General features: G+C 41.3%; 2 protein-coding genes, 1 long non-coding RNA gene and 1 pseudogene across 3 annotated transcripts; 1 reads left to right on the forward strand and 3 right to left on the reverse strand.

The window, feature by feature from the left end:
• The window catches only part of LOC127648973 (uncharacterized), a 2,087-nt pseudogene extending 1,644 nt beyond the window's left edge, over positions 1–443 (reverse strand).
• Positions 444–2,159: 1,716 nt separating this feature from the next.
• LOC127649227 (peroxiredoxin-6-like) lies at positions 2,160–33,806 on the forward strand. Its single transcript, XM_052134233.1, has 5 exons — positions 2,160–2,257; positions 30,950–31,106; positions 31,254–31,400; positions 32,764–32,910; positions 33,167–33,806. The coding sequence occupies exons 1-5, from the start codon at positions 2,166–2,168 to the stop codon at positions 33,308–33,310; spliced, it is 687 nt and encodes a 228-aa protein (XP_051990193.1). The 5' UTR covers positions 2,160–2,165; the 3' UTR covers positions 33,311–33,806.
• Positions 33,729–35,790, reverse strand: LOC127649228 (uncharacterized). The gene is made up of 3 exons (XR_007971273.1): positions 35,648–35,790; positions 33,972–34,186; positions 33,729–33,854 (listed from the first exon to the last, which is right to left on the reverse strand). It is a non-coding gene; the product is annotated as an uncharacterized LOC127649228 (long non-coding RNA).
• A 541-nt stretch (positions 35,791–36,331) lies between these two features.
• tada1 (transcriptional adaptor 1) lies at positions 36,332–55,679 on the reverse strand. The gene is made up of 8 exons (XM_052134232.1): positions 55,601–55,679; positions 54,447–54,538; positions 54,274–54,339; positions 52,398–52,498; positions 45,854–46,063; positions 44,988–45,139; positions 42,720–42,876; positions 36,332–36,837 (listed from the first exon to the last, which is right to left on the reverse strand). The coding sequence occupies exons 1-8, from the start codon at positions 55,672–55,674 to the stop codon at positions 36,685–36,687; spliced, it is 1,005 nt and encodes a 334-aa protein (XP_051990192.1). The 5' UTR covers positions 55,675–55,679; the 3' UTR covers positions 36,332–36,684.
• Between the last annotated feature and the right edge of the window lie 4,968 nt (positions 55,680–60,647).

Consider the following 60,647-nt stretch of genomic DNA (forward strand, 5'->3'; position numbering starts at 1 on the left):
CTGTATAATCGTTCACAGGAACACTCAGATTTAGTTTTAGGCTTATGTTCAAAACACTCACGTTTAAGCCACTGAATTAGTTTAGTGCGGTTATATGTACAACCACGAACAGCACATGTTGTCCCTGAGCTCCGTAACGACATCTCTCATTAATGTTTGCGACTTTAAATAGTAGAAAAATGTACTCGAAAAATACCTAACCTCTTCGCTATGTAACACAAAATACCGTTGATTTACTACTTCCGCCACCTAACCGGAAGTTTCACCCACGTTCTATTTTACAGTAGCGCCCCCCGGAAACAGGTGGATTATGTTATTGCAAAAAAACATTGTATTTTCAGAGAATAAAATATTTATCATTGAGAATTATTAAAGCTGCCTTTTCATTATTTTAAAGTATTGTAAATACAATTTGGAAGGTTTTTTTTTTTTTTTTTGTGAAAATCAAACATATAAACCTTCAATGAGATGCAGATCATTAAAATTGAATTTAATGTTACTTGTGATGTCATATTAATACTAGAGGTCAACCGATAGTGGATTTTACCAATACCGATAACTAAGTTGGGCAGTACCGATAACCGATTAATCAACCGACACTTAGAACTCTCAAAGTAAAATAGTGCTGAACTTTATTACAAAAATAAACGGTACTTACTGAACCATGAGAATGCATTGTACTTTTAAAAATGAAAGAAATATATAAATATGAATATATATGAACTAATATTTGAATTTATTCATTTGTAAATTGACGTTGATTCCTTAGTCCACAAGAGGACACAATAAATACATAAACCATTCAGCACTGTTATATTATTGCATAGAACATTCCTATCCTGGCTGTTAAAAAAAGAGCATTTCATTTTCAACTAATGTGCATTAAATAAATAAATAAAAAGTTTTAGTCGGTTCAATTTCTCAAACGTTAAGTTGAAAGTAAAATGAGGAGGGAACCATTGTCCACATGGTGTTACACTCGCACTGATTCCTACTACTCAAGCTTCATAATAACAGTGAAATGCCACGTTGTTTTTTATTCAGTACAGTTGTATGTAAGTAGCAATATTTACAGCAGTGGTATTTGGCTGAACTCGGAGGTGAAGCGGCTCAGACTATGAGCCCAGGACAAGGGCTGTTCAAACAGACGGAACTGAATGCGAGGATCTCGAGACACACATTTCCAAGTTGAACATCTTTCCTGACAAAGCATTTAACAACTCATTGCTTCAGGTCCTGGAGTGCAGAGCTAGAAGCTGGAGCTGGATGGCTCTGGCTGCTGTAGTTTAGGAGATGTTGGATTCCAGATGATTAAAACTATCTGCTCTGTGATGTCGTTGTCTCTTGTTTTTGATCCATCCTGATTGCAAATCTTAGAGGACAATACACTGCTGTTTAAATGCCTGCCTCTATGATTGTTTCATGTCCAGAATAAAAAGAAGCCAGAAGTCAGTGAGGTTTTGTGTCAAAAGTCATACTACACGATTTGCAATGTTTTTTTTTTTTTTTTTTTTTAAACACCTAGTTCAAAACTGTCTTTAATCTTTTGTGATGAAGAAAAAAAAAACTGGAAACTACATGAGATTTTTGGGGCTATAAAGCATGATAGATAATTTCAACTTTGTTTTAATTTTAAATGATGGTGCAAAAGTGTTTGTAAATTTTCTTTAATTACATTAACATTGACTTAAAATTGTTTCAGTGCCTGCCCTGCATATGTGCTATACAGAAATTAACTTAAAAGAATAAACCTTCTTTGATAAATATTCTCCGAAGTAAACACACAGCCCCGTTTCGCATCAGCAGTATTAACATCAACATGTTTCTCAGCACATTAAATTAATGTTGTCATTAAAGGATGACGATAGATAAATCACTTGATATAATCACCGATTATCTGTAAAAAAAAAATCGCAGCGAGCTCATCAAATAATATAAGAATGATTCCATTATTAAAGTAAAAAAAGTGATATATTTTTTATGTCTTGTTTACAAACTTAACTACAATATTTAATTCATGACGTAAGCTGGCATGCAAACACAGCAGAGAGAGAGAGAGAGAGAGAGAGAGAGAGAGAGAGAGAGAGAGAGAGAGAGAGAGAGAGAGAGAGAGAGAGAGAGAGAGAGAGAGAGAGAGAGAGAGAGAGAGAGAGCAGCGCTTCAAGATGCCGGGGATGATGTTAGGAGACACCTTTCCCAATTTCGAAGCCGATTCCACTTTTGGGAAAATTAAACTACACGATTTTCTTGGAGATTCGTAAGTAACATTCGACTCGTGATATTATTATAGACAATCATTTGTAGTACAGAGTGGCATATGATGTGAAAATATGCGTGTGAGACAAACAGTAGCCTATTAATATGAATGAAATAACTTACTGTAGGTTGTTTCATGTGTGTGGCACAGGAATTTTGATCTGATAGAAATATAATAAGCGCTTGCTTAGTTTACAGGAGCCGACGGAATTTCATTTACCCACTTCCTGATGCACTTAAATCAGCTCCGACAGTGCATCTTCTTCTACTTCTTATTTATTATGAACTCATTAAATTACCAAAGCGTAAATGACCTGTGATAAAATTATGAAAGGTAGTTTATGTGAAAGTCTACACGTGTAAAGCTGTTGTCTACTCGTGTATAATAATTGTGTTTGTAGGTCACCGTAAACCGCTTTTTTCACGAAAGCGCTGACATTGTGACTGAATGTCGTTGACATATATAGCCATATTCAGTGTGCAGGTGTAGTTTGTGCTGACCTACACGCTTCCATTATTCATTAGAGCTACTTAAACTTCTCACTATTAGGAGGCCTATAAGAACTAGAAAGCACTCAAACGAACTTATGGTTTTATCGTCATATGTTTGTAATATAGTTTGTGGTAACAGATTTATTTATTGAAGTTCTTTATCGTCATGTATACAAAGATATTGTGTACAATGAAATTGTACAATGAAATTCTTTGAATGTTCCCCCCAAAATCATTGCGTGCTAAGTATAAAAAACTAAAGAAAGGTCTATATGTGAAGGCTGTCTACTGTAGTCACACTTACAGTGGCCGCAAATAGTATTTGAACACTTAAACTACATTAAAAATTGCAGTATAAACAGTATTGCAATATACAGCAAAATATCAATGCAAGGAGCAATTCATTTAAAGAAAGATTTCAAGCAAAAATGCTCACAAAACATATTTGTTCGGTTTTAAACGTGTTGGGAGTAAGTAATTAGTTACTGTAATCTTATTACTTTTTAGTCAAAAAAGTAATGTAAGGTATTACATTGGAGTAGTGGTGGTGTAGTGGGCTAAAGCACATATCTGTTAATCAGAAGGTCACTGGTTCGAGCCCCACAGCCACCACCATTGTGTCCTTGAGCAAGGCACTTAACTCCAGGTTGCTCCGGGGGGGATTGTCCCTGTAATAAGTGCACTGTAAGTTGCTTTGGATAAAAGCGTCTGCCAAATGCATAAAAGTAAAAAGTAAAAGTAAAAGTATTACATTGTAAATTCTTGGAATCAGATTACAATGACTGACTTTCAATTAACTTTCATTGTATTATGATACACACAGTAAGCACTTTATTAGGAACACTATGGTCTTAATAAAGTGTCAGACATGGTTTCTGCTGTTGTAGCCTATCTGCCTCAATTTTGATGTGTTGTGCATTCTGAAGTGCTATTCTGCTCACTACAATTGTACAGAGTTACCGGAAAGGCTCTGAGACTGTTGTGTGTGAAAATCCCAAGAGATCAGCAGTTACAGAAATACTCAAACCAGCCCATCTGGCACCAACAATCATGCCATGGTCCAAATCACTGAAATCAAAATGTTTTCCCATTCTGATGGTTGATGTGAAAATTAATTGAAGCTCCTGACCCATATCTGTGTGATTTTATACAATGCACTCTACCACATAATTGGCTGATTGGATAATCACATAAATAAGTAAGTGTACAGGTGTCCCTAATAAAGTGCTCAATAAGTGTACAGTATGTGCAGTTAATAGAGTTGTAGGTGAGATGGTATAAAGGTATTTAAAAGCTTCAGTTACATACAATAGATTGTGGTGAGTGAAGGGGGGTAATGATGGGTCGACTAGACGGGAAATCGGCGAAAGTCGTTCACAAGTCTGATGGCTTGTGGGTAAAAATTTTCTGTAGTCTGTTGGTTGTTGCTTTCACACACTGGAACTGTTTGTGAGATGATAGTAGTCTTGAGGATGTGAAGGCCTTTGATGAGAGCAATTCACTTCTGTGGACACCTGTGTGGTCTTGTATGTCTTCCAGTGATGGCAAGGCTGTACCGTGGAGTGGTGGTGGTGTAGTGGTCTAAACCACATAACTGGTAAACTGGTAATCAGAAGGTTGCTGGTTCAATCCCCATAGCCACCACCATTGTGTCCTTGTGCAAGGCACTTCACTCCAGGTTGCTCTGGGGGGATTATTCCTGTAATAAGTGCACTGTAAGTCACTTTGGATAAAAGTGTCTGCCAAATGCATAAATGTGATATGCTGAGCATAATCTTGATGGTGCTCAGTTCCACAATGGCATCTTCAGGAAATAAAGTTGCTTCTCTTCCCTCTTTACTAAGTGGATAATGTGAACTCTTGAGAAATGTGTCTACCTCAGGATCACTGATGTTGAGTGGTCTGTGGTTTCTTTTATTTTAGCTTGCATCCACAATCATCTTCTTTTTTTTTTTTTTTGCTGATGTTAAGAGAAAGTGAATTACACGTCATTGTAGAATGTCAGCTAAAATTCAATTCAGAGTAATCTTGGGTTGCTTAGGCAATACATTTTGCCACTCATGACAAGCTTTCATCGGTCTGTTTGTTAACCCTTAAACGCATGGCTGTTTCGCCAAACATTATTACAAACATTGGGTCAACCCAACAGGTATGTATAAAAAATGGATCTACTAAATTCACATATACTGTAAAATAAGAGAATGAAATATATGTAAATATATTATATTTCATATGTAAAAGAGATTATGCAACAAAAGAACAGGATTATTCATTACTTCCATGCTGAAATTTTATGAGACGTAAGATATGTATTGTCGCAGGCACTTATTGAGTCTAAATAAATGTACAACTTTCAGAATTTCAGTAGTACACACAAATGGCAATAGCCAAATCATTCCATTCTTGTACTTGCTATAGTTTAATGGTAACAATTTAAAATAAGGTTCTATTTGTTACATTACTAAATGCATTATGTATCATGAAGTAGCAATAATCAATATATTTTTACAGCATTTATTAATTAATGTTATTTTATATATTTTACAGTTGTTCATTGTTAGTTCTTGTTAGTTAATTATTAACTAGTGTTAATATGCAACTTTTAATAAAAAAATGATTAGTTTGTGTAGAAATGTGTTAATATAAGTGCGATAAATGTATTGTTTATGTTAACTGTTGGATTGACTAATGTTAACAAAAACAACCTTATTGTAGTGTTTCCATTCTATGCTTATTCTGCAAATAGCAAGTCAATGATTAAAACAACAGTGCCACCTTGAAGTTGCAAATGTACAAACATCAGATACTTCGACATGAAAAAATCGACATGATGTAACTCATTTGTCTCGTAATAAACAAAGACAAGCCAAGTCAAGCTCTTACTGTCATTGTACAAATACAATGAAATTATTGTCTTCCACTGGTTGTTGAATAAATTTAGAAAAGAGAGTAGGGATACAGAGAAAAACATCATTTAGTAAATAGCTAATACATAGGAATACAGAAAATAGAAAAGTACAGCAAATAGTAATGAGCATGAAGTTGCTTGTATGAGTAGATCAGATGTGCATTGTAGTCACAGTGAATAAGGAAGTGCAGAATATTGGCTTTGGGTGGAGTTAATGCAGATGTAGTGGTAGATCCAAAGTACGATGGTATGCAAAGTGGTCAAAGTAAAATTGAGATACAAAGAAACATATATCTTGTGGTAGTCAGCATATATAGATATGAAACAATAAAAAAATATGATTTATGGATGTGCAAATATAGTGACAGTATATTGTGACACTATTACATAGTTCGAGTCACTAACGTCCTTAAACATTTTTGGTAATCAAGCAATTAGAAAATATATTTGCAGTTTGATTAACATATGAGGGCACTGTTGAATCAGTGATCAAATATCTTCAACAAATGGACAACTATGTTTTTTTTTTTGTAATGTTCGTAGTACTCTTAATGTAACAGATTGCTGGTTCCAGTGCTCCTCAGGACAATATCCTATCACTGTGAAAATGAAAATTGTCAAGGAGTCATTTGGCATTCCTCAGATGCCACACTGATGGAACACTCTCAAGAATCTCTAGACAACTTTTATGACTCTTTTACTTTTTACTTCCTGCAAGAACTGTCAATAGTTCCTTCTGTAACCCCATCACAAAGGCTCGATCACATTTACCTTTGTATAGAGAAATTCCGCGGGGGAAATCCAGTTCTCAAATTCTCAATTGAAATCTGTGCAATCCAGAATTTCTCCTGATGGACTTCTAGTAGTGAAAACATTTCCTATCATGAATTTTGCATGTGGTTCAAGTTTGCTGAACCTTTTGCAGCTTTAACCAATAAGAAGTTGCTTGGTATGGCAGTGACCTCTGTGTAAGCAGTGCTTCCTATACAGATATACTGAAGATTTACTATGGATGACATCGGCTCAATCCTTCTTCGCCTGCTGGATTTCACTTTGCAAATGTAACTGTGACCAAACCTGAATAAAGTATATATAAAGATTTACCTCAAGGGTAACACTTTAAAATATGGTTTGTCATTATTAGGTAAGTATGCAGGAATTAATGCAGGACAAATGAGTAGTACTACATTTTACACTTTAGGTACTACTATTTACTAAAATGGAAAGTAATAGCGAATTGATGACTGAGGTAGTTCACTGTTAGCTAATCAATAATTACTGAATTAGATTATACCCATTGAGAACTATTAACTATATTTAAACTAACTAATTAATTAATAATCAAAACATTAACGTGTCTAAAATGTGAGTAAACCTTTATTGTGAACATGATCATGAAATGCACCTTCAGAGAAGCATGTGCCTCACGTACGGTTGGGGAGTAACGGAATACATGTAACGGGATTACGTATTTAAAATACAAAATATAAGTAACTATTCCACTACAGTTAACATTTTGATAATTGGTCATTAGAATACAGTTCCATTCAAAAAGTATTTAGATTAATGAAGAGATTACTTTGCTATTACAATTGTCATTTGTTTCATTTAATATTTAGTCCTTTCAGATGGAAAACATTTATACATATAAATTATGCGCTCCAAACTGCATTTAAACAGCGGTGAAACACTTTCTTCTGATGTGTTACATCCACACAAGCAGACAGAGAAGTTTTAAGTAAGTTTGGAGCTGAAGAAATAGAAATAAACCTTGTGTAAATTGTCAGCTTTACGCTAAGCTAAAATGTTATTTCTAGCCATTTTACATGTTACCAGGCACGATCATATTTTTTTTTATCAAGAAAATTCATGTTGGATCATAAATTCTTTTTTTCTAGTAAGACAAACATACTATATTAGGGCAAACATTTTATTCTTGAAAATCATTTTTTAATTGATTTTACCTATACATAATTAATATTTACATTACATTCATAATGTTAGCCAGAGGGGAACTGGCCCCCACAGTGAGTCTGGTTTCTCCCAAGGTTATTTTTCTCCATTAATCTACATCTTATGGAGTTTTGTGTTCCTTGCCACAGTCGCCTACAGCTTGCTGACTGGGGTTATTAATACAATTATCATTTAATTATTTTTAAACACTATTGAAAATCATATTTTATCTAAATTACACAATGATGATTAATCGACTTTATAGACATTACAGTTTTATCGTCTGTTAATGCTGATATTCTGTAAAGCTGCTTTGAAACGATGTGTGTTGTGAAAGGCGCTATACAAATAAAATTGACTTGACTTGACTAATTGTTTTCCTGTAAAAAATCCTTAAATCCAATTTGATTTATCTTGTTTTAGAAACAACACTGCATAAGATATTTAGGTTTTTCAGAGAATGTATTTTTAACGTGTATTTTGTCTTACTGTATTGGCAGAGTTTTTATAGTCAAAACAAGTGTAAAAATCTACGAGTGCTGAAGTAGTAATCCAAATTATTTAAAATACATTACTGACCTTAAGTAATTTTACAGCATGTATTCTGTAATCTGTAGTGGAATACAATTCAAAGTAACCCTTCCAACCCTGGCCTCATTTGTGTTCTTTGTGAAAATTCATTTATGAACACTTTAAATCATTAGGCTAGAGTATTATGACTAGTCAGCTTACCTTACAGAAATATAGGGATGCAGTCTTTGTGCCAAACATCTCAGTTACTGATGTAACCTCCGTTCCCTGATGGAGATAACGAGATGTTGTGTCAATGAGTTGACTCTAGGGGTCTCCCTTGGGATCCCAGACATCTCTGATCTTTGAGAAAAGGCCAATAAGAATTGGCGTGTGGGATTTGCATGCCACTCCCCTGGACATACGGGTATAAAAGGAGTGCCGTTGCAAACACACACTCAGGTTTCGCACTGAGGAGCCGAGCCAAAGACTTGGCCATTTCAGCGGTTGGTTCAGTGTTGTGGCAAGAGGGACACAATGTCTCATTCCCTCCATCAGGGAACGGAGGTTACATCAGTAACCGAGACGTTCCCTATCTGTCACTCACTCAACGTTGTGTCGATGAGTTGACACTAGGGTTCCCAATGGAAAACGCCTCAAGATCTGAACTGGGTTACGCAGGCTGGCAGTGCGAGACGGGCAGAACTCTGTGTGCCTCGTAGCCAGTGCAGCAAGCCGTCGCGTAACTACCCCAACACACTGGCAGGCAGGAAGCAGTCCCCTACACCTCGGGGAGCGGCTAACTGCTCAGATGTTTAAGGACTGGCCCAGCTGTAGCTGTATTGTTATCCCCAAAAAAGGAACAAATTGTTCAGCTGGGGACCATATAAGGTCAATGTTGGGGGGTGACCCTCCAAAGAGGAGGACACCACCCGACCCCGAGGGGGACTTCTAAGTAGAATACAATACACGGTCTTACCGGGTCGGTGCGAAAGCACGTCGTGTGGAGCGGCACCGGGGTAAGTCCTACCCAAGGAGGGGAGGAGTTACTACAAACACGGTGACCAAGAACAGAGCGCCCTCTACCCAATGAAGACGTGGTTTAACAGCAGGGAAACCATTTTGTGGAATATACATCACATGGGGTTACCTAAGGAGACAACCAGCACCACATGTGGAGCACATACCTCAGTACACTCTTGATGGAGGTGAGTGCCGTCAGGAGGGCAGCCTTTAAGGAGAGCGCCTGCAACTCAGCTGACTCAAGGGGCTCAAAGGGAGATCCCTGAAGGCAACGAAGGGCCACAGAGAGGTCCCATGAGGGAATAAGGCACGAGCTGGGGGGGGTCCCTGTTGGGGAGTGTGAGCCACGCCCCCAAGCCCCACATGAGGGGGAGCAATTGTGTCGGACATACCAGCAGGCGGGGCCTCGCGATGGGCCGGAGCCTGAGGTGTCTTTTGTGGCTGTGCTGAGTCTAGAGACATCAAAGCACTTACCTCGCTCCTTGTGTACACTCCCAGAGCAGCCTGGGATAGGGGAGGAAGATTTTCGTCCTCGTAGCCTGTGGTGACCATCACATCAGGGGCGAATTTTGCCACAGCTGGGCGCGCAGGGGCGGTAGGCCTGCCACCGAGGCGCCATATCTGCCAGAGAGAGACACGGTGCCCAGTGGTCATAATGACGACGGCCGGGGACACCGACTGTGAGGCCCAGGAAATGAGAAATCTTTTCTTAGAATGTGGGTACCGCCCTGGGGGCATGCGGTGAAATAAGAAAAGTAAAATAAAGAACTTCCACCCGGCCCTCCACGGGGGAAGGAGTGGTGCTCTTACCAGATCCTGTGCAGCGGATCTCCTACTTCCTGGGCTGCCCGTCTCGGGGAACACTTTGAAGCCTTCTTGGTTTCTTGGTGACCGTCTGCTTTCTGCAGATGGCTCGACTCCAGATCCAACCTATTGGGCGGGTTGTGTCAGAGCCAGTGTTGCAGCCACAGGGGATGCCCGTGGCAACAAACAGATGGGGGTGCGAGACATTGCGTTGCGCCAGGGAAGGATGTGTAGTATGGTCCCCGTCTGCCTTTTAACCACTGAGGATTGCTGGGCGAAATCCTCTATGGTGCCGCCAAAGGTGGCGCTCCTGGACCACTAAGGTGGATATCGCCTGCTCGGACTGCGAGGGTTCAGGGGGGAGTGGGGGATTCCACTCCATCCCGACGCTCGCAGCATGGTCATCAGCTGCGCATGGCATCAGACTGAACCAACCCACTCTCCGATGCTGTAATCAAAAGCTCATCCACTTCATGAGCTGCGAACGTGACCGCAAACTTGCTCTGTGATAAGCCAACGTTCACATTGTGGAACTCGCTACGCTGTGATAGTGGTCCTTGGAAGCAGAGAGGCAACGATCACTACCAGAAAAACACACACAAACTTTACTGTTCAATACAAATTATTAACTTTTGGATGTTTGATTTTGCTGGATGTCTTTATTAAATAATTAATTAGAATTGTAAAGTGAACATTTTGGTAACACATAAGAATTAAGTCAAGTTTTACCACAAACATGAAGGAATTACTAATAATTTGGAGCATTGTTCTAAAGTGAGGGCCATGGTAAAGCATCATTAATGAATGAGATATGATTAAATCCTCTTTGTGTTAACTATGTGCTAAATGTTTTCGAAAAGACTATAGCTGTGTCCCAAACGACATAATATACACTTACAAAAAATACTATGCACTGAGCCATGTTGTGTATGAATTTTCAAAGTGTAGTATCATCCCAAATTAACTCTTAATGCTTTTTTACTACATACACTCACCTAAAGGATTATTAGGAACACCATACTAATACTGTGTTTGACCCCCTTTCGCCTTCAGAACTGCCTTAATTCTACGTGGCATTGATTCAACAAGGTGCTGAAAGCATTCTTTAGAAATGTTGGCCCATATTGATAGGATAGCATTTTGCAGTTGATGGAGATTTGTGGGATGCACATCCAGGGCACGAAGCTCCCGTTCCACCACATCCCAAAGATGCTCTATTGGGTTGAGATCTGGTGACTGTGGGGGCCATTTTAGTACAGTGAACTCATTGTCATGTTCAAGAAACCAATTTGAAATGATTCGAGCTTTGTGACATTGTGCATTATCCTGCTGGAAGTAGCCATCAGAGGATGGGTACATGGTGTCCATAAAGGGATGGACATGGTCAGAAACAATGCTCAGGTAGGCCGTGGCATTTAAACGATGCCCAATTGGCAATAAGGGTAACAAGGGTAATTGGCAGTGGTAACAAGGCATGATGGATCCATATTCTCATTCTGTTTATGCCAAATTCTGACTCTACCATCTGAATGTCTCAACAGAAATCGAGACTCATCAGACCAGGCAACATTTTTCATTTTGGTGAGCTCTTGCAAATTGTAGCCTCTTTTTCCTATTTGTAGTGGAGATGAGTGGTACCCGGTGGGGTCTTCTGCTGTTATAACCCATCCACATCAAGGTTGTGCGTGTTGTGGCTTCACAAATGCTTTGCTGCATACCTCGGTTGTTACGAGTGGTTATTTCAGGCAAAGTTGCTCTTCTATCAGCTTGAATCAGTCGGCCCATTCTCCTCTGACCTCTAGCATCAGCAAGGCATTTGGATGTTTTTCCCTTTTCACACCATTCTTTGTAAACCCTAGAAATGGTTGTGCGTGAAAATCCCAGTAACTGAGCAGATTGTGAAATACTCAGACCGGCCCGTCTGGCACCAACAACCATGCCACGCTCAAAATTGCTTAAATCACCTTTCTTTCCCATTCTGACATTCAGTTTGGAGTTCAGGAGATTGTCATGACCAGGACCACACCCCTAAATGCATTGAAGCAACTGCCATGTGATTGGTTGATTAGATAATTGCATTAATGAGAAATTGAACAGGTGTTCCTAATAATCCTTTAGGTGAGTGTATAAGTGATGTTTCAAGCGCCCATGGGCTGTGTCCGAAATTAAATGTAGTCTTGTTGCCTCGCCGACCTATCAGTCAACAGTCAGCGTTTCCAAGTGAAGGTATGCCTCCAGAAACTGGTTTTGGACAGGCTGCTGAGGCAGCATAATGTCACATCATTGCTAGGATATCAGCAGCTGATTATCGCCGTCTGGTGTCCAGTAAAGGTAACGCGTTTGCTTCATTCAGTCCAACCAAACCACAGTGGTCAAATAATATAGACCAAAATCAAGAGAGTTTTGGCAATAACCAAGTGTACATTTAATAACTACAATAATACTTTCTCGCTAGAAATGGAATGAAAAGTTGCAAAAAGTGAATAAAAACATACAGTATATTTATACTAGGGCTGTCAAATGATTAAAAGATTAATTGCATTTTTTTGAACAACAGAATTTGAACACAACACAACTCATATCAAATTATATACAAACTATGGTAGTTGTAAGTGTATTATGACAGGATTTATTCACTTCTTTTTGAGTTTTGACAGACATAATCTTTCCAGGAGCACAGTGGAATTAAATAGCTCTGGTCATGTTACTATTTTCTCCACTCATGCAAAATTCTCTCATTTACAATTGACAAGCAAAATACATCAAAAAATCCTTTTAGACCCCGGTCACAATTGCAACCATTGGGATTAAATGGGTTAACCCATTTACAGTGTAGATTAGCTGCAGGGTTCCAGCAATGTCTCCAACTTCTGCATTGGCTAGTGCACTATCAAACAGAGACCCATGGATAAATCAGCAGGGTTTCCATTAGCCGGTAATCAGTACCGTTGCTCACTATATGCATATTACACCATCTGCTTAGGGCAACAACTCCCTAGGGGGCAACAGAAACTCCACTGACTGCCTTTACTGGCACGTTATATGTTATTCAAAGACATTCGCTTTGCGCTCACACTTTTACTTCGGCCTTTGTACCGCACCTCACAGTGCTAGGCAGGTGTTCAAATAGCAGCTGTCTTGCCGCTACAATCATCTTACAGTTTCGAGCTCTATCTGTGCTTTGTTGGCATGTTCTACTGCTGTGCCACATCGATAAAATATTTTCTGTTTTCCCGACGGTCAATGCTTGTGACATTAGTGCCGTTTGTGTGAATTGACTTTCTTCTCATAAACTACGGTTTATTGAAAGGGTCATATTATGCGTTAACGGCATTTTAAAAATGAGTAGCATTAAACGATTTTTGAGTAAGATGACGAATTTTTGCATTAGGGCATTATTAACATGATAAATCAACAGCACTAATTTATACACAAACTGGCTATCAACTCTAATGTCTCTTCGGCCGCCATTTTTTTTCTTCAGCACAACTGCTCTGGATCCACACGATTTCATAGACAGTGAAGGATACATCTAAAAATGTATCAGATGAAGGTATCTCAGTAAATGTGAAATGAACATTGGATTTGGACGTGCCTTGATCCCTTCCTACCTCCATATACAACCTCTGGATGCAGTATTTTCCGGTTTCGGATGCAGCCGTGATGTGTTGCCGCTTGCTTTAGCACATTAGCCAACCTTAGTTCATCTTAAACAACATGCATTTTCACACAGCTTGGGGTGATGGTATAGCATTCAACTCACATTTGTAAGGTTACATTTACATTTATGCATTTGGCAGATGCTTTTATCCAAAGCGACTTAAAGTGCACTTATTACAGGGAGAATTCCCCCAGAGCAACCTGGAGTTAAGTGCCTTGCTCAAGGACACAATGGTGGTGGCTGTGGGGATCGAAAAAGTGACCTTCTGATTAACAGTTATGTGCTTTAGCCCACTATGCCACCACCACCACGCCAGTGCTGTAAGGTGCTGTTAGGTGCTCCACTGAAGTTTCGCTAGCTGCTACATTCTTCAATATTTACAATTGTTTTGTCAGACCAACAGCACGGCCAGGTAACTCAACACCTTCCGCTATGTACGGCAAGCCGCATGCACTGAGTGCGTGAAGTGTCCAAAATTCCACATTCCATTTTGATGGTTGAAAAAGTGCATCATCTGTGTATTTAAGTAAACTTCTTTTTGCTGCATTCTTAGTGTTAATATACTACTCACACTACCGTAATTTCCGGACTATAAGCCGCAACTTTTTTCCCACGCTTTGAACCTCGCGGCTTAAACAACGACGCGGCTAATATATGGATTTTTCCCGCTTTCAAATTTTATTTAAAAAAAAAAAAACATTCTGTGACGTGCTCAGTTTTTTGGCGGCATGAAGCTTTCATTAGACCAATGAAATTGCCGAACGGGTTAAGGTCAAACAACTTTTTTGTTTACTGTTTAGATTAAATCGAGCGCGCTCAAACTTCCCATCATTCTGATTACGGTAGTCATTTTGTCACCCTCAAGACACGGAGAAATGCATATGATGCAGCTTTCAAGTTGAAGGCGATTGATCTGGCTGTTGGAAAAGGAAATAGAGCTGCTGCACGGGAGACAGCAGCGTGATGAATTGACTCAGTGCAAAAAGACAACAAAAGCTGAGGATATTCAACTCCGACACCGAAGGAGATGACTTCAGTGGTTTCATGTGCACAAGAGGAGGAAGATAGTGACCAATGACTTTCTTGCTAGGCTACTGTTTACTGCTAATTTATTTATTTTTTGCTACAAGCCGTGTGTGGCAGCGGGGGCGTGGTCAAGCGCCCGTCCGGGAGAGAAAAGCGGTAAGGGCGCTTACACCTGAGCTAATGTCTAACACCTGTGTCTAATTTCAGTAAGCGTGGGGAGAATAATGCAGAAGTCAGCGATCTGGGAGACATCTGTTTTGTTAAGCATTCATCTTATTTCAAAGATTTAGAATTTTTATGCCAGAATTTTTTTTTTTGGAATATTTATTAGATATCTCTTTAATTAAATGAATAGAACATAGGAACAAACACTTAGTTTATTTTAAATAAGCCATAGTTACTTCATTAGGCTACTAAATGACAAGTAACACCTAAGTTACTATTAATGGATTATAATGTTTTTTTCACTTTAAAATAATGATCCAGATAACATTTAACTCCCAATGAAGGAAACAATAAGATATCATTCATTAATGATGCATTACCATGGTCCTCACTTTAGAATAATGGTCCAGATTTTCCTTTAAATGTGTGTGGTAATACTTGACTCATTTATGGGTTGCCAAAATTATAAAAAAATACCTCCAACAATATCTAACATGCCAAAGTTAATCATTTGTACTGAACAGAAGAGAACAAACATCACTATATTTCTATAAGGTAAGCTGACTATGATATTCGACCAGGCATTGTAACCTTGATTTAGACAGCAGTTACTTAAATTAACTCCTGCAAAGAATGCAAACAAGGTGCTTGTTTCTCTGAAGATGCATTTCATGATCATGCTGACAATAAAAATATAATCATTCTTAGATACATGTTAATGTTCGGATTAGTAATGAATTAGTAGTTATTTTAAACAAGCCATATATTAATTATATTAATATATGGCTAATTATAATAATTATATTAATATATATATAATATTAATTATTGATAAGCTAACAGTGAACAACATCAGTCATTAGTTAGTTCATATAGGATAGCATATTAATGTTTTAAAATGCAACTTTATCTCATCCTCATACTGTCTCAAACTCATATTACAAATCAAAATTGAAGTCTATATTCACTGTAAACCATGCCATCTGTAGTCTCCTTGGTTTGTTCATGAGAGAAGCTCGTTCACACATCTCCCTGATGCATGTGCAGAGTGCTCTACACTAACCAGACACAGTGATGCAAGGTTTGTGGTTTTCACGCTCAGTTGGGCTTTTTGGAAAATGTAGACGCATGTACTTATAACCTGTGCCAGTCAAAATAATGAATAGACTGTTTGAATAAACCAGTTCGAATACCAAAAAAAGGATATTAGGATATCAAATAAATACAAATTGTTAAAGGGTAACTAAACCCTAAACCAACTTTTTTTAGTTAATGATCTGTAAGAATGGGTCTTTATTAGTACTGGTCATTGATTCAAGTAATTTTTTTTTACATTTGTGTATAAAGTGTTTTAATTCTACAATATATGGTGTAAAAACATCTGAGTGCTGCCCTCTTCAGGTTGAACGGTGGCTACTGCAGTTGAATTTTCCTATTGGCTGTTTGCGGTACTTCGTGACGTAAGCGGTGACAGCTGACGTAGGCAGGTTCCAGCTCACCACGCCCTTGGTACGAGCTACCACGCCCATGGCAGTATAAAAACCATCTCGTTTCGTCAAAACCACTGTAGCGAGTCAGGAGTTGGAATTGCGAGTATTGAAAATGATCAGGATAGAGTATTTTAGCATCTATTTAGCATAGCATTTATATAGTTATTTAGATTATTTTGTGTAGCCTAGGTAGTTAATTAGCATATTTGTTAGTGTAGTATTGTTAGAAGCATAGTTAGTTAGTAGCATAGTACTGCGTCAGTTAGGATAGCTTCAAGTTAGCGTAGATTATCTGTATTTAGTACAGTGGTCAGGATGGTACGTAGGTGTAGTGTTTCTGGTTGCAACAGCACTGCTGGACTGTATTACTTTCCATATAGACTTGGAAATTAGGCGCCAGGGGTTGCACGTCCTTGTTCTGGAAGACCGCGAGTTCCCGCCTAGAGCTGGAGTAGTGTGCAAACTGCATTTTACGCGTGATTGCTTCTCCAACGCAATGGAGGTGGAAATGGGCTTCTCCAAACAGCTCGCGCTGAAAAGCGACGCAGTGCCAAACGCTGCTCCTCCTGCATGGACTCCACCACCGCAGCGGCGTCTTGAGGTGAGTGATCATATATATTTGAATCACAATTTATGGTTAGGCTAAAGTTAATCCTCTGGGGCCGACAAACGCGCGTTCGCGATGCGGGAGTGTTAAACGTATTGCACCCTTATACATTGTATTACGGTATTGACTACCTGTATAGTTTTATTTGGAGATATGGTTTTGTACATGATGACGTTACGCTTTACGTCACATTCTCCTAAGTTGAGAGAACAGCTAACTGATGTTATGTTCAAGTGAAGCTGGCTAAATAAAAATCCTGCTAAAAGGATAAACATCACTGTAAAATAGCTCAAGGACGGGACGGAAACGAACGTCAACTTAAGGGGTAAGTTTTTTAATTCGTAAGTTTTTTTACAATACAACAGAGACAGTCTTCCTTGGTTCTCCCTCATGCTCCGTCGCTCCTGCCCTTTTATGCCGCTCTCCTCACGTTACTGAAATTAGACACAGGTGTTAGTTATCATTTAGCTCAGGTGTGAGCGCCCTTACCGCTTTTCTCTCCCGGACGGGCGCTTGACCACGCCCCCGCTGCCACATACCCCCACCGCCCGACTCAGGCCGGGGCGTCATCCGGCCTGCCTACCACTCCCCCCCCATTCCTGGAGAGGAAGTCAGCGGCAGCCATCTGCACCCCCGGTCTGTGGACCACCTTGAACTTAAAAGGCTGGAGGGCCAGATACCAACGGGTGATCCGGGCGCTAGTGTCTTTCATGCGGTGGAGCCACTGCAGTGGGGCATGATCCGAGCAGAGGGTGAAGGCCCGCCCCAGCAGATAGTATCGGAGGGTGAGAACCGCCCACTTGATGGCCAGACACTCCTTCTCCACGGTGCTGTACTTAGTCTCCCTCAAGGAGAGCTTCCGGCTAATGTACAGCACCGGCGCCCTCTCCCTCCACTACCTGCGAGAGTACGGCCCCCAGCCCTCTGTCTGAAGCGTCCGCCTGCAAAACAAAAGGGAGAGAGAAGTCAGGTACATGCAAAAGCGGCCCCCACAAAGTGCAGCTTTAATGTCTGTAAACGCCTGTTGGCACTGCTCCGACCACTGGACCGGATCCGAGCTCCCTTTTAGTAAGGTCAGTCAGCGGGCTGGTGACATCCGAATAATTAGGAACAAACCGTCTATAATAGCCAGCCAGCTCCAGGAACTGCCTCACCCCTTTTTGGTCTTGGGTCTAGGGCAAGTCACAATCGCCGCTGTCTTGTCAATTTGGGGTCGCACCTGGCCATGACCCAAGTGGAACCCCAGATACCGTACCTCCACACGCCCAATCGCAAGCACTTTTTCGGGTTTGCCGTGAGCCTCGCCCGTCTCAGCGATCTCAGGACGGCCCTCAGATGTTGCAAGTGCCGCTGCCAATCATTGCTATAAATGATGATATCATCTAGATACGCAGCGGCGTAAGCAGTATGCGGTCTGAGGATCCTATCCATGAGGCGCTGAAACGTGGCTGGTGCCCCGAACAAACCGAAAGGAAGCGCCACGAATTGGTGTAATCCGAACGGCGTGGTGAAGGCCATTTTTTCACGGGATATTGGTGTCAAGGGATCTGCCAATAACCCTTCGTTAGATCCAAGGTCGAATAAAACCGAGCAGAACCTAACCGATCGAGCAGTTCATCAACACGGGGCATTGGGTACGCGTCAAATTTAGACACCGCATTGACTTTTCTATAATCCACACAGAAACGGACAGACCCGTCGCTCTTGGGAACAAGGACGACCGGACTGGACCAATCGCTGTGAGATTCTTCTATTACTCCCATGTCCAGCATCGCGTCCAATTCTTCCCGAACTATTTTTTTTTTATGTTCGGGCAAGCGATAAGGGCGGCAACGTATCACTACGCCCGGTTCGGTCTCGATGTGGTGTTGTACGAGGTCTGTACGGGAGGAACACGTCCGCAAACTCCTTTTGCAGTTCGGAAACCTCTGCGAGTTGGCGTGGTGAGAGGTGGTCTCCACACAGAACCGGGGTGTTAGGATCGCAGGCTTTGTTTACCTCCGGTCCGAGCTCCGCCCTCTCCGGAACTACCGTTGCCAACGTCACAGAGGCCGCCTCTTCCTCCACAATTTCAGGAGGTTGAGGTGATATATTTGACGCACGCCTCTATCGGTACGCTTAACTTCATAATCGAGGTCCCCTACTCGTCGTGTGACCTCAAAGGGTCCTTGCCACTTGGCGAGTAATTTTGAGCTCGATGTTGGGAGTAATACAAGTACTTTATCTCCCGGTGCAAATTCCCGTAGCTGAGCACCCCTGTCATACAGCCGGGCGTTGATGTTCTTGAGCCTGGAGCAAATTCTCCTGTGTTAATTGCCCCAGTGTGTGGAGTTTTGCTCTAAGATCAAGAACGTATTGAATTTCATTTTTGGCATTGGAAGGCCCCTCCTCCCAAGTTTCGCGGATGACGTCGAGGACCCCGCGTGGGCGTCGTCCGTATAGCAGCTCAAATGGGGAAAATCCCGTGGAGGCTTGCGGAACCTCTCGTACCGCGAATAACAGGGGGTCCAGCCATTTATCCCAATTCCTAGCGTCTTCGTGCACGAATTTACGAATCATATTTTTTAATATTTTATTAAATCGTTCCACCAGCCCATCTGTCTGCGGATGGTACACGCTAGTGCGAATTGACTTAATGCCCAACAATTCGTAAAGTTCGCGAAGTGTTCGTGACATAAACGTAGTGCCTTGATCGGTGAGGATTTCTTTCGAACCCCCACCCGGAGATTATCTTGAAGAGTGCCCCGCAACACTGCGTGCTGAGATGTTGCTCAGAGGCACTGCTTCCGGATACCGCGTGCGTAATCCACCAGGACTAACACAAAGCTGATGTCCGCGTGACATCCGCTCTAATGGCCCGACGAGGTCCATTCCAATTCTCTCAAGGGAACCTCGATCAATGGAAGGGGCGCAAAGGCGCTTTTGGGGTGGCCGGTGGGTTTACCAGCTGACATTCGCGCACGCCGCACACCACCTGCGAACATCGCCGCCAATGCCCGGCCAATAGAAACGGGCTATTAGACGGAAAAGTGTTTTCCGTTCCCCTAGGTGACCGGCCATAGGATTATAGTGAGCCGCCTGGAAAACCATTTCCCGGCGGCTCCGTGGAATCAACAATTGTGTCACCTCCTCCTTTGTTTGAGCGTCCTGCGTCACTCTATACAACCGATCTTTAATAACTGAAAAATACGGATATAAAACGACGACACCCGGCCGGAGTTGTTGACCATCGATTACTCTCACTTGGTCAAAGGCGTGCTTAAGGGTTTCATCCCGCGACTGCTCCAAAGGAAAATCCCCCTCAAGGAACTCCCTGAGAGGAGGGGTGTCCCCCTCGCCCCTTCCCTCGTCACCTGGAGCAGCCGAGGATGGCCCCGGCTCCGCCTCCCCCGCCAAAGCATCGCACATCACACATCTCTTTACTTTCATGCAGGACCCATCCGCACAGACTCCCTCTAATACATTTCTAAAATTTGGCCAATCAGTACCCAAGATTAGCGGATGGGTGAGGCGGAACTAACCGCTGCCTCCACACTATGCTTTTCTCCCCGAATTTAATTGCCAGAGTCACCATGGGATACTTGTGAATATCCCCATGCACACACCTCACCCTCACCCGCTTAGCTGTGCCCAAAGCTCCGGGTTGAACCAAGCGTTGGTGGATGGTGGTCTGATTACAGCCGGTATCCATCAAAGCTTGGTATGTACCCCCTGGATCCTTACCGGGACCCGCACGCTCCAGCCCGACCTTGGGCAGCCTGCGGGACATCGGAGACCAGCACCACCGCCCCCACCTCCATCAGCGGACACTGATCCCGAAGTGGTCCGGGTCCCCGCACCTCCAGCAAACCGCCCAGGCGCCACGGCCGCACCCGTGCTGGCGGGCGCCACCACCTGAGGAGGAGAGCGACTGAAAGACGGGGAAGGGTTGGGCGGGTTCTCCCACGACCGGGAAGCTGGTCGACTGTATCCTCCACGCCTGCGGGGGCAGGAACGGGTCCTGGGGAGAGAGCAGAGCGAGAGGGAACAGGGGGGAAACAGGGAAGACACAGGGAAGGGGAGAGAGAGAGAGAGGGGAGGGCTCATCTGCCCTCGGGATCGCCGCCAGGTGGTCCTCCGCGAGCTGCACAGCTGCCTCCAGCGACGCCGGCGGCGGCACTGGACCCATTCCGCCGTTCTCCTGGGCAGTCTTTGCGTAAATTGCTCCAGTACCACCTGATCGATAACTCCTCGACGTCGCGGTCCCCAGCGAGCAGCCACCGCCGACAAGCGCCCCGGAGCCGTTGAACAAACGCAAACGGGCGGTCGGATTTCTCCAGCTTCATGCTCCGGAAGAGCTGGCGATTCTCTTCCGGCTCCGACCAACCCGCTGCAGAATGGCCCTCTTCAGGTCAGAATAAGCCAGGAGGCTCGTCGCTGGCAGTTGTTGTGCCGCGAGCTGTGCTTCCCCGGACAGGAGAGGAATTAGCCGGGCTGCCCATTGTTCAGGCGGCCAGCCCCAGATTTCAGCCGCCCTCTCAAAGAGGTCGAGGAAGGCCTCAGGATCATCTGCCACCCCCATCTTCTGTAACATGGGCGGGGGCAGCGTAGCGTGGGTGTCCGGGGTCGCGGCTGGGGCTGACGCAGCCTCCTGGCTGAGGAGGCTCCGGATAGCGTAGTCGGTCCTCTGCCTGAGCCCGCATGACCTCGAAGAACCGCCGATCTTGATCCTGCCGGAGCTCAAGCAGGGTTTGTTGGTGGCCCTGATGGAGATTAGCGAGGACTGGAGGATTTCCGCCAGCTGGGAGGACTCTATGGGGCTGACTTGGTTCCATTACGTAACCAAAAGAAAAAAAAATAGTCCCGGGTTTCAGCACCACTGTAAAATAGCTCAAGGACGGGACGGAAACGAACGTCAACTTAAGGGGTAAGTTTTTTAATTCTTAAGTTTTTTTACAATACAACAGAGACAGTCTTCCTTGGTTCTCCCTCATGCTCCGTCGCTCCTGCCCTTTTATGCCGCTCTCCTCACGTTACTGAAATTAGACACAGGTGTTAGTTATCATTTAGCTCAGGTGTGAGCGCCCTTACCGCTTTTCTCTCCCGGACGGGCGCTTGACCACGCCCCACTGCCACAATCACTGAACAGCGTTTCGTTTGTTTTTCCTGCACGCGAGTGAAGGTGAATGCGCACTCGGATGCTCAACAGGGAGTTAAAACCGCAGTTTGAGCCAGCGGCTCGAATTGATATGGCTCCGGCTCTGTGTCCACAGACAATTCACCGTCCTCCACTTCAGGTGAAGGTGGGGGAGGAAGGTCCTCGACTTCAAAAGACCGCTCCGTGGCAAAGCTACTTGCGTCACTCTAGTCACTCTCCATTTTAGAGTCTGACAGCAGCTGTCAATGAATCTGTCACTACGGGTCTCAGGTGCACGCCCCCAACCCCCCCGCTCATCCCCGCTCATCCCCTCCTCGTCCCCTCTATCCCTGCCCACTTTTCGAGCATTTTTCAAATTTTGCTAGTGGGTGGAGTCAGACTCTGAGCAGGGGTTTAGTTACCCTTTAACATGCTTATATTGTGTCTTATCAACAGGTCCTGCCACCGTATTCAGTAATTGCTTTAAATGAACTCTAACTAAATCAGTACGTTTTGGAGTAAATTTGTCCTTTACTATGCACTGCAGCTTAGGGCTGCATGTATCCACCGTATTTTGCAACGCGGAAGCAAGCATTAGCATTTCCGGCAAGTTTGACAAGTTCAGCTGTGGGCTTTAAGGTTGCATGATCCAGTTAGGCGACCCCCCCCCACTCGAAAATCCATCAACAATGAAACCCCCCCTCAACAACATTTGGGCATGATAACGAATTTGGATCTCATTCATTCTGCCTGAGCATCAGTGTTTGATAAAACAATGGCAAAATGCGATAAAAGGTAAAAATATGCACTCCATACTAATGTGTTTATGAAAATAATATTTAATGACAATAATATGATCACATGTATTGTCACCCTGCAATATAAAGCAGTATAAAATAGTTTTTAGTTTTTTGTATCGCTGAAATTGCTGGAGGTGGCTAGTACTGGAAGAGGTCCACATTCAAGGTTTAAAATGGTCTAGATATGCTGAAAAAAAGGTGTATAGTAGCTGTAACAATTTTATTAAAACAATCCCAAACCCAAAAGTTTCTTTGGTGTCAAACAAATACACACACTTCACACGGTCAAAGGATTTCTGGTAAGTTATTAATTTGAGGTGTTAACAAATACAACCTTATCGTAAAATGTTTCCCTTTTTTCAGGATGTTGTTTACACTGATACAAAACATTCTGACCACTCACAGGTGAAGTGAATAACATTGATCATCTCCTAACAAGGCCACATGTTATTAATGCCAAATGTCTGAGTAGATTAGATGGTAAGCGAAAAATCAGTTCTCGTAGTCAACATGTTGAATGCAGGAGAAATGGGCAGGAGTAAAGACCTGAGTGACTTTGACAAGGGCCAAATTATTATGTCCATCCGACTTGCATCTCTGAAACTGCAAGGCTTGTGGGGTGCTCCCAGTCAGCAGTGGTGAATACCTACCGACAGTGGTCTGAGGAGGGACAAACCACAAACTGGCAGCTGGATGTTGGGAGCCCAAGGCTTATCAATGTGCAAGGGCAACAAAACCTATCCCATCTGGTCTGAACCAACAGAAGGTCTACTTTGACACAAGTCACAGAAAATTAGTTTTATGTTTACAGGAGGAATGTGTCACAACACACAATGCATTAAACCCTGCTGCTTGCCACAGATTACCATGATTACCCCTGTTCACTGTCGAAAGCACCTAGAATGGGCACGCAAGTGTCAGAACTGGAACTTGAACGTCGCCTGGCCTGATGAGTCAAGTCAATTTTATTTGTATTGCGCCTTTCACAACACACATCATTTCAAAGCAGCTTTACAGAAATTAACAGAAGGCATTAACGGAAGATAAAACTGTAATGTCTATAATGTCGACAAGTCATCATTGTGTAATTAGATAAAATATGATTTTGAATTGTGCTTAAAAATAAATAATTAAATAATAATTGTATTTAGAACCCCAGAAAAAGTCCTGTTTTCTTTTACATCACGGGGATGGCCATATATATGTGCGCCATTTACCTTTGGAAGTGATGACACCAGGATGCAAAGTGGGAAGACGACAAGCCAGTGGAGGGAGTTTGATGCTCTGGGCAATGTTCTGCTGGGAAACCCAGCTTTCAGCAGGATAATGCGCCATTCATGTGGACGTCTATTTGACACATGCCACCTACCCAAGCATTGTTGCAGACCAAGTACACCCCTTCATGGCAATGGTAATCCCTGATGGCAATGGCATCTTCCAGCAGGATAATGCGCCCTGCCACACTGCACACATTGTTCGAGAATGGTTAGAGGTTCGTGATGTTCGCTCAAGGTGTTGCCCTGGCCTCCAAATTTCCCAGATCTCAATCCGATTGAGCATCTGTGGGATGTGTTGGACCAACAAGTCTGATCCACGATGGCTCCACCTCACAATTTACAGGACTTTAAGGATCGGCTGCTAATGGCTTGGTGCCAGATACCGCAGGACACCTTCAGGGGTCTTGTAAAGTGCATCCCATGGCGGGTATGGCAGCAAGTTGAGGACCAACAGCATATTAGGCAGGTGGTCATAATGTTTTGTTTAATGTAGGTGAAGGTTAAACAAGGTGTATAATTGATCACCTGTGAATCACAAAGATTTCACCTGCAAAAGAGTGCAGATCTTTTAAAACGTTACTGAGATCAATGGGAACGGCTGTGTTTATACTTGACGTCATACTTCTAAAAGTGTATTATGCTTCACTGCATTATATAAGAAATTCTCAATCAAGTCAAACTGAAAACCCTGATAAGTTGATATTACTCAATTGATTGAGTAAACAATTTCCGTTTGAGTAAACAGTTTTGGTTAGGGTAGATCCTTGTTGTTTTGTTCGGCACTACATAATCTATGCACTGCCTGATGAAACACATAACGGTATCAGCGTAGACCTCCATATCGAAATTCCAGATCAGGAGAGCAGAAAAACTTGATTGAATGTACTTTCCTCTGATCACATCAGGATTTGTTGATCATAAAACATACACCACCTCCTCTGCTTTTACCTGAGAGGTCTTTCTCTCTGTCCGCTCGGTGCACGGAGAACCCCACGGATACCCGATGGCTAAGTCTGGAATCTCCGCAAACATTTCTCCTGAAGTCCTTTTTCATCTCCTCCGTGTTCAGCTCAAGGTTGTTGTGACTGCACCAGACAGACAGCTGATCAACCTCCCATCTGTATGCGCCATTACCATCGTGGATGAGGCCGATGACCATGGTGTCATCAGCAAACATCAGGAGCTTGACAGTGAAGTCTTTTGCAGTGCATTCATTCGTGTATAGGGTGAAGAGTTGGCACAAAGGTATAATTTGCAGAAATGGTCAATTCTAGGTCAATCATTAAGTAAGCTTAATTCTCCACAGAAATGCATATGTACCTGTATTTTAGTTGCACATACACAAGAAGGACTGAGATAGAGTCAACATGGTCCAACTTGACCGGAGGGGACACAGATCACCCTAATTGTGACACTACATGAAACAACTATTTAAAAAACACAAACAACACTACAAAAGAACACTACAACCTCTATAAATTCTTACTAACATCTAAAAAAAACTTAACTCCCCTTTGACCAAGGAAACATAATTAAACTGCAAGGGATTATGGGTATTCCCCATAACCTCAATTTTGTACTCAATCGTTTAAGTTTTTAACACTTAAAAAGTCTATGGATTTCAAAAATTAGACTTTACATTTTCTGAAGAAATGCACACACTGAATCTGTCCTTGCAGAATGTTGCAGAAAGTTCCCCAGAACTCAAATGCTAGTAAAGCAATACCACACAAGAAAGAGTGATGTTGTGTCCATATATCAGCATGGCTGTGATCTAGCCGTAGGCACAAGTCTGCAGGTAATCAGAGCCCTGCTGATAATATCACTCTCATCATCATGATGAGAGTGATATTTTATACAACAGTCAAAGAACAAATAAATTGTGATGATTTCGAGGTGACTCGATAAGTATTTAATTCATATCGAATGAGTCCAGGAGTTCAGTGAGCAGATTTGAGGTGGCTTTCTTTATTATATCAAACGTCTAGGTTACTGTTGTAACCCCCATTCCCTGATGGAGGGAACAAGACATTGTGTCAATTGAAGAGACACTAGGGGCTTCTTTCGGGAGCCACTGTTCCCTCTGAATTTGAGAATGGCCAATGAGAAATTGGCAAACAGAATTTGTATGTCCGTCTCCCGGACAAACGGGTATAAAAGGAAAGAATCGTGCATCTGTTAGTTAGGTTTTGTACTGAGGAGCTGAGAATAAGGTTTGGCCGTTACAGCGGTTGGTACTGTGTCATGGCCAGGGGGACACAACGTCTCGTTCCCTCCATCCAGGAACGGGGGTTACAATAGTAACCTACACGTTCCCCGTCTGTCACTCACATTGTGTTGATTGAAGTGACACTAAGGGTCCTATTCAATAATGCCACGACGCTGAACCGACGCTGAACCATGTTACGTGAACTGCTGATGCTGGTGCAAAGCAAGCTGTTGCGAGCCAAAGGGGCAGGTGCATCAGACTGCACATAACCTTCTCCAACACCCCATAAGACATCATAAACATTTTAGGTTCCGAAATACCTGAGGCGGGGAACAAGTGCCAGCCGCGGCCTTTTCTTTCACTATGTTCTCTCTCATAGAGTGTTAGACGTGGCTGGGGCCATCTAACGTTATAATACGCATTGGGGAAGGTGATCTTTTCCAATCCTGTTCTTTCAGGGGGAAAAGACCCCGCAGAGACCACAACTTGCCCAGGCTGGGGAGGTCAAACATGTGGCAAATATATCACATCTGCTTACAAGCCACACATGGAAGTGGTGCGGTAGTAGGTCCTGCCTGATGAGGGAGGAGCTCTAAAAACACAGCGACCAGGGTGGGGGGGGTCTGCCTGACAGGAGGACCGAACCGTGGAAAATACAGCACAGGGGGTTACTGTAATAACTGGCACCTGGGGAGCACCTATTCCAGAGTAATTAGTACCCGTAGTGGGTCTGGTCGGGAATTCCTCTGCTGAATTCACGAGCCAGAGGGCTAGGAGGAAGAACATCCAGGGAGCATGAGTTTGTGGTCTCGTCTGGGAGTAAGAGTGTACATGTTCACCTCAGTGTAGGGGAAAGGCGCTATGTGCAAGTGGTACACCCAGTCAGCTGTACCATATTTCTGAGTTCTACGTGATAGGACCGACACAACCCGGAGATTATAGAATCTCTCAAAGGTATTGGGTGTTTCCCAGCCTGCCGCTCTGCAGATGTCTGCAAGGGAGGTGCCATTGGCCAGTGCCCATGAGGATGCTACACTCCTCGTAGAGTGTGCTCGAAGCCGCAAGGGGGCGGGCATAGCCTGGGTGTGACAGGCCAGTGCAATGGCGTCAGCGACCCAGTGGGTAAGCCTCTGTTTGGAGACAGCGTTCCCTTTCCGCTGTCCACCAAAGCAAACAAAGAGCTGCTCAGAGCGTCTAAAGCTCTGTGTGCGATCTAAGTAGGTGCACAAAGCAACCTCGTAGGAACCTTGGGCACATAGCCCGGTCGGGGTCTTAGGATGACATGTGCATCTGCCGGACCGAACTCCAGGCAAGTGTCGCTGGCAGAGAATGCTTGCAGGTCCCCAACCCTCTTGCTGGAGGCAAGCGCAGTCAGGAGGGCCGTCTTTAAGGAGAGGGAATTTAGCTCAGCTGTCTCTAGCGGCTCTAAGGGGGCTCTCTGAAGGCTGGAAAGGACCATGGAGAGATCCCATGAGGGGAACAGGCATGGCCTGGGAGGATTCAACCTCCGGGTGCCTCTAAGGAACCTGATGATCAGGTTGTGCTTAACTAAGGACTTACCATCCACTGCGTTGTGGTGGGCAGATATAGCGGCTACATACACCTTCAAAGTGGAGGGGGACAGCTGGGCCTCCAGCCTCTCCTGCAGAAATGAGAGCACTGACCTGACTGCGCACCTCTGTGGGTCTTCAGATCTGGAAGAACACCAGTTTGCAAACAGATGCCACTTCAAGGCGTAAAAGCTGCCTGGTAGAGGGAGCTCTGGCTTGGTTGATCGTGTCTATGACAGCTGTGGTAGGCCACTTAGATCTTCTGCATCCCATCCAAATGACAGACGTGGAGGTTCCAGAGGTCTGGGCGCGGATGCCAGAGGGTGCACCATCCCTGAAAAAGACTGTCCTTCCTCAGGGGAATTCGCCAGGGAGGTGCTGTTGCGAGGAGCATGAGATCTGAGAGCCAAGTCTGAGTGGGCCAATAAGGGGCCACTAGAGTGACTTTTTCCTAGTCCTCCCTGACTTTGCACAACACCTGTGCAAGAATACTCACTGGGGGAAATGCGTATTTGCACAGCCAGGTGGCCAGCTGTGTGCCAGTTCGTCTGTCCCGAGGGGAGGCTCTGTCAAGGAGTACTAGAGCAGGCAGTGGGAGTTGTGCTGGGAAGCGAACAGGTCTACCTGTGCTTCGCCGTATTGGTCCCAAATCAGCTGGACCACCTGGGGGTGGAGTCATCTGAGCACAGCCTGTCGCGACAGCACGTCCGCTACCGTATTGAGGCTGCCTGGGATGTGAGTGGCGTGCAACGACCTCAGTCACTACTGACTCCAGAGGAGGAGATGGCGGGCGAGTTGTGACAAATGACGAGAGCGCATGCCGCCTTGTCGATTTATGTACGCGACTGTCGCGATGCTGTCTGAATGGATCAAGACATGCTTGTCTCGAATCAGCAGGAGAAACCTCTGCAGGGCAAGACGTACAGCCAACAACTCTAGGCAGTTGATGTGCCAACGTAGCTGCGGTCCTGTCCAGGGACCAGCTGCTGCGTGCCCATTGCATACAGAGCCCCAACCCAGTTTGGAGGTGTCCGACACATCTGGACACCTGCTGTAGGGGGACTCCTGTCTGCAGAAAACAGAGGTCTGTCCAAGTGTTGAATAACTGACGGCAGGAAGGGGTGATACACGGTATGTGTCGTGGTGCCATGCTCATCTCGGGACTCGAGCCTGAAGCCAGTGCTGAAGTGGTCTCATATGCATTAACCTGAGCGGTGCGACCGCCGCCGAGGATGCCATATGCCCCAGGAGCCTCTGGAACTGTTTGAGAGGGACCGTGGTGCCTAGTTTGAGTGAAGTAAGGCAATTCAGCACTGACTGTGCACGCTCGTTTGTGAGGCGGGCTGTCATTGAGACTGTCTAACTCCATGCAGAGAAAAGTGATGCTCTGAACTAGGGAGAGCTTGCTCTTTTCCCAGTTGACCTGAAGCCCTAGGCGGCCGAGGTGCCTGAGCACTCGGCCCCTGTGTGCACACAGTAACTCTCGAGAGTGAGCTAGAATCAGCCAGTCATCAAGGTAGTGGAGTATGTGGAATCATCACTTCCCTTAGCGGGGCAAGGGCTGCCTCTGTGACCTTCGTGAAGACGCGAGGGGACAGGAACAAGCCGAAGGGGAGGACCTTGTACTGATACGCCCGAACTGGAGAATCTTGAACTGAAGTTTGTGTAAGGCCCGGTTGAGAACTCGCAGATCCAAGATTGGCCAAAACCCACTGCCATTTTTGAGTAAGATGAAGTAAGGGCTGTAGAAACCCTCCCTCATCTCAGCTGGAGGGACAGGCTCTATTGCGTCCTTGCTTAGAATGGTTGCGATTTTAGCCTGCAGTTTGTTGGCGTTCTCGCTGCGCACCGAAGTGAAGCGGACACCGCTGAAACGGGGCTGGCGCCTGGCGAACTGAATCACGTAACTGAGTCAGATGGTCCTGGCCAGCCAACACGATGGGTTGGAGAGCGAAAGCCACGCATCCAAGCTGATCCCGAGGGGCACTAAGGGGACGGTCACATTTGACATACCTGGTGGGGCTTCGCAGCAGGGGGGAGGGAGCAGGTAGTATTGCGTCGGGAGGAAAAGTTGCATCCCGGGACATTTGTGCTGAGGGAAGGCTCAAAGCACCTGTTCATTAAAGAATTGAACCAGGAAACTCTGAAATACAAAGCACACATATAACAACAATAAAACCCCATGTTTTTAAATGTTTAGGGAACTAATCAACATGATTCAGACACCTGGCTGGTTGCACACATGTGCTTAAAACACTCAAATGTATTGAAACGAGAACATACGTCTCACACACCGCCATATATCGTAAAAAGCATTATATTTATACACACATCCACACTTCTGCAGGTATATATATATCGGCAGTAGACTAGATATTGCTATTGCTAAGAAAAGAAAGTGATCTATCTTTGCCAATCAGGAAAAACGATTATTGAAATAAATATTTATTCCACGATTGATAACACCTCATCCGCCATGTTTTTTCCTTTGGCACGGAAACTCCAGTCCACTGTGATTGAGAGGATCAGCAGTGGGGACTGTTGGGTAGTAGTCTGCTGTGGAGCTTACACTGATGCAGGATCAGCCGAAGGGCACATTGAGGGTGCATGTGAGCACCTCTCTGAGCACTAAAATGTAAAATGTGACACCATATTGTCTTATGGACTTCACAGGTATGTGCAAATTATGGCCATGTCCACATCAAGTGTGCCATTTGGAACAGGGCTTCAGACTCTCTATTAACTAAACTCACTCATAACTACTCTCCTATATAGTCAGTGCTGGACTGGCAATCTGGCATACCGGGCATTTTCCCGGTGGCCTGACGCACATCAGGGGCGTACTGGTCAGCAGGAGAACCCAGCAGGCTGGTGGGTCGGTTCTCGGCCGTGATAATCAAAAATGAGCCCCGCCACGTTATGCAGAAAAGGACCTCTTTATAGAGGTTTTTCATAAAAGGTTTCTCCAGCAGGACTGGAACTAAAATGTGCAGTAAGTTAGATCTCCAAGAGCAGGATTGCTCAACCATTAAGTTAGACAAATGGAATTATGGATATTTCATTGATCCCTTCATTGATTCATTGTACTGTTTCCTCCATCAGCTGGGGAATCCTGTTCTCTCATCCTCGGGACTACACCCCCGTCTGCACCACTGAATTAGGACGAGCTGCTCAACTCAACTCTGAGTTTTGCAAGCGCAATGTGAAGCTGATCGCACTATCCATTGACAGCGTAGAAGACCATCATGGCTGGAGCAAGGTACAGTACCTTCTTTCCATCCGGTGTGACTCATTCAAGGAGAATCAAGGAGATGTTTGTCATTTTAAATGTTAAAAACTGCTGCACAAAAATTCTTCTCTTTAAGGACTTGGTGGTAATATGTGGTTAATATACATTTATTTCTAGGACATCATGGCTTACAATAATGAGGAATCTGGAAGCGAGTTTCCTTTCCCAATCATAGCAGATGATAAGAGGGAACTGGCCATGGCCCTGGGCATGTTGGACCCTGAGGAAAAGGATCAGACTGGAATGCCACTCACTGCCCGATGTGTAAGTGCAGTTGAAAAAAATTGAATGCTGTAGAAAGGGTCCAAATGATGTTACATTCTGGGTGTCACAATTTTATGAAATGATGAAATGTTTAAATCTACCTTTACACTTTATTAATTTTATGTTAGATGATGTGTTATATACATAGATGAGCCAAAACATTATGACCACCTGCCTAATATGCTTTGGGTCCCCTGAAGGTGCACTGTGGTATCTGACACCAAGACATTAGCAGCAGATCCTTCAAATCCTGTAAGTTGCGAGGTGGAGCCGCCATGGATTTGTAGGTCCAGCAAATCTCATAAATGCGCAATCAGATTGAGATTTGGTGAATTTGGAGGCCAGGGCAACACCTTGAACTCTTCATCATGTTCCTCAAACCATTCCCAAACAATGTGTGCAGTGTGGCAGGACGCATTATCCTGCTGAAAGAGGCCATTGCCATCAGGGAATACCATTGCCATGAAGGGGTGTACCTTGCCTGCAATGATGTTTAGGTAGGTGGTACGTGTCAAATTGACATCCACATGAATGTATGGGCCCAGGGTTTCCCAGCAGAACATTTCCAGAGCATCACACTCCCTCAACCATCTTGTTGTCTTCCCACAGTGCATCTTGGTGCCATCACTTCGCCAGGTGCACACGTATACGGCCATCCACATGATGTAAAAGAAAGCAAGACTCATTGGATCAGGCGACCTTCTTCCACTGCTCCAAGTTCCAGTTCCAACACTCTGAAATGAACTGGATAAATTAAGTACTAAAATGAAATGAAATTATGCACTAATTCCCGCTATAGCACCCCCTGGTGGTAACACTGAGAATTGTGTCACATTCGAATTGCATTCTGACATTTCAAATCAGGTGCCCTCTGTAAGACAGTGGACCTTTTGTCGATTCAGACCAGACAGAATAGCCTTCGTTGCCCTCTCGCATCGCTGAGTCTTGGGTGCCCAACACCCTGTTGCTGGTTTGTTGTTTGTCCCTCCTCAGATCACTGTCTGTAGGTATTCACCATTGCTGATCGGGAGCACCCCACAAGCCTTGCTGGCCATAACAATTTGGCACTTGTCAAAGTTACTCAGGTCTTTACTCCTGCACATTTCTCCTGCATTCAACATGTTGACTACGAGAACTGATTGTTCGCTTACCATCTAATCTACGCAGACCTTGACATGTGGCCTTGTTAGGAGATGATTGACATTATTTGCTTCACCTGTGAGTGGTCATAATGTTTTGGTGTATAATATATTGCTTAAAAGTGATGTGACAAAGTGTACATTATTTGTAGAAAGTGACAATAATTCTTCACTTTACACTCACATTACATCCACTCCAGCTAAACTTGTTCATTTTTGTTCAGGTATTTGTAATTGGTCCAGATAAGAAGTTAAAGCTCTCGATTCTCTATCCTGCAACAACAGGACGGAATTTCGATGAGATTCTCCGTGTGGTTGACTCTTTGCAGTTAACGACAAAAAAACGTGTAGCTACACCTGTTGATTGGCAGGTAAGACATGTGCATTGAGAAAACTACTTCCTAAGCTACAATATAGCTATCCTCATAATAGTTTATTACTAGATAACTTTTTGAAATATATAAATAACAGATGAGTTGAAATGTGTAACAGATAAGTTTACACTAAATACAGCTGACAAAATTAGAATTTGTAATATTTCCTACACAAAACAACAAGCTTCTTTCTGTTTCTGTCACTAGTAAGTAGTAGGTAATAAAGTTTATTCTATGTCTGTGCTGTTTCAAGGCAGGAGGCAGTGTGATGGTGCCTCCCAGCATCCCTGAAGAGGAGGCCATCATGCTCTTTCCTGCTGGAGTCTACACGAAACATCTTCCCTCTGGAAAAAATTATCTACGCTATACACAGCAGCCTTCTACGACTGATCATTAGTACATTTACAGACATTGTCCCTGGGCTGGAAAAGCTGGAGTGACTATATGTTAACAAAAGCAAAGCACACCCCAGCACCCTCCTAGATTCGGACCTGGACAAAATGGCAATAAACCTATGTTATGCATGTCAGATTTAATTCCTTATATTTCAACATTTATTTCATGAGTAGTTGTGGGTAATAACGACAGCTTAATTTGCAGAACAGTATGTGTATGGGAATGTGTGGGTGTTTGTGAAAGTACCCCTTTGTTGCGTATAGTAAATGGAAAGATTATTGAAAATCTAGTGGTTTTATGGATTCATTATGGTCATTTTAACCAAATCTTTATCTCAAGAATCTCCAGATAATAAATGCTACATATTCATTTAGAGTAGTACACGTTCCATCAACTGTTTAATTTGTCCATCACTCAGAGACAAGGCGTTAGCTCACTAATGTCTAACTGGTGATTCCTCCAAACATCAATCATGCATCAGTTTTACGTATTCCTTCTGGTGATTATAAAGGCACAGAAACACAGCACACTTCTTTCTGTAAAAGCTGTTGAGAGAACAGAAAAGAAAATATAGATTTTACTGGAACAATGAACAAACAGATGAACAAATGATCTATACTCAACATCATTTGCACCAATTACATTAATGTATTTCATCTTACCTCTGTAGCTCAAGATTAGATCTGATCACCTCCCCTATTTTGGTCATTTTCTCCATTGTTTCCTACAAAAAAGCAGCAGAATGTTTGTGAAAAGACTGCTCATGCAGTTATATTGCGCAGTGCTGTACCTGAATGGAGCTGTAGTCAGATGAGTCACAGGCTCCTAAAACAGCGGCTCCTACCAGCTCTCTCTGCCGGCAGCACAACAGGTTGACCTGCGCAGAAGAACAGCACAAGAAAATTATAGGAACAGTTTGCCCAAAAATTACAATTCTGTCTCGGAGAAATCTTTACGCAGGTATTTTCAGAATGGATTTGTTTTGCAAATGACATTTGAATTACAATTATTCACATGGGAGATGTTATTTTCAGAGCCGTAGGACGAGGGGACACATTCTAAATCTCATCAGCCTCTTTTCACAATTTGACAGTTTTTAAGATTTTTTTTTTAGAATATATGATATAATTAGAAATATATCAACTGAACTTTTAAGAAGCATCAGCATATTATATGATAGAACTAAATAATTAGAACTAAAATGTAGAGACCAAGTATGAATGAAAATGTTCATATCATATAATTGCTGCTGTCAAACACTGGTCCAAAGAATCAAAGCACATTATATGTGTTATTATAACATGTACTGTAAATAATAAAGGAAATTATTTATGGTGAAGATCATACCTGGTGCTGCTAGATTCATTCGCCGTTGTGAGGAGTCTGTGATCAGACTCCATAATGAATCTGTACCTGGCAGCACAACAAGATATTAAGCTTTGGTTATGGTATTTGAAGAAGGTCAAAAGGTCCTCAGAGTTAGTCAAAAACACTAGGTAATTTGCTGTGTAATTTTTACCGAGGTTGTGTTAGAAAAACACAGATGTTTAGATTGGACACCATTAGGCTGTGAAATTGGTGAATGATGGTTTAATGTGATGACTAGAGGTTTATAACCCTGTAAGCTTTTTGTGAAAACAATAGAAGACAATGCTTTAACATGCTTTCTTCTGTGGAATGCGATGCACAAATGAAAGCAAGCCACACAGTTTAACCACTGCAGTCAGTGAAACGGTGTGTTTGCACGAGTGTTCTTGCTGAGACCACCGCAGAGGAAGAGGGTTGTGATGTCATGTCCTGCCTATCTCATGGCATCTATAATGTGTCTTGTGCCAAGCTGCATATAATAGAGTGAGAATAGAAATAGTCGCACAAGATTTTTCCTCAGACAAATTGCATATGCATTTCAGAGTTGCAAGATACAGCAAAGTCATCCAAACATTGTGACCAACAAACTGAGAAAACCCATCAAGACAATTTTCCTCAAACTGAAACACAAAATAATTACAGACTGCTTTTCTAAATACTTTCAAAATGTAAAAAGTTAATTTGAATCTTTCAGGTTTATGGGGTGAATCTAATGAAAACCCCCAAAATCTAAAATGAAAACATTATATTTTCAACACAGAAAATGGAGGACTATTCAGAGTTTTAACTTTTGATTGTTTTTGTTGTTGTTTTCTTAATGCTGATTTTCATAACTGAGAAGAGAAGGGAATCACGGAATTTAATGATTCGGTTTCCAATTCCTTTTCACAATTATGATTCCCAAAGCGTTAATAAATAATTTAGTACTTTTAAGGAAGAATTATTTGGAATTAAGAAATACAATTCTTACTGCATTTACTCCCCTCAGCAGTCGGTTGCCAAATGATTACAAAACATTTCAGATTTCGACAGCGAAGATTATTTTTCCAGATGTCAAATGTTAGACTCTATTGAGCAAAGCAACAAAGCAGAGACGCCAGCTGTATCGTCTGATCCTCTCATTCAAAGCTTACTTGTTTATACACTTCTGTTATCACACATTACACCTCATAAGCACACCCCTCCTGTACTCCTTCTGTCACTCACTCGACATTGTGCCGATTGTAGTGACACAAGGGGTCAATTGTATATATGCATATAACCTCCTTGGACATTTGTAATACACACAAAAATGTGCAAGTTTTGAAAAGTAGGAACCTAAAATGTAAGTTCTTCTCCTGTGCATTAAGGCGAACACTGTCCGCAAAGGGTACACATGCTTGCTTGAGGCCTGGAAAATCTTGCATTAAGTGATCCTTGAACAATTTTTTAATCTCGTTCCATATCGGTCTTTGTTAAAAGCTTAATTTGTAATTGTTAAGCAGAATGAGACACATTCATTGAGTCTCTTTATATTTTGCCTCAAGTCAATACTGTGCTTCATCAATTGACAAACAATTTAAGAAAGCAGAAAGTTCAATATAGAGATATAAAATTATTTCTTCTGAAATGTACACAGATACAAAGCTTAAGTAAGATCATATTTATTTTTATGTTGAATCTACCTGCATACAAAAAAACAAACAATACACAAATATTTACAAAATATGAAGCATATTTACTGCCTTTCCACAAAATATTGTCCAGAAATGTATAAAATCCTAACTGAAAACTTGCTTATGTTAGTGTGAGGCTGGTAGCATTACGTTAGCACAACAAAGTACACCTTTGCAATGTAAAACACTACATTGTGGACAAAGTTTATAATTTTTCAGAGTAATAATATTTACTAGTATATACAAAGAGCAATGGTGCCCATTCTTAATATTACAATAAGATTTGATCATTTTGAGCACTGCAGTACATGATGAAATGAGAGGCCCTGCCGTCAACACCCTAAACCTTTTCTCAGTTAACTAGCAGGCCTTCTTTGGTGGCGAGATGCTGGCGGTGGATGTGGTCCTGCTCCAGCTCCTCGTGGCTGGGATGCCAAAGCCTGGACAGAATCCTCTCCATGTTCAGGGCATACATAGTGTGAGAAGGCATTACTCTGCGATGAACCTGAGGAGAAACATCAACACGTCATTACAAACACAAAGTGGCCTGGACAGGTGGGAAATTAATCTCCCCCCCTAGACCCCAGTGTTTCCCAACCACTGTGCCACCATGAAAGATTGTCAGGCGTGCCATGGAAAATTTAACAATTCCACAAAAATATATAATAATTTCAGGGATCCAAACTCCTCACCTTTCTGAGAAATTCTGTTTTGAAATCATAATTGGTCACTTTTGTGATTGGTCAGAGCAATGATTAATGTGTAAATGTGAGTGATATTTATACACGTAAAGGGTCATCACATGACTCCTGTCAGCGCTGCAGAATACATTGTAGTCTATGAAGTGACGTCACACCAAAGTTTTTCACACACACACATTTTTGCTTCACCAATAATGTCTTTGAGAGTACTAAGCAACAGGATATATATTTTTTTAAACTGTTCAAATTCGTGAAGGAGACATTGAATGTTTCATCATTTATTTTAATTAAATATTACCTTATCGTTTAGGAATATCAGAAACCCCAGTTATTGAACAAATTTAAATTCACCAAGAAAACGCTTCTAAACATAAATTAGTCCTTTTATTATTTTCTGCTATCAAAGCAACTGCAAGCTTTTTTCTCTCTTCCAAATACATGTTTTCAATGTTTATGGTGCACACCTCCCACGTAAAATTGACCCTCTGTGACGCTTTCTGCAACTCATCATGTGGAGGGCGATGCACCGCTTGACGCTGGGTTCAGCATCCAGAACCAAATTAAAACTGCCATGAGAAGCCGTCTGTCTGAGGCAAAGATGCAAAATCTAATGACAATTGCTTCAGCATCAGTCTCCCTTGATGCGTTTGATTACGCACAGGCAAGCACCCATTTTAACTGGAAGCGGATATGTTTTGTTCATATTTTAATATTGCATTGTAATATTGCATTGTTCACACAAAAAAAACATTAATCTGCTTCGTGCAGTGTCTCTGTTGTTCATCTGTTCTCTTCATATATAAATAAATGTATAATCTGCTATATGCTCGTCCTGTAAGTTCATGATTAAAAATGAAAATGTGAACGAAAATAAAAGCTATTAAATGTCTTATTGTCATTAAAATATGAAAATTAATATGATGGGTAATAATAGATTATGATGGAATTTTTACGACCCGGTCTGTCTAAATGATGGACAATAAGAAAGTCCAACACAAGCACTGTATGTGTTTTTATTTGCATAGCTGAATTTCAAAGATTACAAGTAAACGCTACTAAGACGGACAAGTTCTTGAAAAGGAAAAATATTGCCTATGTGGGATAGTGGTGTGCCGTAGAATTTTTTAGTCGTAAAAATTGTGCCATGGCAGAAAAAATGTTGGGAAACTGCTTTAGCCAACTATGATGATTTGCTTAGGCAACTGGATTGTTTTCTCAGTTAGAAGTTAGAAGGGCACAACAAAAATGTCTACTTGTTCAAATAAATTGAGCCCTATTCAGACGGCAACGGTTTCTCTGTAAAACAATTGTTTGTCTGTAAAAGTAAATCTTCATGGCTCCTGTGATAAAACGCATTATATCGGATGCCAATTAAATCAATGGGGATGAGCAAGACTTTTTGGTGATCACATGATTGCAATTTCACATGTTATATGGAAAATTAATCAAGCCACAAACAGTGTCCTTTGGATTTGCATTTAAATATGTTTGGAATTATGCTAAAGTGAAAATAAAATTTTTAAAGCACGAGGCAACTGTGCTGCAATGCGCTGCGGACAATTACAGTGTACATTTTCACATACGGAGCAAGCCAAAATTCTTGCGAAGAGCAATTAAACGAATCAAGAAACTGTAGGGACAAGACTGTTTATCAACGCAGTCAATGGGGGTATGCAGGTTTCGTCACCCACATCACCTCAGTTGTGCCTCTTGCGCACTCTCTCCTAAGCGCACACAAGGAGATATAGAAGCCACACATACCAAAGGCAGAAAGGACAGTTCAAATTAAATTTGAGGAGCTATGGTTAAAATGGTTTTCTTATGTTTTATCTATCAGAATGACAGACATCATTTGGAATTATCTGTCAGTGTTTAAAAAGTGGAGGTGGAAAAAAAAAATTGAAATAAGATGAGACATTATCCGGCAACTTTTCTGGGACTAAACGACTTGTCATGCAAGCCCGATGTATAAATGTATTTAGTAAACATTTCTACATTAAAATGTGATATATTAAAATGTTATTACACTGTTGCCATAATAATGGAACGATTCAAAAGTTTACGTGATCTGGCTCTCGTTTTTCTTTCCCTTCTACTTAAGAGTTCCCACTCACTGTGGTGAAGTGGCAGCTTAATTTTATTATTGTGAACTATTTAAAAAAATTCTGTCACCCAATCCTCCAACTTTTACAACAGTCCATTACCGCCAGAGCAGTTTCCACATGCAGCGCAAACGTACAGCACTTAGCATTGGTCAAAAAGGATTTCCAAAATGGATTTTGGATTATAAACGGTAATTAATTACCACAAAAACTTGAAATTTGTAATTGGCCATGAATTTTCTCACGGGAGGTGGGAGAAAAACACCAACATTTCGGATTGCAATAAAATCACTAACTACCTCCTGTAAATGCTGGAATAACCTCACGTCCCCATGTAAAATAACTGCCAGAATAGGGCTTAAGAGTGCTTTCACACTTGGTTCAATTGCTTGGACCGAAACAGAGTTTTATCCTCCCACCTTCCCCTGGTTTATGTTCACACCATATTATATGGGTATGAACCTTGGTCCAATTAAGTCATCATGAGTACAAGCAGAAGCTGTTTAACACTTTAACTAGATAAAAACTCAAGACATCAGCTTCACTGTGTCATTAAAGTACTAAAAGTACCAGCACAACTTTACATGCACAGAACGACACATGCACTTGCTGCTGAGAATGTATTAAATGTGCAATGATGTGATGAATGTTAGCATTTGTCTGCCACGAGCACACACGTGTTGCAAGAGATGTGAAGGTGAGCTGCTATTTGAAGGCGATTTATTTGTACACAAGCAGATATGAGAAATACATTATTCCATAATAATTGTGATTGGGAGCCATTGAGACGCAAATTATACATCAAAATAGGTTCACTTCGGTGATTTGGTACGATTGCGTTCATATCAACAGTTGAACCATTCCCCAGACCAACTTTTCAAGCCGAAAACAGCGTTTACATCATCCAAACAAACTGAACTTTGATGTCACTCAACCTGGGTGCACACAAAAGTGCTAGTGTGAAAGCAACCAAATATGTCATTTATTTCTTTGCAAGTTAAGAAACTGACTCCATGACATATACAAACTCAAGTAATTGTTGAGTTGAAAACGACGAACACCGGTATTAGTGCTGGTTGGAATTGTTGAGTTACTGTGTTGTAAGACAATTAGATGAACAACTGAACAAAGATCTGGGGAATTTGGAGGCCAGGGCAACACCTTGAACTCTTCTTCATGTTCCTCAAATCATTCTCAAACAATGTGTGCAGTGTGGCAGGGTGCATTATCCTGCTGAAATAGGGCATGGCCATCAGGGAATACCATTGCCATGAAGGGGTGTACCTGGTCTGTAACAATGTTTAGGTAGGTGGCTCGTGTCAAATTGCCATCCACATGAATGGCCCGAGCCAGGAATTCTCATTAGGAGATCGCCTAGAGCATTACACTCCCTCCACTGGCTTGTTGTCTTTCCACAGTGCATCCTGGTGCCATCACTTCGCCAGGTAAACGGACATGGCCGTCCACATGATGTAAAAAAAACGAGACTCATCGGACAAGGCAACCTTCTTCTACTGCTCCAAGGTTCCAGTGCTCATGTGCCCATTGTAGGCGCTTTCGATCATGGACAGGGGTCATCATGGGCACTCTGAATGGTCTACGGCTACGCAGCAGGGTGCAATGCACTGTGTGTTGTGACACATTCCTAGCATAACTATCATTCAAAATATCTCACGCATCAATGAGCCTTGGGCTCCCAACACCCAGTCACCAGCTTTTAGTTTGTCCTGCCTTGGACCACTGTCGGTAGGTTCTCACCACTGCTGACTGGGAGCACCCCACAAGCCTTACTGTTTTAGAAATGCTCTGACATCTTGTCAAAGTTGCTCAGGTCTTTACTCCTGCTTTCAACATGTTGACTACGAGAACTGATTGTTCGCTTACAATGTAATCTACCCAGACCTTGTCATGTGGCCTTGTTAGGAGATGATCAACGTTATTCGCTTTACATCTGAGTAGTAATGATGTTTTGGCTCATCAATGTATTTTTGCACATATCTATACAAGTTTGGTATCAGAGGATATCAGTTTCTTTGTTTATTACAAAACAAAAATGTCATGTTGATTTTCAGCGCAACAGTGGTGAATTATCAGTATCTCACATGCGTGTGCACATACATATTATACACGCAATTTCTTACTCAAGGTGGCACTGTTGTTTCAGAGATTGACTTAATTTACATTTGAAGAAGCAATGTGGTATGGTATAATATGGTCATTACCATTTGGGTGTACAACTGAAATTCAGTTGTACACCCAAATTCAGTTGTACATCTATTTAGACTGCACATGTGCCTGAGCAAATACATGTGTAGTTCAATATGTGTTTGAAATACAGTTGTCTCATAAAATTAAATCTCCTTGATAAGAACATTAAATATCAAAATATTACAGATATATATTCTATTTTATTATTTTCTCTACTTTCTTCGAAGGCTGAAGAAAGCACATCTCCCACCCCCCATCCTCACTACATTCTATAGAGGGACTATTGAGAGCATCCTGAGCAGCTGCATCACTGCCTGGTTTGGGACTTGCACCGTTTCGGACCGCAAAGCCCTGCAGAGGATAGTGCGGACAGCTGAGAAGATCATCGGGGTCTCTCTTCCCTCCATCAAAGACATTTACAAAAAACACTGCTTCCGCAAAGCAACAAGCATTGTGGATGACCCCACACACCCCTCACACAAACTCTATAAGCTCCTGCCGTCTTTAAGCATTCGGGCCCTCACAGCCAGACTGTGTAACAGCTTCTTCCCCCAAGCCATCAGACTCCTCAATACTCAGAGACTGGTTTGACACACACACACACACACACACACACACACACACACACACACACACACACACACACACACACACACACACACACACACACACACACACACACACACACACACACACACACACACACACACACGTGTCCTGAGTTGCACTTTAATTACGGTCACTTTATAACTGTCTGCTACCTCAATAACTGCTATGTGCATAGAACACTATCTCATAGTATGTTATGTTTACGTTTTTAGAAACTATCATCTTTTTGCACTACTGTGTACTGGTCGGCACTGCACTGTCTCCCACTGTGCCTATTGTCCTGTTCATTGTCAGAAATGTCTTGTACTGTCCCATACTTTTTGCACGTGCACTTTATATAGGTATATATATATATATATATATATATATATATATATATATATATATATATATATATATATATATATATATATATATAGGTATTTTATTTAGTTGTGTAGTCTCATGTGGTCCTGTGTTTGTCCTATGTTGTTTTTATGTAGCACCATGGTCCTCGTTTCGCTGTGTACTGTACTAACTGTATATGGTTGAAACGACAATAAAAACCAATTGACTTGGAAATATTTTTTAAATGTTACACTATCTGGGCATTTTGTAGAGCAATTTGTGATAGATATACGTGTTGGGTCACTAAAGACCAGAGGTATATATTAATAATAATTGACAAAATACCCAAACAATTAAAGGCTAAACATTTCTTATGGCAAAGCCAATTTACTTTGTTATCCCTGATTAAAGTGATTTTATGCCTGAGAGACAACACACACCTGAAGTGCCTCCAATAAATCGTACACACTGATGGGCGACAGAGGAGGAGGAATACTGTCACCAGAACATGCCAGCAGAAGAGCGGCCTGTTGCTCTGCATCGTCTGGTAACACCTGAGGAGGGGGGCCAACAGGAAGTGAGGCACTTGGTGGGGGGCTGCAACAGAGATGATTTACAATCTGTTTACTCAAAACACTTTATAGATGTGAAAACAATGTCATAATTACACAATCAGCATAATTGATTAAGCATTTCCAAATATCCACTTGCTAACCTAATGAGTACTGAAAAAAGAAAAGAAAAAAAAAAGACACAGATGGTCTAGATTTCTATTGTTCACTAGCTACCAACATCTTCTGAATGGGCTGTCTTCAAGTACATCGTATGTGCTTTGCGCTCAATTTCACCAACCCACCTCCAGGTTAGGGCTGGGTATCGTTACAATTTGTTCGATACCTGTTCCTAAACTATACTTTTTTCGATACTTTGGTCAAAAAAAAAAAAAAAAACTCGAAAACGACAAACTTATTAGTGCTGGTTGGAGACTAGGTGGTACTGTGGGGTAATTCTTGTTAAGCAGGGTTAGGGTTAAGCATACACAATAAAGCAAGACACCTTGATTTCAAACTTTGAACTTTATTTTTTATTTATTTTAACTAAAAGTTCAAATGAAACTGGAAAAAAATAAGTGCAATTAAAATGTGTTGTTCAACTTTTTGAAAGATGGCTTTACAATGGTTTATGGTTTGAACATCTCTCTGGCAAAGAAGCTTCATCCGTGCATTCTCTACCCATTGGGTATTTCCTTATCCAGGAAAATATATCATGTGTGAATAAATTCGTTTAGTTCCCGCCTTCACAATATATATATCCAATTACATCGGAAACCTCGGGGCTGAGGGATCAGTGAATATTCTTGCTTTAGTGATTTTACATTGAAAATTAAATAATTTATTTAAAAAAAAAAAAAAAATTGCACTCCAAACTAAACCAAAAAGAAAATAAATAAATAATAAAGTGATAATATAATATATATACGTAACCACCATTTCATTTACCGTCAGGCAAGAATCCGTCAAAACATGCAGGTGGAAAATTAATTACACAAATGAACATAAATGTAAAAATTATAATGACGATAATTTGTGTTTTTGTATTATTTGATATATTCTGTATTATTTTACAGACTGCAGAGTTGTGTTCACAATGAATTACTCTGTGGAAATAAAGTGAACTGAACTCAAAGCACCTCCTGAGCTGAGATGTCTGAGGTCATTTGCAGTACTCATAAAAAATAAAAATCAGAAGGCAGAAACAAAGTGTGAGATCTTTAGATGCGCGTGTTTTACGAGACTGCACGCCTCTGTATCAGCGCGTCATATATGCGCATATGCGGCTTTTCTGTCACCTGTACTTAATAATATAATAAAGAGTGTTTCTTCAAACACGTGTCTTTGTGTCTATGGGCAAAGTATTTGTAATATTAATTTGATAATAATTTTCTAGATTAATGGGAAAACGAGAATCAGCTATTGGTGATCATCGTCTGTTTGCTCAACCAGAATGTGCATATCTCTCTATAAATTAACAAAATGTTCAGACAGTCTCTTGCTGGTTTTTCCAACACATTCAGAATCATTACCGCTTTTGCCGGTGTCTCTGTGGCTTATATTTATATTTAAACTTATATTTTAAAGGCTCATTATTTCGGTTTAATATTTCTCTGTAATGTAGAACAGTGTTAGCAATATTACTGATAACATTCTTTCTCAGCCCTGGAACTCAAACCATTTTCTGATACTAGTGTTTTTCCTTGATGCCTAAATACAGCCAATCACCAGCACTTTTAGATTTGGGCACATCTAGCATGCTACATGCATATCACTGACGTTGACAAGATTAACCCCTTAGGTATTGAAATTTGGTACCGAATGACAAGACATTTTCCGATACTCGATTGTTTAGAGGTAATTCGGTCGGTGCCTAAAATGTATCGAACTCGATACCCAGCCTTACTCCAGGTACACCTAGAATTAGTACATACTTCCATGAAAATACCAAAACTTGAACATGCCAACTTTTACACATCTTTTATAGCAATGCGCTGCACTTAGGATATTGCAGTTCTAAAATAGGGCCCCAAATTTGTATTCTTTCTTGTAGCCCTTTGAATACATTATGTTTAGCAATGTTGTGCCATATAAAACAAACATATGGAATAGAATACTTAAGAAACAGAATATCCTACCATAAATCACAAAACATACCATTCTGTGACAGTGTGGTAAGCTGTCAAGCTATTTTTTAGGTAAGGTCGGGGTGTGACGTCACTGCCGAAGGCATACTGGAAGTGTCCATCACGCAAACGGTATGCTTTCCTTCGTGAAACCAAAGCGGCGATGATATCTTTTAAATGGACCTATAAAAGATGAAAGAATCTACTGAAAATTTAGTTGTTCAAAACTAAAAAAAAAGTTTAAAAGCTGGCTCAACTACATAATGTCACAAATCATGCTTTCAGCAAAAGGTAAATACTAAAAATTAAAACGCCATACAACCCTAAGTTGATATTCAGTGAAAAGAAAACTTGCTGTAGTGATATTGCAATGCACAAAATCTTAGATTTGAACCTAGTGGTTCAAGAATGGCAGACTGGTTCGAGCTGACAGAAAGGCTACGATATCTTGGTTATCACTCTGAACAATTGTAGTGTGCAGAATAGCACTTCAGAATGCACAACACATCGAAACTTGAGGCAAATGGGCAACAACAGCAGACGATCATGTTGGGTTCCACTTCTGTCAGCTAAAAACAGAAAGCTGCAGTGGGCACCGAAAACTGGACAGTTAAAGACTGGAAAAACATTGCCTGGTCTGACAAATCTAGATTTCTGCTGAGGTACACAAATGGTGTTCCCCATTCTGATCGTTGATGTGAACATTAACTGAAGCTTCTGACCTGTATCTAAATTAATTTATGCATAGCACTGCTACCAAACAATTGGTAGATAAAAAGTAGATAATCACATGAATATGTAGGTGTACCTAATAAAGTGTTCAGTGAATCAAAACCTTTCACAAAGTAATGCATTTAAAAGAAGTTAAACGTTACACAGATTCACATACAAACACACCTCTAGAGCAAAGAGCATGGTGCTGACAGCGTCTTCAGTCACATTGTCCAGGCCCATCTCAAAGGCGGCCACCATCATTCGTGCCTCCATCTGTCCTTTAGTGGGCAGCAGCAGTGTCTGTGCGCTCAGTCTCATCTCCTCCTCCGAGGCAGCTTCACGGGGACTGAATGGTTGTGCTGCAGTCAGAGGATTCTGCGGCTGAAACCGGTGCTGAAAACAAATACATTTACACCATGAAATAAAACCACTGCATGTCAACTTTAATGGGCCCTCTTGGGGAAATCTCATGAAACCGGTCAAAAGCATGTCTGCTTCTTATTTCAAAATCAAAAAGAAATACAAAATCCTATTTTGCAAACAGAAAATAAAGCCTATTTTAAGGAGCACTAGCATCAATAAGAAAATATTATTTTGCATTATTTTTATGACAATTAAGCACTCCCAAGTATTCTGGGAAGAATCCAAAATACTCTCTCACTAATGTATTCAGAATGCATCACATAAGTCAAGTATTCAGAATACTTTTAGAATGCATATTTTAAAGGCAAGGCAGAAGGTACAATTGGAATAATTACATATGATATGTCATTATTATCTTATCTGAACCGCAACATCTCCATTACTAACATTTACAGAAATAAAACAAAACAGTGAGGTCATGTGACCACAATAAAGCATATTCATGATTTTACCGTAATTTCCGGACTATAAGCCGCAACTTTTTTCCCACGCTTTGAACCTCGCGGCTTATACAGTGACGCGGCTAATATATGGATTTTTCCCGCTTTCAAATTTTATAAAAAAAAAATAATAAAAAAAATATATTCTGTGACGTGCTCAGTTTTTCGGCAGCGTGAAGCTTTCATTAGACCAATGAAATTGCCGAACGGGTTAAGGTCAAAACAACTTTTTTTGTTTACTGTTTAGATTAAATCGAGCGCCTTCAAACTTCCCATCATTCTGATTACGGTAGTAATTTTGTCACCCTCACCATGGCAAAGACATGGAGAAACGCATATGATGCTGCTTTCAAGTTGAAGGCGATTGATCTGGCTGTTGGAAAATGAAATAGAGCTGCTGCACGTGAGCTTGGTCTTAATGAGTCGATGATAAGACTTTGGAAACAGCAGCTTGAGGAATTGACTCAGTGCAAAAAGACAAAATCTGAGGTTATTCAACTCCGACACCGAAGGAGATGACTTCAGTGGTTTCAGTGCACAGGACGAGGAAGATAGTGACCAATTACTTTCTTGGTAGGCTACTATTTACTGCAAATGTTTTATTACAAGCCGTGTGTGGCAGCGGGGGCGTGGTCAAGCGCCCGTCCGGGAGAGAAAAGCTGTAAGGGCGCTTACACCTGCGCTAAATTATGTCTAACACCGGTATCTAATTTCAAGTGCCCTGCTTCACGTGTCCTTCTTGGGAAAACTGTCACACGGGCACCAGTGTGACAGTTTTCAGCAGGGCACTTGACGTTCCAGGTAAGGCTTTTAATGGCCACAGCAATGTTTACAATCAATTTTATAAAGTTTCTCAATTCTTCTATGCGCCAACACTAGACTGACGTGTGTCACTCTCTCAGCTCTGTGGCTGCTGCCTTTTTATGCCGCTCTCCCCATGCTTACTGAAATTAGACACCGGTTTTAGACATAATTTAGCTAAGGTGTAAGCGCCCTTACCGCTTTTCTCTCCCGGACGGGCGCTTGACCACGCCCCCGCTGCCACATCGTGTTTCGTTAAAGCCTATATATTTTTGTTACAAGCCGTGTTTCATTAAAGCCTGAGTAAAGTTAATTTGTTTCAATGTACCGGTAGGCACCTGCGGCTTATAGACAGGTGCGGCTTATTTATGTTTAAAATAATATTTTATTTAAAAATCAGTGGGTGCGGCTTATATTCAGGTGCGCGCAATAGTCCGGAAATTACGGTAACTAGGCTCGCTTGCATATTTCCATATTTAGGCTGTAACAGTTCTCAAGTTCTTTTCTCTAGGAAGGAAGGAAGGGCCTGGTAAAAGTTCAACGCAAGCCTTTTATTTTATACACTTTTCAGTCTAACAACACAAGGCTTGTTTACAGTACAACACACGAGCACACAGAACAACTCTGCTGTGTGTGTGTGTGTGTGTCTCTCTCTCTCTCTCTCTCTCTGCTACAGCAGTTTGGATTGCCCTTTTATCCCACTCCAGCTCTCACTGCAACACAAAACAGCTGTTAGAGTTCATTTCCAACAGGTGGCAATCCTTATCACACTTCCTCTCCCGGCCACGCTCTTCACAGACATCGCTTGGCCACGCCCCCCCCATCACCCAATTCAATCTGGGTAGTCATCCGGCCTGTTACTTACCCCCCATTTCTGGAGAGGAAAACCGTAACAGCCATCAGCGCCCCATACTGTGGACCGCCTCAAACTTGAAAGGCTGGAAGCTAGATCCCAACGGCTGATCCGTGCATTGGTATCCTTCTTGCGATGGAACCACTGGAGCAGGGCATGGTCCTAAAAGAGGGTGAAAGCATGCCCCAACAGAGAGTACCGGAGGGTTAGGATCGCCCACTTGATGGCCTGACTAATGTACGGAATGGGGCACTCCTCCCCCTCCACCATATGGGACAGTACCACTCCCACCCCTCTGTCCGATGCCTCCGTCTGCAAGATAAAAGGGAGAGTGAAGTCAGGAGAGTGCAATAACGGCCCACCGCAGAGTGAAGCCCGCATGAACGCTCCGTCCACTGGACCAAATCAGGTGCCTCCTTGTTAGTCAGAGCAGTCAGCAGGCTTGTGACGGTCGAATAGTTAGGCACAAACCTACGATAATAGCCAGCCAGCTCCAGGAACTGTCTCACCTCCTTTTTGGTCTTAGGTCTCGGGCAGGCTGCAATCGCTGCAGTCTTATCAATTTGGGGCCACACCTGCCCATGACCCAATTGGAAGCCCAGATACCGTAATTCCATCTACCCAATTGCACACTTCTTTGGATTTGCCACAATGCCCCTATAATAATTCAAAAGGGGAGAACCCCGTGAAGGCTTGCGGGACCTCTCATACTTCAAATAACAGGGGCTTGAGCCACTTTGGGGTGTCTTCGTGCACAAACTAACTAATCATATTATTTAGGGTCTGATGAAATTGTTGGACCAAGCCATCCATTTGGGAGTGGTAAACGCTGGTCCGAATCTATTTAATCTCCAATAATTCACACAGTTCACGTAGTGTAGGTGACATAAACATAGAGCCCTGATCAGTGAGGATTTTTTTCGGGAGATTATTGCCTCCGCAACATTTCACGCTGAAATGTTGTGCAGAGGCACAGCTACCTGATATCGTGTTGCGAAGTCCACCAGAACCAACACAAAGTGAAGTCTGCGTGCCGTAAACTCTAATGGCCCGACGAGGTTCATACCAATTCTTTTAAAGATCTCAGTCAACCGAAGGGGGCACAATGGCGCTCTTGGGGTGGCCGGCGGATTCACCAACTGACATTTTTGGCATGCTGCACACCACCTGCGAACATCCCCGCAAATGCTCGGCCGATAGAAACAGGCCATTTGATGGTTCAGTGTCTTTTCCTGCCATAAGAGAAGTTAAGCTGACGTAGACGGCCCTGGCACCACCTCCTCAGCCAGCAAATCACACACCACACACCGATAATAAAGTAGTAAATGCCGGCCAATTCATATTCAAGATTAGTGGATTGGAGATGCGGGGACTAACCGCAGCCTTGACACTTTGCTTTTGTCCCCGAAATTGAATAATGAGATCACTACAGGGTAACTTTGAATATCCATATGCATACACCTTCCAGTGTGAGAGAGCGGAGAGGGTTAGGAACAATTGGCTAGTTGAATGGCCCATGGGACCAGGGAACTGGTTTTGGGGTAAGAATTCCCTTTTCCAGGGAATCGAAGGGAGAGGGGGGAGAGAGAGAGAGGGAGGGGGAGAAAATGAAGAGGGATTGCTGGCCCTCGGATACCATGCCATATGGTCCTCAGCCAGCTGAACCACCTCATCCAGCAATGCCGGGCAGTGGCACTGGACCCATTCCAACAACCCTTTCATTCGTCGGTTGGTAAACTGCTCCAGTACCACCAGGCCGGCTACTCACGTTTGATGCAAGCAGATACCATCGGCAGGAGTCACAGAGTTGTTGGCCAAAGGAAAACGGGTGGCCGAGCTCGCCAAGAGTCAGCGAGCGGAAGAACAGGCGGTGCTGCTCTGTACCAGTTGCAAGTTGCTCACTAAGTGCCGATACCCCATGAGGCTGGCGACTGGAAGTTGTTGGGCTGCCAGTTGCACTTATCCTAACAGCAGTAGCAGGCAGACCGACCACTGGGACACTGGCAATCCCACTGCTTCCGCCGCATGCTCAAACAGCTCCACGAATGCCTCCGGGTCATCCTCTAGTCCCAACTTGCCGAGCGTGAAGTTGGTCATGGTGGGGCGGCGGCCGAGGTTGCGATGGTGGAATCCCCCTGGGGTATCAAGTTCCATAGCACCTGCCTGTCCTCTGCTTGAGCTTGAAGGATGACCTGGAATCGCTGCTCCTGTTCCAGGTGCAGCTGAAGCAGAGCCTGATGTTGGGTTTGGTGGATGCTGGTGAGTCTCGATCAGATCAGTGAAGGACAACTCTGCTGCATGTCTCTCTCTCTCTCTCTCCCCCCCTCCGACAGGTGTCAATCCTTACCGCTCTTCCTCTCCCGGCCTCGATCTCCACAGACGATGCTCGGCCATACCCCCCACCACATACGCCTATTTATTTTCTATCTCTTTTATAACACACTTTTATTTTGGGGTGTTTTGGATTGTTTTACTCATTCTTTGATTTTGTTTTTTGTGAATCACTTCGTATGCGATTAAAAAAAAGAAGAAGTGAGATATAGATATTAACATTAGGGATGTCCCGATACCATTTACTTTCTTATACTTGCTGATACAGGGTTCGATACCTGTTTTTTTTTTGTTTTTTATTCTCCATGTCAACAGATTATTTCAATTTTATCATCAAAATGGTGTTTAAATAAAATGTATTATTTAAAACTTTAATAAAATGAAATTTATTTTCAACAATGTTGTATTATTTATCAAATTATGTGCTTACATATATAACCTCACAGCACAATCCAAAATACAGCATTGGAGTTGTATTATGTCAAATAAAGTGCTATAAAACAGAGCATCACTGATTTGAGATTTTGCTTAAATATAATACAATTACCATTCATTTATTATTATTATTAGTAGTAGTAATAATAGTAGTAATACAGTAAATATTACATAACTTTACAATAGTGATATATTTCTGTCATACTTTTTTTCATTTAAATGTAGCTTTTATTTTGACTGAGCTTTTATTTTGAAGTGTTTCTGTGTGATGATGGTTACTTTTCAGTCTCAAAAAGCCAGAAGCTACATGACTCAAAGTGATTATTAAACCGCAAAAGCCAGCTATTTAATTAAATATGTACTTTTTTATGTGCCTCACGCTACAAAGTGTTTTCTGTCATCTGCAACAAACAGAGCACCCAATGCTCATGACGGTGTTTTTCCTGTATGAGCCAAAGAGAAGCTTTAAAAGTACGTGAGGTGCAACCGGCATCGGCACAACAATGTCTTCACACATTCACTAACACGTTGCTCACATTTGAAGTGCGCTGCACATACAAAATAAACTATATTTTTATTTATCTCATTAAATTGCAGTCTTTGCGGTTAAAAAATCTCACTAGGACATAACGTGATTAGAATTTGTGCACTGATTGTTTACGTAATGACATTCATTTGTTGTTTCTGATCATTATTATTAGTATGCGTACGAGTACGGTATCGTGTGATATGAGCATGAAGCGATCATCTGTGTTCTGCAACTGCTTTCGGGTCCTTGAATAACGTGCGAGTAAGGGCAGCCGGTGGACTTTCTGGTGCCCTCCTAGGGATGTTGGTGCCCTACGCAGACTGCGTAGTCTGCTTATAGGGAGTGGCGTTACTACCAGTATCGGGACATCCCTGAGTAAAATGACTGTATGTTACTATACATGTCACACTGAATTAGCCATCCATATACCCCACAAAGTTTATAGTAGCTATTTCCAAGTTTTTCTGTTGTTGTTTGGACTCTGATCTACTTCATCCTTTTCACTCTTTGCCGTACTTTCATTTTACATATTAATTTGATTGTTTTTAATAACTGACATTTTTCAATAGTCCTCCTTTCTCCAAGTTTTTGATGTAGATGTGACTCACCAAATGCTAATGGAGAGCCGTCCGTCTCCACTTTACACAGAGGCAGCATCTGCATCAGCATGAATGTATTTACACAGTAACAATTGTGGAAAACAATGTATTAAGCATACAAATGTTTAATAAAATGTTATAAAGTAGCTGTTTTCTGAATACAGGTGCTAGAAAACGTAACAGGGGCTGAATAAAGTTACTTTATTTTGGTACTCTTAATACAGAACACCGTTACATGTATTCTGTTACAGCCCAAACATGTGAGTGTGAATATTTGTAAAGCACCAGGAAACATAAAGAGAGCAGACAAACTAACATCAAACTTTTGACGAACTGAGGGAAACTTCTTTTTTCCTCTGTTGGGTTTGCCTGGTTTGGATGTAGATCCACCAGTCCACTGCAATGAGCCTGTCCCCTCTACACACACACACAATCATGATAGAAAGAAGTATTAGAAATTTTTTCTCAAACAAATAATATTGTACATTAGGAGGATAGTAATTATGTGCAACAAAAAAAATAGTTTTTAGGACAAACGGTTCAAAAGATACACAAAAAAAGAAGTGAATTTTTTAGCTGATGGTGGTTCTATGTCCAAGAGACCCCAAATTTGATATGGGGCCAAATTTCATTATTTTTCCAATGTACGGTTCATAGGGCTGCCACAGACTCCCAGCCAGAATAGCACCCACCCACTTTTTCAGCCGTGTCAGTTCTGGTGTCGTAATCAAATGAGTCCACCCGTGAAAATGTGTCAGCATCTGACGTCATAGCGATTCCATTGGAACATTTAATGAGTACTATGTTCACTGCCTGAGCAGAAATCCTACAAAATCCTTTTATGATGTATGTCAGTATAACTTTGTAATTATGATATTTAAAGGAATAGTTCACCCAAAAAATTAAAATTCTCTCCTTATTCACTTACCCTGTTGCCATCTCAGATGTGTATGACAGTCTTTCTTCAACAGAACACAAATGAAGATGTTTAGAAGATAGAGCTCTGTGAGGTCCTTATAATGGAAGTACACGGGTGCCAGTAATTTGAAGTTACAAAAGTCACATTTAGGGAGTATAAAAGTAATCCATGCAACTCCAGTTGATCATTGAATGTCTTCTGAAGCAAATCGGTAGGTTTTGGTAAGAAACAAGTTGATTATTAAAATGTTTTTAACTTTAAATAGGTGCTTCCATTCAGGTTTCTGATGCTGTTTGAAATGGCTGAACTCTCATGTGACGTTCGTTCGTTTTTTGTAAAAAAGCGCCGCTTCCGAATTTTTGCATCAGCTGCTGGCAGGAAGCACTTTTTAAAACCGTATAAAGTTTTAATTACCAATTTATTTTTTACACAAACGTATCGACAAATGCAAGACATTCACTGATCGACTGGAATCCTGTGGATTACTTTAATGCTGCCTAAATGTGACATTTGGAAGTGCTGGCACCCATGTACATCCATTATAAGGACCTGACAGAGCTCTATCTCCTTCTAAAAATCTTAATTTGTGTTCTGTTGAAGAAAGACTGTCATACACATCTGGGATGGCATCAGGGTGAATAATGAGAGAATTTTCATTTTTGGGTGAACCATTCCTTTAATGACTTTTAAATAATATGTTACACTTAATAGTATATTACCACAACTATAGATTGTGAAATTAAACATTTCTTGTCTTGTTTTTTTTAATTTAGCTTACATTTGGCAAGCTATGTGCCACAGAATTACTGAACCACAATATTACAAAATAGTTTACATATTTACACACCATAAAATCCTATACGGACACCAGCAGTTATGATGGAAAAATAATGGTTATTAACTCTTTCCTAAAACATATCTTTAAGGATTTTTTTTTCTTCTTCTTTTTTTAATAAACATGCTCATTATTTATGTGAAGCCAGTCAAGTTATATTCATATATTTAGTTCTTTTCACAGTACACATCTTTTTTTTTTTAAAGCCGTTGCGATAACATATTTTTGTTCAGGCATTACAACGGTTTTCCCCTGGGGACTCCATTTCAAGGGTGGACTCATTCGATCATGAAAATATTTTTTCCCATTCATTTTTCCTACTGACTTTCAAAATCTCCTTCATAAAAAAAAAAAAAGAGTTCTAAACCATGAACCAAACTAACCAGCTCCAAGGGGAATCACAACATTACAAACTGTGTTGAAACTTGTGTGAAATACCTGATGTGGATACAATAATCTGGCAGCGTGTGAGAATGGCCAGCAGGAAATCATTGTGGACATGAACTGCAGAGAACAACATATGAATAATCAATCACTTTGTTACTATCTTAACTGACTTGAATGCACTACATTAAGGGTCATGACAACATGAGGCATATTAAGGTTTTTACCATTATCCTGAGCCAAGAGACGCCGTGCCTCAATATCAAATTCTTCCTTGCTTATTTTCTGTTTAAACCACAGTTTTAAATTGGCCCAGTAACTGTAAAAGAGAGAGAACATATTATAAACACACAGAGAGATGTCAGTGAATTGAGAGTCTCATTAAATATGCAAGGAATTGTGCACAGTCAGGTAATTATCACAAAATAATGTGAATCGGAGAGGTCTTATTACAAATACGCCCAGCTAGCTGTATGTTCTCCCAATAATTACATGGCTACGTGCCAAATTAGTTATTGGAAATTACTTATTGGTTTGAGTGTAAATTACTTCATGATGTGAGAATAAAGAGCAAGGAGTGATAAGAAAGAGCATGGAGTGATACAAGAAACTTGCACAGCCATGTTGGGAAATTGGTTGTCAGGGACAATATTCAGTTAAACAAAACTATTTAACACCAGAATGTCACGATAGAGCAATCATAATCAAGTATTCTAGAGAGCAATGTTGACAACTGATGAGGATCAAGAGAGAGAAAAAAGCTACACTACCAGTCCATTAAAAATAGCAAAAAAGAACCAATACATTCATTAATGCAAACATAAAAGATGACAACCAGGAGGGTCTGAGTATATTTGATTAAAAAAATAATTGGCCTAACTATAGTTTCCGAAGACAAATCTGTCAGTCATGTTATATATCTTCAGAAAAAAAAAAAAAAAACATTATTAAGACATTAAGTGACAGGAAGGTTTCACGTGGTGTCAAGTACATTTATTCATTGTATTTATTCTTTACAGCTTTTAATAAGAAGATTCAAAAAGATATTTTAAAAAGGTTTTAGATGATGAGTTTATAGTTACTTGTTCCTGCAACCGTTTTTTTCTTCTTCTTACATTTACTACGTGAATTATCGTGTAAAAGAAAGCATTAAACATCTAACAGTGCAACTAGCAAGTTATTGGCAGATTTCTGACAAAAATTGATCCTAGTCGCTAAAACATTCACATAAAACTAACAATGGTGATTTGTAGCTTTCAGCAGCTTGTGCTGAAAGCTACAAATCTCTCACTTGAGTTGAAACGCATCTATCTTGGATTGTAAGGTCGCTAGAGAATGGGATAATGTTGTACTGTATGATTTAACGATGATAGATACTCACTGTTTAACATTATCTCCTATAGCATCAGTTAAATTCTTCTTAGCAATCTCCAATTCACTAGCATGAGCCGCCATATTGACGCCGGAAGTTGCAGTGTCGATCTGTTCCGTTCCTCACATGTCTGTTGTTCACAGATGTCATTACTGCCGCCTGCTGGATTAGAGTGGTACTGATCACAGCGACGCACGAAAATGTCACTCTTTTACAGTAATACAGTGATATAGAAATACACGTAAATTTAGGTTGGATTTTTGTGTAGGTGTAATGTTGTTTCAGTGCATAGTAACAATTCAAATTAATGCACAGATAAAAAGAAACTTATATTAATTGCATACACTTACATATTTATATAATATGTATCTTATCAAACATTTCAGAAAAACATACAATTACAAAGAAAAGTACAATTCTTAAAAAGATTTCTTCACCCTGAAAAAAGCAACTGATCATTTCTATGGACAACTTACATATTCTCTGACTCCATATATGAATCACACAGTATATTTCACGTTTTCTAAATTCACAAGAAAGTTTTGTGTGGGTAACAGCATGGGTAACAGACCTACAGACCGAAATTGCACTGGCTGTCTTGTTATTCCTGCAGGGGGCGCTTGACGCTCTGAAAACCGAATCCTACATGCATCCGTATTTAATGGCGTGCTCAGTATTTATTATATATTTTTTTCCTTATTTAAAAAGTTTTACTTTTAAAGAAATTAATAGTAATTTTGAAGCAGTGTATAAAATAATGACCACTCATGTGAGATGAAAAGTTCAATCATATCACTAACCATATAAAGCTCTTTTATTCTACATGGGACATGGGCGCCTCATGGCAACAGCCATGTTAGCATCACATGACCAGTTGAATACTACTCGCTTAATCCCAGTAAGCGGCCTGTTATTGGACACATTCATTCATGGATTACATTAATCATGGTTTACTGTGCATTGTGAATTTCTACAATGGCATAATGTAACTGAACATTATTGTGTGTGAATGATGCAGCATCTAGGCCACTAGGTGTCAGTGTGAGCCAGTGTAACCACTTCAACATAAAAAAATGAAGAGTGCAAATTTCAGAACATTTTACAGTATATCTTATTGAAGACATTTTTACACTGGATAGTATATATATATATATATAAAACAAATACTATAGTTTATAAAAAAAATACATTCAGAAAAGATTATCAACATTAACAACCACAGTAATGTGGAGCTTTCCATGGTCTTACCAGTGGTACTGGCCTTATCATTGCAAATGACACTATTAAAGAATAATTGAACAATGGTAAACTTTACATACAGTAGGCAAGTACAATTTGGAATGAGGGGGTTAAAACTTCCAAGAATAATGGATAAATTATTGACAAATTGTCCTCCTGAACTGGCCATGTTTGCCTTCAGATAGTTTAAAGATGACTTTAGATTTTTAGGCTTGTGTACTACTTAACTGATGTAATTCTTTCAAATAAAATGTCCAAATAAATGCATACAGTTACAGTCTCCAGTTACCTTTTTCAGTTTTTGGGAGGCTAGTGAAAATGCTGAGGGTCTAGCGACATTGGAAAACTACTAGCCACAGAGGCCGGTGAGCCAAAAAGATAATTTCAAACTCTTAATTCAAAGACTGTGTTTTGCACATTATTTGGACCATGGTGTTCTCAGTTTGAGCCACTGCCCTTAAAAAGTCAGTGCACAGTCCCGGTCTTGTTCTAATTTTAGCGTCGGCACTGCCTATGTAACAGTGCTTCATCTGAATTGTCTAGTAGCTGGCGCTTTGAAAGATCAAAAGGAACTTTGTGAAATAGTTTGAATTTGTGTTGACCAGAGTGTTGACAGATTTTCCACGGCAGCACTTCAACAAACTAGCTGGCCGTAGCAGTCCCTCTTCAGTGCCGTGTAAAGTTTTAACTATCACCTAAAAGCCAAACACACGACCCTGTGTTTGGCTTTTAGGTGATAGTTAAAACTTTACACCCTTCTATGGTAATTCAATTCCGCCTTACAAAAACTGCAGTGTCACAAGTCCCATCTGAGTTTGATTTGTAAGAGTTCCTTTCTCCTTCACTTGATCATTTTTTGAAAAACACACGCAGAATCGCTGTTGTGTATGTTTGTGGTGTGTACATCAGTGTAATATCCAGGAAACATCACCAAGGTTCTTAGAACTCACACTGAACTGAACAAAATGTCAGAATCTAATGTCAAATTGACAAATGCGTTAATTCCGTTTAAAAAAATTTATGTAATTTTTTTTTTTTTATTAATTGCATGCTTCAATGTGTTAATTCCGAAAGCTCTAATACGATTTAAAGCAAATTTGAAAATAGTATAAAAAAAATGTTTATTCTGCTGACCATTGTTTCTGAAGATGGCATCTCCAGTACAGTGGTGTACAAGGGCTAACATGGTTGTCGAAGATACCATTGTAAATAGCTATGAACCCAATCTGTGACCTACATATCCTCCTCAGCCAAAGAAGGTTGCTTTGGTTGGGCCTCTCTCTGTTGGTGTCAAAGATTTGTCTTCCTATGAACTGTGAGAGTGTAGAGCCATAGTCAGCCAGAGTTTTCTATGAAAGCCTGCACATGTTTCAAGCCAATAACATGCAAGTTAGAAGCATCATCAAACAATCTACATGTATCTCTTGTATAGCATACATTAAATCATGTATCACATACAGACCAGGTCATATGTATTTTCAGCAACATTCAGGAGTTCATATCGCTGCCTTCCGAAAAGGGTCAGACCACCACTTCCATAGCTGGGTTTCCATCCAATTGTTTCATATTTATTTATGCTCACATCTGAAAATTTGGCAAAAGAAAATATGCAATATTGCATGCTTTTATCAATTGTGATATGCACATTAATTTGAGGAAGCCTGCCTTTTGTCATGGAACAGCTGAATGACCTCTTGCAGTGGGGAGAATTGTATTAGCTGTAATAGAGCAATTGTACATTGCAGAAATGAGACGTTGCAGAATATGTGCAATAATTCACATAATAAGGGCTCAAATGGCTATTCCCATATGCCACCAGCTTTCATATACCTGGAAACGCCCGCACTCAATACAGTTCAGGCGGTTGTAAGGACTCAATTCTATGACGAGTGTGTGTTAAGCACTTCCATCCAACAAACACTAAGTTTGAAGAATTGTGTGCCATGGTCAGTCTAGTCACATCAAGCAATCGCACACCTATACCAGGGATGTGCTGACCATATAAGCAAAGTAAGCAGTGCATACCTAACAGAAGGTTGAAAAGAAAAATGACAATATGAAATATTTAAATATAATTGTTAATATAAACTACTGTTTTCGTTCAAATTCGTCATCATTCCTCTCACTTGAGATGCACAGACAGTAATTAATTTATTCACTTTGGCACCACCCTCAGGTATAAGCATTTTATGTTATGATTTCTCTGATTCCAGTGTTTACCGCCCTTTCATTCAAATTGAATCACGCCGCCTACTTCAAATGGCCAAGGGAAGCATGCTTACCAAAACGAGTAAGCCAATCAGAAGCTCCTTCCTCCAGTCACGCTATATGATAGGCTAGATTTCAGTTTTGTGCAACTAATGCGTTATTAAGCGATATCTGCAGTGAAAGCATCAACGACCTATACATATTTGGCCAAATTGATTTCAATGGAACTGAGAAAGAGAGGCTATCAAAACTTCAACAAGCGGACGACTTTTACAACAAAGTGACGGAGATGTTCATTCGCAAGGAGAGAGGCATGGATTTTGTGTTCAACTAAAACTTAAAAATATATGTTTTATTGTTCTAACATATAAAACATATATGCACAGTGTCTTTTAAAAAAAAAAAGCCTTCCGCAGTTCCTTCGCGGTTTACAAATAGTCATAACATGTCATCTGTAATGCAAATTAACTGTTTTCATCACCTTAATGCACATTTTAAATTATGCTGAATCTTCAACTCAAATCCACCTCATCATATTGCATAAACTTTTAAGTTTGAGAGTCTGTTTGCATATAAAGCTTTTTCCATTCAGGTTTTCTGAATAGTTGGATGGAAACCAAGCTTATGTCAAAGATCTAGTGTTGGGGAGAAAACAAAAAGTAGTGACGTTACCAACCTTACTAAGTTATTCAGTGCATGGCAGTAGCTAAGTTGTATATCTGCTGTTTATATGTATTAGCAAACCTTGGTTAAAGCGCTGATTGAAACTTTCATTGAAGCGTAAAGATTATTTTAGAGTTTGAATATATACAGTCCTACACCAGCAGTGGGTACATGCTTGATAGTGGGAGTGGACAGTCACTGTACAGGCTAGAGTTACTAAATGGATACATTTATGTTTAAAAGTGCAGTATGTAAGATTCAGAAATCCTTGTTTTTAATGACACCTGTGGCTGTTAAGTGATCTGCAGCCAGCTATCTGTTGCTGGTATAAACACACTCCATAAGGACACGAGCGAGCATCGACCAAAACAATGACAGATTGAAAGATGAGGTAGCATAATTAAAATAACAGTCATGATTGTTTAGCTAAAAAACTTTGATACTAAACTAAAACTACTTGTCAGCTAACATAGCATACTGATACACACATAGAGCTACATATACTACAGAACTATACCAGACAGTTTACTGTTGCACTGCAGTTATGTTGCACTATTGTATGTTTTGTATGCCATATGTTGTACTACGAATAAGAAACCAGTGTATTTGCTTAAATTTATCCTGTATACCTGACTTTTATTATAAAGAGAAGATTGTTGAAATTATTTGAAAGTTACGAAGCAATGTAGCTTGCAATGTGTAATCGTTAGCAGGCAAGATCAAGTTAGCTAAAATTACACAGATCAGTCCTTATGGAACTATATTTCACATGCTTTGCAGTTATATATGCTTACCTGTCCAATAAGAAGGACGCCAATTCAGGGTCGGATTTGATCCCGTAAACCGAATGAAGGTCCCACCAGGAATCAAATGCCCTGCCGATGTTCACTCTAGTTTTCGCTCAACCATGATCATGTTCTCGCTTAGCCAGATGGGATTCGGTAGA

This window comes from Xyrauchen texanus, chromosome 9 (genome assembly GCF_025860055.1).
Source record: "Xyrauchen texanus isolate HMW12.3.18 chromosome 9, RBS_HiC_50CHRs, whole genome shotgun sequence".
NCBI lineage: Eukaryota > Metazoa > Chordata > Actinopteri > Cypriniformes > Catostomidae > Xyrauchen > Xyrauchen texanus.

Bases quoted from the DNA above. Each gene is read 5' to 3' on its own strand.
- LOC127649227 (XM_052134233.1), top strand. From the start codon at position 2,166: ATGCCGGGGATGATGTTAGGAGACACCTTTCCCAATTTCGAAGCCGAT. The intron at 2,258-30,949 runs GTAAGTAACATT...TTCCTCCATCAG, and splicing joins CACGATTTTCTTGGAGATTC to CTGGGGAATCCTGTTCTCTC. The intron at 31,107-31,253 runs GTACAGTACCTT...ATTTATTTCTAG, and splicing joins ACCATCATGGCTGGAGCAAG to GACATCATGGCTTACAATAA.
- tada1 (XM_052134232.1), bottom strand. From the start codon at position 55,674: ATGGCGGCTCATGCTAGTGAATTGGAGATTGCTAAGAAGAATTTAACT. The intron at 54,539-55,600 runs GTGAGTATCTAT...TCTCTTTTACAG, and splicing joins ATAGGAGATAATGTTAAACA to TTACTGGGCCAATTTAAAAC. The intron at 54,340-54,446 runs GTAAAAACCTTA...TGTTCTCTGCAG, and splicing joins TCTCTTGGCTCAGGATAATG to TTCATGTCCACAATGATTTC.